This window comes from Triturus cristatus, chromosome 5_2 (genome assembly GCF_964204655.1).
Source record: "Triturus cristatus chromosome 5_2, aTriCri1.1, whole genome shotgun sequence".
Taxonomy (NCBI): Eukaryota; Metazoa; Chordata; class Amphibia; order Caudata; family Salamandridae; genus Triturus; species Triturus cristatus.
In genome coordinates, this window is record NC_140588.1 from 105,768,118 (window position 1) to 105,840,206 (window position 72,089).

General features: G+C 45.8%; 1 long non-coding RNA gene across 1 annotated transcript; it reads left to right on the forward strand.

The window, feature by feature from the left end:
- The first annotated feature begins 7,127 nt into the window (after nt 1-7,127).
- On the forward strand, nt 7,128-45,216 carry LOC146822703 (uncharacterized). The gene is made up of 3 exons (XR_014961825.1): nt 7,128-7,273; nt 20,618-20,692; nt 44,860-45,216. It is a non-coding gene; the product is annotated as an uncharacterized LOC146822703 (long non-coding RNA).
- The last annotated feature ends 26,873 nt before the right edge of the window (nt 45,217-72,089 follow it).

A 72,089-nucleotide genomic window follows, 5' to 3' on the forward strand; every position in this document is an offset into this window, starting at 1 on the left:
CTTTTGTCCTCCGGACTGAACCGCTTCTACCTCTTACTTCTCTCCTTGCGTACTGTGATATGAACTCTGCCATGACAAAATCAAGACTCAGTTCCAAATGTGTGACCTGCTCAACCGCAGTGTAGGCCGGAGCAGCGGTCAGCGCGGGTCAACCGCTGTGCAGCCAGCTCCTCCTGGATCTCTAACACACGGCATTGAAATGGCATGTGGAGACGATTTCTGGTTGATGGAAGTGGAGGGGCACCAGAGCTGAGCAGATGTGCAGCCTGCGATGATTCCGTGTCCTGCCTGGTACGGACTGTATTGGATTGGTGTGAGGCCTGCTGGACCGCAGTGTAGGCCGAAGGCAGGAGTCAGCAAGGGCCCACAGACATGTGTGGTCGGAATGCTATGCACAGAGTTGGTGGCACCACATCGAAGGGAGTATATTGATATAAACTCAGCCATAAAATATGTACTCTGCTATTGTGTAATCAAGACTCAGTTCCAAATGTGTGACCTACTTGTCTGCTGTGTATGCCGGTTAAGTACGTCAATGAGAAAGGAGTACTGCGGATCTTGCTTGCGGAGGCCGTGATGGTCTGGGGAGGCTGCCAAGGTCACGGGCCTCGGGCATAGAGCTTGCTCTGGCACGTGGTGGTCCCTCTTGGAGACACGCCAGTGTCGGCAGGTGAGCAGTGAGGCCTGGATGCGCAGGAGCGGACAAGACTGGTTCGGGGACCAGCGGCATGGGCTGCGGCAGGCGCACAGGATTGCAGGCACTGCTGCTCACGGCGTCGGTGTCGTGGCGGGGTGAGAGGCATCGCCCTGGCAGACACGTTGTCCATTCCGGAAGAGAACCACGCCCAGGGCTACATGCTTTTTATTCACACCCCTACGCTAGCCTGGTGTACGCCGGGCCAGCCCACTCCGGACACACTTACAGGGGGGATGTAACAAGCTACATTTACAAGTTCTTCCCCACTGGCTGGGGTGACATGGCTGCGTCCACTGTCCACAACACCACCACCACCAGCAGTATATGTCGAAATGGATATGTCTGTGGTCTGCATACTGCAGTTTGTTCAGCACGTCCACGCCACATGTGGCATTGTATACATTCTCATTCATGGGTCACTTGCCTCCTTCACACATGCCTGTTTCCCACCTCTCCCCACATTCTGCTATTGTGTGGCTGAGGTGCCGTGCCTTTGATGGCTCATGTACATGGCTAGCCCAGGTTACTGCAGTACATCATGCTGTCGTGCGTGGTGGGTGGGCATGTTGTTTGGCATGTTGTATGTGGGTGTGTAACGTGTGCAGAGTTGTGAGTTGCATGATTGTGGAGTTGAGGTGTGTTCATTTGGTACTTACCAACGAGCAGTACATTTGCATAGGTGCCATCCTGGAAGCGCTGGTTGATGATGGACTGTCGGAAGATGTATGAATCATGCACACTGCCTGGGTAGTTAGCGACGACATTAGTGAAGATTCCCCGTGGTCCACTATTGCCTGCACATTGATGGAATGCGTATGCTTTCTGTTGCCGTAATTGTGTGCAGTGTCGGCAGGGGGCACAAGTAGGACATGTGTTCAGTCAATTGCCCCCAACACGTGCAGGAAGCCAGCTATAGCGTAGAAGCCTTGCTTGCTCTCCAGTTGTTCCTGTGCAGTGTGGGGGAAGTATAGGTACTGGGGTACCAAGCTGATGATGGCATCCAGGACAGGTGTGAGAAACTTGGATAGGGCTGGCTGTGAGACTCCGCCGAGTCTGGCGGTTGTTGGTCGGAAGATACCAGAGACCAACAGGTGCAGCACAGCCAGCAGCTATGTCTGAGGTGGGATGTTGGTTGTCTGCTGTTTTGGTACCGTTAGCCTGTGGGCAATGATGTTCAGGATGCGGAGGATGGTTGTCCATTTGAGTCTGTAGTGGGCAATGACATTCTCTGGTGTTAAGTCTGTGAGCCTGGTGCGTTTCCTGAAGGTCCACTGTCTTTGTCTGCGCTGCCTCTGTGGTGGTCCGGGGGGGCAGGGGGATTCGGGCCTGGGGGTGGTGGCGCTGGGTGTTATGGCCCTGTTGGGGCTCCGAGCTGCATGATCAGTAACTCCATGGCATCTGTTGTTCTTCATGTGTGGCTATGGGCTGTGCTCCCTTGTCTGGAGCCGGTTGTCGTCCGACTTTACACCCTCAATTTCGTGTCACACATATCCGTCCCCACTCATTCCCATGGGCACACACTGGACCAGGTCTGGTCCCTCAACCTCCCTGTGGCCTCGGTTGCTGTCTCGCTGTGCCCATGGTCTGATCATGCCCTCATCTCCTTTTCCATTCTCCGCAACCTGATGCCTAAAACTCCGCACGCCAAAAACACCTGGGCGCGGAACTGGAATAGACTGGATTATCCCACCTTGACCTCCCTGCTCCGCAACTCCACCCCTACTCTTGCTGGCTTACCATCTGCCTCTCAAGCCAAGGCCATCAACACCTGGCTGGCTGGAGGCTGCGACTCAGTGGCGCCCCTACGCCGTATCTCCATCCGCCGACCTAAGGACTCCAATAGATGGTTTAACGACCACCTAAAAGATCTTAAACTGAGCGCCCGACGGGCGGAGAGGCAATGGAGGAAAAATTACAGTCCCTTATCAAAAACCCACTGTTTATCAGCACTGGCCAAATACAAAACAGCAATCCTGGCTGCAAAAACCACCTACTTTTCGTCTAAAATAACTTCTGCAGAAAACAAACCCAGGGAAATCTTTGGCATAGTGAATGACCTGGCATTCTCAGACCGAACCTCGCCCCATATCCCTCCCTCCCAGCCCCTCTGCGACCAACTTAACACCTACTTCTTAGACAAAATAATTACCATCAAGACCAACATCCCACCGCCCTCTTCTGCCTTCGTCGATCCCTCCCCCCCTTCTGTTCAATGCCCTCTTACCTCCATTCCCCCCCTCACTCAGGATTCTTTCCTAGAGATACTCCCGAAAGTGAAGTCGGGGTCTCCCGCGGACGTCTGCCCGGCACGAGTCCTGCAGCAAATTTACTCCAGCTGCCCTGACCCCCCCATTGCCTTCCTCAACAGCTCCCTGGCACAGGGCGTAGTGCCCCCTGCGCTAAAGGCAGCTGCCATAGTGCCCATCCTGAAAAAACCTGGCGCTGATTCCTCCATCTCGGCCAACTACCGCCCCATCTCCCTGTTACCCTTTCTGGGCAAGGTGATGGAACGCCACGTCACCGCGGCACTTAGCGCCCATGTTGAGGCAAATGGGGGACTGGCATCCCGCCAAGCCGGGTTCCGTCCCAGGCATTTGACCGAATCAGTCGCGGTCTCAGTCTTAGACAACCTCAGAAAGGGCATGGACGAGAACAAACACCAGGCACTGGTCCTCCTTGATATCTCCGCCGCCTTTGACACGGTGGACCATACCATCTTACTCACCCGTGTCAAGGCGGCCGGCATCGGGGGATCAGCTCTGGTCTGGCTCTCCTCCTTTCTGAGGGACCGCACTCAGGCGGTCCGGCTAGGCGACTTCACGGCCACTCCTCTCCCTGTCACCTGTGGTGTTCCCCAGGGATCTTCTCTCTCCCCCTTACTCTTCAATCTTTATATCTTTCCTCTCATCTTCGCACTCCAGCAGCTGGAGGTCACCGTCTATAACTACGCGGATGACCTCCAGCTCATCTTTGATCTGTTTCCTTCCCCTCTCTCTGTCTCTAATTTCCAGTCAACTATGACATTCATCAGGGACTGGATGAACCACAACCACCTTAAGCTGAACCCGGATAAAACCGAGCTGGTTCTCACTGGTGTTTCATCCAGCCCCTGGAACTCTCTCTTCTGGCCCCCTTCTCTTGGTCCCGCACCGACCCCCTCCACCACGGTCAAAACACTTGGTGTCAAAATAAACAACCAGCTCACCCTCCATTCACAAATTAGTTCCGTGGTATCCTCTTGCTTTCTCACTCTCCGCACCATCCGCACTGTCTCCCGTTTCTTTTCCCCCCAGGCACTTAAGATCATTATGTCCGCACTGGTGATATCGCGACTGGACTACGCAAACGCTCTTTATCATGGCATCCCCGCGTACAGCTTGCGTAGACTCCAGACTATTCAGAACCAGGCAGCCCGGCTGGTATACGGCCTCCCTCGTTATCACCATTCCACCCCCCTTCTCAGGGAGCTTCACTGGCTCCCTGTAAAAGAACGTTCCCTCTTTAAGATCGGCTGTATGGTCTTCCAGGCCCGACAGGGCACTGCCCCCGCTTTCATTTCTCTATTAATTAATCCTTACTTACCTGCAAGAGAACTTCGGTCTTCCTCCAAGTCCCTCCTTCAGATCCCCCGCTTCACACGTAAAAAGTGGGGCGGGGCTAACTTCTCTTTCCTGGCCCCAACTTTTTGGAACTCACTCCCTGACCACCTCCGCTTTGCCACGCAGTACCTCCCCTTTCGTAGAGATTTGAAAACGTTCCTCTTCAGCCAGGCCTTCCCCACTTAAACCCTTTTATATCTCCTCTTATCTCTCTTTCTGGTCTTTTTCCCTCAGTTGCCGAACCCCCTAGCGCCAAGAAACCGCAAGGTGTACGCTGCGCTCTAGAAATATTTTAAATTAGAAATTAGAAATTAGGTAAGAGCAGGTGTTAAATTCCTGCAGCTAATGTGCCTTATCGCATGTTTTGTGACCTTATCGCCGATCTGGCTGGTCGTTGAGAATGTTGTGGAGTCGTGTTGTCGCGTCTTTTTGCATGGGAACGCCTTCTCTGCATATCTTTAGCGATAATTGCCGGGGTCGTCTGTGGCAATGTTTTTGTCGGCTGCTATCGCAGGTAAAATGGTGATATGGGCTGTTAGCACTGGCTTGGGACTGGGGTGATAAATTTATCTTGACCTAGGCTGCGATGAAGTGCCGCTAACTCGATGATAAGTCCTTGAGAATATGCCCTTAAGACACTTATATCTCCTCAGGCCCATGTGGGTAGAGAAGGTGGTGATGGCTCCGGGTATAGGGTCCAACATTAACTTGTGATAACTAGCTCATAAGTCCATTTTTGAAAACCACTTTGAGCCACTCACTTCTGACACAATATCATCCCCAGTAGGCTTCAGGTGCCTCTCCCGTTTGCTAGCCAGTTTAAGTACGCAGATGTTCACGCATATTCAAACCTCTCCAGGTTGTTTAGGTTTGCGTGCTACAACAATGGGGGACATCCAGGGAGTTGGGCCATCAACTTTCCTGATGATATCCCCCTGTTCCAGATTAATTAATTCCTCTTCCACTTTTGGCCTGAAGTGGAACACCACTCGTCGATGCTTCAGAGCTACCGGCTGGATCAAGCCATCGATATGTAAGCATATCAAATGGTCTTTTAAACACCCTATGCCCTCAAACAGCGATGCAAACTGAGTTAACATGTCATCTACGTTTTCTTGGTGTATGCTGAGGGCGAAAGCAATGAGTTACAGGCACTCTGCTGTTTTGGCAGCTCAGCAGCATCCCAATGCCTCCTTTGGTGACATAGACCTTGGCCCGAGTTGAGCGAGATTCGTGGCTAATCTCAGCCGTGAATACTCCAGCTAAAGGAAGTGGAGTGGTAGATCCGAAGGCAAATACTTTTGTAGTGGTGGGTCTCAGGGTAGGTGGCGCTGGCAGTGTGAGTATCATGGACTGGATATTCACACTGGTGATGGAGGCTCCAGTGTCAATCAGTGCCTGCACTTGATGACCCCCCAGGAATATATTGCCGTTTGGGATGTGTTTTCGAGAGCATCCCGCTGGCAGCATGGTATGTATCACATGGTCCGCCCCTTAACATCATCATCGTCCTTGTCCCCTTCGTTTGATGGAATGTCTGAGCCAAGTAAGGCATTGATCGGTTAGGGCCCTTGACCTTTCGGGGGCTCTGAAGAACGACACACCTTTGCAAAGTGATTTGGCTTGTTGCATGCTGTGCACCAGTTTTCTTGTGCTGGGCAAGGACCCTGGTGGGGTTAAAGCTCTCCACATCCATAGCATGTCTTAGGCGCAGAAGTTGGTTTATTTCATGCCTTTCTCTTGTCGTGGGTTTTAGCAAAAACAGCATTGACTGGTTCCGACTTGATCAGGTGCTGTAATGCTGCCTTCATGTGTGCGGCTCGCACCTTGGACAGTTCTTTTGACCTACTCATGGTCAGCATGTCCGCAATGGCCATTCCTGGGACTTAGAGAATGCTCTCCTGTAATTTCGTTGAGGAGCAACCCTTAATGAACTATGCTTGGATTTAGTCATTTGCATCCGGTAGTGTACAGGTGCTAGCTAAGTCTCTCAGCCGAGCATAGAAAGTGTCAGCAGATTCATCCGGTAATTGCCTGGCTGGATGCAGCAAAAGCCATTCATAGTCAGGGTTTGCTAGTGATTCGAAATGGGCTGTTAGTGGTTGCTTCAGTGTGCCATACATGAAAGGTGGTCCAGCTTCTGCGACTGATTTGTCTCAACTTGTATATAGCTGGGCCTCCTAAATGTAAGAGCATGGGCCCTTGTCTGTCATTATCTAGGTCAATAGCTGTAAAGTAGGTCTCGAAGCGCTTTACCCAGTCTTTACACTTTGCTCCCTCTGCCGAGGTAGGGCTGTCAACCAGGAATGGCTCTACTGAGGGTATGGCTGTCATGGTGGTCGTTCTGGGTAGCAAATGTGGTGTTCTGCAGAAGAAGTGTTCCGTCCACTCCTCCCTTATGTACCAAAAAAATAGTCCGGGCACAGCACCATCTCTGACAGAATGCAGCGATGTAGGCAGAGAGCAAAGACAGCAGGCCCCTCATCCACAACCAAATGCAGTTGGGCACTTGTGAAAAGCAGCAGAGGGTTATTATCCACCAACCGGGGCTGCTGACAGTCACACTTGCCAGATTAACGAGAACAGGACCTCACAGTGGGCTGCCTGGAAGGCAACGTCGATGAAGAGAACACCTTGTTCTGCACTAAGAGTGAAAAACCACGCCCCCCTCAGCACCCCGGGCAGGCAGGAGAACCGCAGAGTATAAACGCCCTGCACAGCGGGCCAGGACATGCCCACGAGGATCAGCACACCGGCAGCTTGGCCCTGCACACCAGGATGGGCAGGGTGACACACCGGAGGGTGCAGGCGTAACACGGAGATGTAGGAACCAGCAGCAGAAAACTCAGCCCCTCGGCGCAGCATCGCACGCCATCCTAAGTGCCACGGAGGAAAAGAATATTGGGCCTGTGAGGACCGTCACGGCAGGGCGCTCCAGGCAGTCGCAGCCCAGCAGATGAAAAAAACGAGGAAGGTGGTGGGTACAGAACGCCATGTCGCCAGTTGTTGAGTGCAGCGCTTGTACAGCAGCCTGGTTTTACTTTCAATTACTGCACAGCTTCATTCATGAAATAAGGACACACTCTGCACAGGTGTAGTTTACGACCAAGAGGTCACGCCCTAGGTCCATTTATTTTCTCCCCTGTCCCTACGTCATGCCTGTGAACATCAGGAATAGACAGGGGTTAACTTACAAAACACCCCTCCTAGATTTAGTGGAATCAGCCCAATAACGTGAACATAACAGTATACACTTTAATGATCAAGATTTTGTCAAGTTACCACCTGTGTCTTTTCACAATCTTCATACTAAAGATGTCCACCTTGGTTCGATATGCCATTAACTTTCAATTTGTTATCTCTATTAAGAATATTGAGAACATTCGTTGTGCTTGGTATCCCAGCTCCTGTAAGGTCAGAAAAGCACTGCAGGGCTTATTTACAAGCCCCTTGCACCGCCGGTGTGTCACTTTTTGTGACGCAAAGGCAACGCATCTTGCTGCCCCATATTTACAAGGACACATAAAGCCACCCTGTGTAAATACGGCCCCTTTACACGCCGTACTTTTAGTGAAAGGGGCGTGCCATGGGAACTGATGTGGGTGTTCCCACCATGGCTTCTGTCGCATTTCCAGATTTACAAGAAACCTTAAACCTGGAAATGCGTTAGAATGTTATGGCTCTCCAGGGGAGGCGTAAGGAGGTGCAACGAGGAGTAATATTTTAATATCTCTTCGTTTTTTCTTCTTTCTGTGTGTGCTGCGTTCAGCAGCATGCATAGATGAGGAAATCACCTCTCGTGATTGTTTTTATGCAAGAAGGTGTCCTAAACAAAGTGCACATAATCAACAAAGCCTTCCATGAATCTGGCATTATGGCTGATTATAAAAAGAGGAGGGAACTAGATTGTAGGACCAGTATTATATATCTAGCATTAAACAGGTGGTTGGAAGGCCATTAGTGCCAGACGGGATATTGGTATTGTAGGAAATGTGCCCTTTTTGCAGGTTCACTACAGATTTTCTGCCTTTTGCTGGGCCCTATATTTTTTGGGGTTGCAGCACTCTGTGCACTTTACCCTTCTAACCAGGGATGAAGTTCCTCTGTTCCCTCTTTCACTTGGTGATATTGGCATACTTCTGATTGGAATATATATCTTACCTGTAAGTCCCAAGTATACAGTACAAACTAGCACATGCATCAAAAATGCCATTTGCGATTCCTTATTAGCGAAAAATAAGGATTCGCTAATAAGGAATCGCAAAAGCCTATGCATGTAGAAATCGCTTACAAAATAGCGATTTCTAAATATTTCTTAATTTCGAGTCGCAAATTGCGAGTCGCAATTAAGGAATACCTCTCCATTCATTCCTATGGGCCTAGAGGCCCATAGGAATGAATGGGAGGACGTTATCAATTTGGGATTCTCAATTAGAGAATCGCAAATTGAGAATGCAATTTCAAGGGTGCAAGGGTGTCAAAACGACACCCTGTTGCACCCCTCAAATCGATCTGTGTACAAATGTTGTGCCCACACATGTCCAAAGGACACATGTGTGTGTGTGTAACCTACCACTTTGAAAAATGCACTTTCGTGCATTTTTCAAAGTTTTTGCAAATTACCATGAAGTTCAACTTCATGGTAATTTACGCCCCCTATCGGCGAAATCGCGAATTATTTCACTTTAATGCATTGCATTTAAAGAATCTCAATTTGCGTTTCCTTAAATGCAATCGCAATTTGAGAACTCGTAATTAATTGCAAATTCTCAAATTGCGAGTGCCTTGACTCTTCATGCATCGCAAATGCCCTTTTTCGGGCGCAAACGGCCGATTTTTGCGAATCGCACCGTTTGCGCTCGCAAAAATGGTTGATGCAGGTGCCCCATAGTACTTAACAACACGGATTTTACACCGCCATACAATCACAACACGGTTGTTACAACGACCGCGTTGTTACAACGCACAGCCTACAACCAAGTCGTTACAACGATTTGGGCTAGATGGCGCTCTGGACTTAGGAATAGTATGATTTACTACTCCAACTCCAGTGTGTGCAACAGTAGGGAAGGTGTTGGAACAGTAAATCATACTATTCCTTAGTCTAGAGCGCCATCTAGCGCAAGTCGTTGTAATGACTTGCGTAGCAATGGCACTGCGTTGTAACAAAGCGGTCGTTGTAACGACTGCGTTGTAATAACGCGGTCATTGTAACAAATGCATTGTGATTGTATTGCGGTGTAAAATCTGCTTTACTAAGGTTGTTTCCCCCCAGCACCTGGCCAGAGCCTCCCTCTCACTGGTTGAATGCATAGCAGTACAAATTTAGAATAAAACTCAACCAATCCCAAAAAGGACCTGAGTTGATCCTTGTCCTTTGGTGATAGCGCATCTTCAATGGCCTTTAAAATCTTCGATTCAGGTTTCATGCGATTGGCAAATACATGAAGACTTAGATACTCAACACCAGACTCTGAAAATTTGCACTTATCTGTTCTCAATGTCATATCATGTTCTTCCTTATCTTTACCATATATTAAGATGTCATCCAGGAAGCATGTCACTCCTTTCATGCCCTTAAACAAAATGTCCATAACTCTCTGGAACACAGAGGATACTGACGCCAATCCAAACGACATGCGGATGTAGCGGAACGCACCTTCTGGTGTCACAAACGAGGTAAGATGCTTAGAATCTTGATGCTGTTCTACCTAGTGATATGCTGCAGACATATCCAATGATGTAAAAACAGCAGTATGATCCAAGGTAGCTAGCATTTCATTAATATTTGGCAAGGGTTGGCGATCCGCCCAGATATTACGATTAAGATTGTGAAGATCCACACACAAATGCAGAGACGAGTTTGCCTTACACGTTAAAACAGTCGGAGACACCATTTAGATCGTTCAAAGGGTTCAATAATAGACATAGCACACAGTTTATCCAGTTCCTCTTTCAATTCTTGTCTAAGACACAAGGATACCTTTCTTCATTTGTGAACCACAGGAACTGCATTTCCTTTTAATACCATGCAATGTTTAAACCCTTGCAACTTTCGCAACTGATCACAAAATACTTCCTTGAATTCACTGATCCACTTTGACCTTTCAGCATCCTGCTCCCATTCAAGCGCATTCAAACTTGGAGCTACCAGCCTATCCTTAGTTATTACTAACTCAGGATGGTTGGGATTCAAAATTATGTTGAGTTCCCCTTGATCGTCCCAGCCCAACAAATTCAATCCTTTTTTTACCACAAATACATCAGTGTGAAATTACTCTTTTGCAACCTTTCCACGCAAGAAGTGCGCGGCCACGACTGGGGCAAAGATGGCGGACTGACCTGTGTAAGGGCTGCTGTGGCTCCTCACTCCGAGCGCTCTGTTCTACGTCCTAGCGATGTCTAAGCGATCCCGAATGCTGCCGAGAATGCTGCTGAGAGGCTTCCAGTACTATAATATAATACAAGGCCGATATGAGGCTGATTGGTGCTTGTGCCTCGTGTGGAGACCGTTTGCTCTTAGCGGTCCACCGGCTGTCCCGTCTATCCCTCTGCTGCTCCTGGTCCCGGTTTCATCCCAGCGCGCCATGGACGCAGGGTTGCTTTGCTGGAAGGTCGACGTCGGCGTTGGCAAAGATGGAGAAGTCCTCGAGTGCTTCGGGCGCTTCGGCAGGGGGCCGGGTCACTTGTGTGACCAAGGCGCCTGGGGCCCAGCGGGAGCCGAGTGCTGCACGGAGAGGAGGTGTATCAAGAAAGACAGACGGCACTACGGGGGAGATGGGAGCTGCTGGAGGGACGCGTAATCGTTCGGCGGCGGCGGCGGCTGCCATGGAGGGACTTCACCGTCCGGCAATAGCGACAGCTGCCTTTCCAATATTCTCTGGGGCTACACCCGCGGCACTGGGGGGGAAGAAAAAGAAAAATGCTAATGAAGAGAAACTCCTAAAAGAGAAGGAAAAGCCTGTTCCTTGCGCTGTTCCCAATACAATAGGCGGAGTGCTTGGGTTAGTGGAAGAGACCCGGCTGTTGCTAACTTCTGGACTGGATCAGGGACCACAGGAGGATTCGGATTTTGCTGCGGCACTTCAGAAGGAAGAAGACGTGCCAGGCTTGCTGTGTAACAGGGGAATGAAAGGTACGATGGTACCAAATGCAACAGAAGAGTCAGCAGAGACAGAGGCGCTGGAAGTGGCTGAATTGGGCGGTTTAAAACAATCAGTGCTAGCACCAGCGTTGAAGCCTGAGTCAGAGCATAATCATGACCTCTTAGACATTACAGATGCCATAGATACTACAGGTACTATTGGGGCTATATCTATTTCATAAGGTTTAACTTCCTGTGCTTCATCAGAGGGGGCTCTGGATAAAAATCATCATTGCTCTTTACTCACTGCCAGTATTCTTGAGAGTGACAGTAGTTGTACGCCGCAACCTCCCACATTCCCAGTACATGGCTCTCCTGAGGCAGATACATTTTTCTCGCTTAATGATGACTCCGAGTCTGATACTGACTCTCGGGATCTTACTGCTCTCAGTAGTGTCGCTGTCACGGATTCAGGGGGTTCAGGAGAGTCACCTACTGTACAAAAAAACCTTCATGGCAACTTTACTACACAGAAGCGGAGATCTAGAGTGAAGAATAGCCCTGATAGAACCAACCTGGCCACTACTCGTAATTTGGAGTGGGACTATTCAGCCACAAGTATGGTACAAGAGGGGCATGGACAGGCGACATCAGGCGGATTAGACACGGTAACCACTTCTCCATCAATGGATATGGTATACCAGACTCTGAAACAAATGCAGAGCGAAGCTAGATCCGAAAGCAGGAAGGCACTTCAAGCAACAAAGAAGCTTCAGGCTTCTATACGCAAAACAAACAAGCTTTGTGTCGAAATGGCTGAAAGGGTTACGCAAGTGGTGGACAGAACAATGGCTTTAGAGGCGGCAGTGGATAAATTACATGAGTCTAAAGCACAGCAGGAAAAACAGGCGCTGGATGTTTGCTGGAAACTTGAGGATTTTGAAAATCGTCAAAGGAGGAACAACGTCCGCTTGCTTGGGATTGCGGAAAATGCTGAAGGGGGAAACATCTTGTCCTTCACTATATCCCTGCTGAAAGGCTCTTTTCCGGAACTTGCACATTGGAATTGGGACATGGAGATTCAACAGGTTCATCGGTTCCCAATGGTTCAGAAAAAAAGAAATTACCCATATAGACAAGATGAGCGTCCCAGGGCAATTCTGATTTTTATTGGGAATTTTTTGCTCCGTCAAGCCATAATAGATATGGCTAGACCATATGCCAAACGTTCTTTTGAGGGACATACCTTTTTTGCACGGACGGATTTTTGCCACGCCACCGTGGAACGAAGATGGAGGCTTCGACAATTGATCTCTGTTTTTCAAGGGATGGGCTGCGAGGCCTATTTACTTTTTCCTGCCCGCCTTAAGGTTATAGCTAAAGGTCGGACTCACTTTTTCAATCAGAAATCAAGGCTCAGAAGTTTATCTTAGAGTTTAAAAGGGTTTAAATTGAATGGGCCTTAAGATATCCACTCTAGGCTTTGCCTGATGACGTCTGATGGTGGCTGCTGGTGGTCGTACTTTAAAGGTTGGGGGAAGTGGGTTTGGAGTAGGGGATATGGTTAATGAACTGCCTCCTATTTGTTTATTTGTCTTTTATATGTCACGGACAAATGGCATATTGTCTCATGTGCATCATATGCTGATTCATTTTGTTTTTTGGCACGGCGATTAGTATAGGTGCGGGATTGGGGAGCACATAGTAGCCTGAGTAGCATGCTCAGTTGCCACACATAGGTCATTGTTGACCTATTTGCCTATATGGGAGGTCAGGGGGGGGAGGGTGGGGTGGTAGAATTTGCTCTGGGGTGGGTATGGGGTTGGGTTGGGGTATGGGTACAGCGCAACATTGTCTTTACGTTGAGGATATTCGGCCTTATAGGCCTTATAGACTGCAGGAAACATTCTGGAAGTTTTTTTTTCTATTCATTAAAAATGTGCTTAAGGTGTTGCTATTCAATGGGATATATAGGTAAAGTTATGGCTAAGGATGATTATCTAAATTTACTTTATGAACTTTAGTCATTTTAGAATTATTACTATAAATATCTGTGGACTGAACGACCAGGCAAAGCGACAAAGGGTGTCTATCATACTGAAATCTATGAGGGCTGACATCTTATGTCTCCAAGAGACTCACATAGAGGGTAATAGAGCAGGGATTTTAGAACAACTTGGTTTTCGATTGCTGGGGCTACGAAACAAGGGACTAGGACAAGAGGGGTTGCTATTCTTACTCGTAGGAAGGACATAATTATCAAAAAAAAGATTTCAGACAGGTGGGGAAGGTGGGTGGTACTACACTGCGTATTTGCTGGGGAGCATTTTACACTCGGTTCCTTGTATGGCTCCACTGCTGACGACCCTGAGGCTCTGGAGTATTTAGATGACGAGCTAGCAAATTGGCCCACCACACTGTTACTGTGCGGTGACTTTAATATTAATGGGCTTGGCGGGCTGTGGAGTAATTCTGGTGTATTATATGCCGGACGTAAAAAGAAGGTTTTCCGGGCCTTAACAAATATAGCTAGAAATCATAGACTCGTAGATATTTGGTATCAGCTAAACCCCCAGGATCCGGGTAGCACTTTCTTCTCTGCTCCTCATCAGTCACTCTACAGACTTGTCTATTTCTTTGTGGCCGAATCCTTGGTGTATCGGGTTAAAATAGAGAAGTATCCAAGGTTAATATCTGATTATAACCCCCTTGTCCTTACTTTAAGATTCGCAAAAGGCGGGCAGGCGGAACGGACCTGGACTTTTGAAAGAGGGCTACTATTAGACCCGGCTTATATCTCCCATATGAAAGTTTGGATAAAGACCTTTTGGGACATAAATAGATATAGCGCAAATGCCGGGGTTGTCTGGGATACATTTAAAGCTGGCTTACGTGGGGAGACAATCAGCTTTAGTGTGTCTAGACAGGTGAAGGAGGCACATAAGGTAGAAGCACTATATAAAAATTTAGCGAATATTGAGATGGAGCTGGCTGTAGCTATAAATACATGTGCAGCAACGGAAGATGTGCTGCTCAGGCTTGCCTGGGCTAAAGCGGGAATTGGGGATCACGCTGCCGAAAAAGCTGCTGAGATCTTTTTAGCTAAAAAGGAACATTGCTACGAATTTAATGAGCGGGTTGGATATATGCTCGCAGTCAAACTTAGACAAAAATGGACATCAAGCGAGATTAATGAGATTAGAGATGCTCATGGGAAGGTAGTAGCAGATCCCTGTGAGATTCAGGAAGTATTCCGTTCATTTTACCAACGGCTTTACGACTCCGGCCCCCCGGGACAGACAAAATTAATACATGATTACCTTAATAAAGTGCCACTGCAACCGATTGTGTACGAGGATAGTAGGAAACTCAAAGTTACCTTGAGTCACGAAGAGATTAATTGCGCGCTGAAAAATCTCCCTTCTGGGAAGGCGGCAGGACCTGATCAGATTCCTCTGGAATTCTATAAAATATTTCTGGTCGAAATTGGACCATATCTGGTCAAAATAATTCAACTTGCACAGTTGGGGGGCACAGTCCCAGCGTCCTGGTCAGGTGCAGATATCATAGTAATTATAAAAAAAGGTAAACCTCCGCAGGACCCAGGTTCGTACCGGCCAATTACCCTTATAAACGCAGACGTAAAGATTTTGTCTAAAGCCCTTGCAACTAGACTCAATTCCATTATCAGCAGAATAATCCATCCATTCCAACATGGATTTATCCCGGGCAGAGGGACAACCCAGCATATACGCAGGGTAATAACACTATTTGATGTAGCAGAAGTCTCAGGAGACCCTATGACGGTGTTACTCTTGGACGCCGAAAAAGCCTTTGATAGGGTCTCCTGGGATTATTTATGGGAAGCAATGAGGTGGTTTGGACTAGGGCAAGGTTTTATTAAAGCTATCAGCAGCCTATATAGAGCTCCAACTGCTCGCCTTAAAATTAATGGGAAATATACCGCATCTTTTGGGATTAAACGAGGCACTAGGCAGGGCTGTCCTTGTTCACCCCTGCTTTTTGCGATATATATAGATCCTTTAATTCGACAATTTGATTCCTCCCCAGAAATTCCGCCTATGATCTATCAAGGCTTTGTTTCAAAGGTTCTCGCATATGCGGACGACGTAGCCTTAGTTACTCCTGACCCCCTAGTGGCTATAAGTGCAGTAGAGGAGATAGCTTTGTCCTTCGACGAAATGTCGGGTTACGCCCTGAATAAGCAGAAGACCCAGATAGTAGTTAACAGCGCAATTAGTCGATCTGACCCACGTATGATAGATTCAGTGGTCTATCTGGGGATTACCATAACCCCAGATCTGGACAAATTAGTGGAGGTAAATATTGACCCGGTTGTACAGAAGGCCAAAACAGATCTCGATAGATTTCAAAATCTGCATCTGTCTTTGGTCGGTCGTCACAATGTGATTAAGATAGTAACCTTACCAAAAATACTATATTTATTTAGGGCAATACCCTTACAATTTGAGAAGAAATGGTTTATGGCCCTAGATAATATGATTAACCGTTTTATTTGGTCACACGGTAAAACACGGAGGGCTTTACGTTTTATGTCTTTACCCTTGGACAGAGGGGGTTGGGCAGTCCCAGACTCTAAATATTATTACTGGGCTACAGCCCTTCAATATATGTGTGAGTTGCTCGGGGGCAAACATTCAGATTGTGCTACGGAATTTAGAATCCCAGATGTATATAGGCTACTACTGGGGGTAGATGCAGAAAACTGTCTATTGAAATTCAGCGAGCCTAGTTATTATAAGAGAACTAAATTTAAGACCTTGATGGCTGCCTTTAAAATCTGGAGCGCTTTTAAGAAAAAGTTTGGTTTGGGCCGAATGCATTTTTATACCCAGTTAGTTGGCAACCCTTCACTGCCGGAAATTTTTTCGGACCAAATTATGGTCGGTTGGGCCAAAGACGGTCTTATTAGAATTGGGGATTTAATAAGTCCAGAAGGTTTTTATCAATTTAAAGAAATTCAGGACAAATTTAGTATAGACACTAGGAATTTCTTTAAATATTTGCAAATTAGGAGTTTTCTTAGTAAGAAGATGGGTGGCTCTAATGGATATAGAAGTCTTAAACTTATGGAGGTTATTAGCAATGGGGATGGCTGCACCATTAAGGGAATTTATAGGGAAGTGATAGCAGCCAACTCAGATAATTTCGAAAAACACGGCAAAATATGAGAAGAGAGGCTGGGGACAGTTGCAGATAATCTTAGTCAATCAATGGCACTGGGCCAGACTGTTTTATGCTCTGCGGGTCTTCAGGCGCAGCATTACAAAACGCTTTTTTCATTATATTATACCCCGGCAAAGATTGCACAATGGGGGGGACAGGAGGGCATTAGATGCCCGCGTTGTAATTCTGTGGATGCTGATTTAATTCATATGTTTTCTACTTGCCTCCGCCTAGATATATTGAAGACCACTATTTCTACATTCTTTTTGTCCTCCCTAGGCATTAAAGTTAAGCTAACACCAGCTTTGATACTGCTTGCGGTGGATATAACACAGACTCAAACTGCCTCTTATCGTTTTCTCTTTCTTGCCATGGCGGTGTTACGTATCTGCGTGGCCTCGGCTTGGCTGGATCAAATGGCCCAATCTTTCCAGTTATGGATTGCTCGGCTTCTTTCAGTATTCAACCTCGAGAAGGGAATCTATGAAAAGAAAGGGAAGCGTGCTAAAACACTTGGCAGACAAATATGGGCCCCCATCTATAATTGGAGGGAAAAGTTGTGCCCGGCTGGGCCTTAGCACTCAATGTTGGCTTCAGTCAAGAAATTTAAGAAATTTAAGAAAGTAAAGCAATATTATTTTTTTCTTTTCTTTCTTGTTAGGCTACTTGTTACTGAATAACATTGTGATGACTGTCTGGATTTATTACTGTAAGATTGTATGTTTTTTCTGCTATGTTGCGCTGTATTCAGAAAAATAAAAATATATAAAAAAAAAAAATTTAAAAAAATACATCAGTGTGAGCATTGTTGTCACTAAACACCAACTTGGCCTTAAATTTGGCTACAACTTCCAATTTCTTTCCCCATTAGCAAACAACTCATTATCAGATGTTTCTAACGCCTTATTTTGAAACTTGGCAAACTTGTTCTCGCCCAATAGTGTAAATGGTGATCCCGAATGTGCCATTATATTAACACATTGTCCATTGGCTAAAAGATTGCAATACAGTAGTTTCCTTTTCCCAACTTGTGTCGATGACTACACAATTATCATCAGAAGGTCCCGTCTCTTCCTCATTTATCAATAGGACATACCCATCACTGCTCACACTTTAGACTTCATCCTCACACACTGCACTTAAAGCTTGTTTTTTTACATTGCTTGCCTTACAAATGAGAGCAAAATGACCCCTTTTGCCACATTTGAGACAAGTTTGAATTAAAGCTGGACAGTGTTTTAAATTGCCTACGTGAGAAACAACATCCCTTTCAAAATTTGAAGAAGGCCCTCAAGGTTTTTTTAATTGTCTAATATTTTGATTCTAGGGCTTATCAATGCTTCTCCACTGTACAGCTTTCACTTCCTTGCACTCAAAACCAGGACGACTAGCAGCTAATTCCTTCATACAAATATCCAACTGTTCAATACTCCATGCACTTTTCAATGCTAACTCCAAACCAGGATCCTTAATGGCTAACAGGCGTTCTTGAATTTTCCTGTTACTAGTTTTCTCAATTTGCTGATCTCGAATTATCTCCTGATAGTTACAGTTTATTGATATATTGATAAAGTGTGTAAAGCTAAAACAAAATCATCAATTGATTCTCCTGGAAGTTGCCCTTGCTGAAAAAACCTATGCGGCATATTATCAAGCTCCATATCGCCGCGTTAGCGGCACTTTTCTGCCAGCTAATGCGGCAATATTTTTATCACAATATTAACAAGCTGCAGCTAACGGGCCTTAGCGTGAGTTTATTGGCGATAGCGTCCGTTTTTTTTTATCTCTAAGCATGTCAGCAATATATATCGCTAATGACATGCAAAGTAGGCGTTCCTGACCTAAACTCAATTGAAACAGTCGCAAACACAACTTCCCTCTATTATCAATGCCCGCGAAGCGATAAGAAAAGTCGCGCTTATCGCTGGAATTTAACGCCTGAAAAAACACTTGCCTTAACCATCTGGTCAATGGGGGGTGGATTGTTAGGTTAAGTACACACTTGCCTATTAGCAAGCTTTTCATTAGCGCAGTTAATTTAGCACTGGAATTCTCACGCTTTTGCTGGTTTACTCGCTATCGTTCGATTTCCTATCGCCTTTGTGATACGTGTTGATAATACAGCGCTATCACGGCGAGGAAATCCAGCGATAGCTGGCGATAAAAAAAACTGCGCTAAGCGGGCTTTGCGATAATTATCGCAAATCGTTCATAATATGCCCCTATGTCTTTCCAATACCACATTCCTCTTAGGTAAAAACCTTTTGCTCAAACTTTGAATTATTGATGCCTATTCATCTACAATCGTTTCAGCATCACCCTTACCACTAGGAAAAACATGTATCATTTTGGTCTGTAAAGTTTCTAAAATTGCTCTGCCTTTGTGACCCAAGTTATAAATTATTAATGCCTTCTTCTTCCTAGAAGTGAAAGTATCCCCATCTATTGCATCGAAATATGCATCAAAAGTTTCATTCTATTGTATCCAATTTAATAGATCTGCTAAAAATGGAGGTGGCGGAGATATTTCTTCCATGACACAATCGTGCATGCAAGGTGAGTTGCCACCACTAGATTAAAGTGGATTATAAATAACCCTTGCACATGGAAAGGGAAACCACTGTACTGACTAATCATATATAGAGACCGCAAGAAACAGGACCAGCCTGCAATGGTAATGGTGTGCCTGTCACCGAACTTGTAAAATGGGTTGGTGAGATTGCCATTAAACTTGTAAAATGAAGCCTAGAATATGACTAATTAGCACTAATTAGTAGGTGTGCCTGTCACTGATGTTGATCACAACTTAAATAACAGGCACTAATAACAGGTGTGCCTATCACTGACTTGTGCCACTGAACTGCACCATGCAGAGGTAACAGGCAATAACAAAGGATATGCTTAGTAGGTGTGCCTATGTCAGACCAACCAATGAACTCTTACCTGTAGTGTGCGTGGTTGAGTTTCGCAGAGACGTTATGGGCCAACTTCCCAGTACCCTACCTTATAACCAGTGTATTACACGATCACTAGGGCTACGCAATAGGGTTCAGGGAGGAGGGCTGGATACTGGACGCTGATGGAGTCTTATTGTCGACCTGCAAGGCAACAAGGTGTGGTTAGCTATAGTATTTGTTGTCTTATATCTTTACACTACATTAGATCTCTTTTCTAAAGTACATAACTGTACTTTTGTTTTTTCCTACCTGCAATCTAAAGAAGTTGGAAATAGCGTCCTAGTAGTCTTGTGATGGTGATGGTGTTCGGTTCTGTTCTTGTGTAGTTTAGAGCGTGTCTCTTGTAATGGGGTTTTCTTTAGGTCTTCTGTTTATAAAGAAATAGTGAATACTTTACTGTATGAATTATTTACAAACATTTTTCAGCACATCACAGATTGTACATACAGTGTTTCTTCTGTTTAACTACTTACATTCTAATTCCCCATGAGCTTGTTCCATCACTGAAAAGACAATTAAAAGAGAAAACAAAAACAAACAAATAGTCTACAATGTTCTTTTTCACTTCTGCTTAACCCCTTCGCCGCGGCAGGAATTCCGCCGCGGCGCTGGGGGGGGGGGGGGTTTGGGGGCAGCGCGGTGGCGCTGTGCTTGTGACGGAACCGCTCCGTCACGAGCCACAGTTGAGCTGTGCTCATGACGGAGTGGTTCCGTCACGTCTCCGCCCACTGCGCTAATCGCCCGCACAGGCGGGGAATTAGCGCCGCGTGGGCGGAGCGGCGGACAACGGCCGCAGCATGACGGAACCACTCCGTCATGAGCACAGCGCAACCGTAGCTCATGACGGAGTGGTTCCGTCATGAGCAGGGAAGGGGTTAAAGTCCTTGGAAATATTTAAAAAGTCTTTGTTGTGAGTCTTTGTATTTCGTTCTTCTTTACATACAGAAAAACTTTCCAAAAATTGCCATTGACTGTTTTTAGGCAAACGAGTTACTAAGCATTGCTGTCTTGCGATGAGCGCCTTTAAGTAAATAAAGAAGATCACTTAGATTTCTGTGTTCTTTTCTTTTAGGTTTGCTGCTGTTGGAAGACGGGAGGATCTCAGGATGAAGAACCGGAACTGAAGCATTGCCGCATCGGAACCCACGTAAGCATCCCTGGATATTGTTGTCTTCTACACAACGGGCGGAAGGCTAAGCGCCTTCTAGAACTTAGATGTGGCATTATATACTAATGCTACACCCAAGATGGCCGCTACGCCGGCGTGCGTATCACGTGACACGCCGTGCAGCGGTTTGTTAGTTCTTTCCTCTTGCGTCTGAGGAACAGACGGGTAGCAGCCTGCGGCTGACATAACACTATTCAAGAATGGTTTACGCTCAATTGTTGAAGTCTTTGGCATTCTGCAGAAAGAGTACCATGCATGGTCAAATTTGTCAAAGGTTTATATGCATACAGTAATCAAACACAAGTAATGACACAATACTATTCTTAACATACTCCTTTTCTGATACTAAATGTTCCTTAAAATCACTCATTACATCGTTAATAAAGTCCATACACAATCTATATTTGGCGTGCTGGGTGCACGGGACAGGGGTGGGTTTTCATGTTTCTGTTAAAGTGGTGCTGGTAGGGGACTCTGTGATGTTCCAGACTCCGTGCTGTGCAGGGCATGGATAGGGAATCATGACAGTACCCCGACACCCGCAAAATCCCCCCTAAGACTTCAGAAATAGGTTTTGGCTTATCAGGGTACCGGGTATGAAACATTTTTACCAGACGTGGTGCATTTAGCAAATGAGCAAGAGGTTCCCATGATCTTTCTTCGGGACCGTAACCCTTCCAGTTCACCAGATAGTAGAATTTCCCACATAGTCTCTTAGAATCAAGTACAGCTTTAACTTCGAATTCAGGTACACCTTCTATGTCAATAGGAGGAGGAGATGGTTTAACCTAAGTCATGGGATTATACAGCTTCAAAAGAGATACATGGAAGACGGGATGAAAACGATCCTGTGACGGAAGGGTTAGTTTAATGCTCACTGGATTAATGATTTTTTCAATTGGAAATGGTCCTATGAATTGAGGACAGAACTTTTTATTGCCTTTTATCCTTAGATGTTTTGTGGACCACCAAACTTTGTTTCCTACAGCATATGATTGTTGTTGTGTGCGATGTGAATCTGTTAAATGTGTTTGATTTTCTTTTGCTTGTGCCAAATGAAACTGGGCTTGTTATTGGATGGAGATTAGGTTTGTTACATAGTCGTGAATGGATGGAATCGTTAAAGGAGAGAACATTTGTCCGGGGATATGTTTTGGGTGGAAACCATGTGCATAAAAGAATGGTGACATATCAATGGATGAATGATCTATGTTATTATATGCGTATCCGGGAGCCCACATAATATTTGACCATTCTTGATCACAATCAGTTAACATACAACACAAATATTGCTCTATGGTTTGATTAGTGCGTTCGTTTAAACCATCTGTTTGAGGATGATAACTTGAGGAGGTACGGACTTCCATGTTTAATGATTTACTCAAGTGTTGCCAAAAATGGGAAATAAATTGAGAGCCCCCTATCAGATATAATAATGGATGGAATTCCATGTAATCGAATAATTTCTTTAGTAAACATCTGCGTTAACTCTATCGCGGAAGGGAGTTTTTTCAAAGGTATAAAATGTGTCATGCATGTGAAGTGATCAATAAAGGTTAAAATGGTATTGTATCCTGTATTGGTACAAGGCAGGTCAACAGTAAAATCGAGAGACACTGTGTGCCATGGTTGTAGAGATAATGGTAGAGGACGTAATAAACCACTAGGAGCTTGATGTGCTGGTTTATTTTGTGTACATATGGCACGTGTCTACATAGACTTGTACGTCATTAAACATGGAAGGCCACCAGAAACTTCTTTTAATCAATTGGTACGTTTTTGTGATCCCAGGATGTGCGGGCATAAGGGTGTCATGATGTAATTGTATAACTTGATTCTGCAATTTTGTAGATGGAACAAAGATTTGAGCATTCATAAATAATACATTTTCTTTCCACTGGAGTAAAGGATGTAGCTCTTGCATTCTTGTAAAGTTTTGGTTTTCAATTCTGTTTGTATTTCCAATACCACATCTTTATTGATGATACCAATTTGAAATCAATGTGTTGGTAAAATTGTGTTAGTTTTTCTTGCATTAAACACATATCATCACTTAAACCGAAATGTGATAAAGCGTCTGCTTTATTGTTGTCTTTACCTGGTCGATATGTAATCTGGAAATCATAATCGTTAAAAAACAATGTCCATCGCAGCTGACGAGCAGAGAGAGCTTTGACAGAATGAGATTCTGTAGCGATCCGAACCCGTGTATTCGGTATCATAGTACTGACACGATTTTGGTACCAATGAACCGTAAATGATCCATTATATGCATGACAGTGTTTTCGCTGCGCAACGAGCATGAATTCACTGAGAAATAGGGCATTTCTGTTGCTAAATCATGGCATCCATTTTAGATACGGCATCCATTTAGTTTCTTGCCCTCACATAGTCAATGGACGAGCGATGACCCCGGCAGAATCACCTTGTTAAGGACACGCAAGCTCAAGCCCCGAGAAAGCTGACGCTGCGTGACTAGGCAGAATCAAGCTGCCACCCCTGCCTGAGGCCAATCTTGCTATACTGGTTCTCGTGTCCATTGTCCTGACTGAGAGGCCGAATACGGTAGCCATGCCCGTTTACGATCCATAAACACCTCTTATCCTATTTTTCTATCCCTTGCACCTGACTTTGCTCCTCTCCTTCTGGGCTTTTACAATGGGGAGGTTACGATTTTTATGATGGGGAGGATCGGGCAAAGAATGGAAAACTGACAAGGAGACTTGATCGAATACCGAAAACCTACGACTAATTATTGTTTGATGTCTGTTTATGGTCTGTTTGGGATACCGGGTTGGGCATGGGAAACATTTGTGTAATGTTGCCTAAAGACATATTTCGTGTATTTAAGGAGCAACCCACTTCTTGCAATTCGAACAGTCTCGTAGATCCTGCCTTTGTGTGGTTCCTATGACTTCTGTGTCCCTGCAGTAAATAAATCTTGGTCTCTGACGCCACCATCGAGATACCCGCGTCTCTGTTTATTTGTGCACCGAGACAGGAAGGAACTCAGGGGTCTTTGGGTGTTGTTTCCCTGACACCTCTGGACTCTTAAAAAGTCCAGAACCTCAAATTGGCGCCCAACGTGGGGCGACGTCATCCGGTACCGGTCCAAAGCCTGAAAAGTTCGAAGAGCTTAGTGTGAAGATTCCGGAGGGAGGTACCCCGCTTCATCGATCCCTGTATGTCGTAAAAGTGGCCCGACGATCTCTTCCACGAGGGTTCCCGTTCCCAGACGGCTACAGAGGACCGCTGCCCTGACTGTCGCCCTGTCTTGGACCCGAGGTGCAGACCTTAGTACGGCGAGACGTAGATGGGTTCTCCTTGGTGACGTCTTCCACATCTCAGTTAAGTATTAAGTGGGTTGCGCTTAGTTTGGTTGTTCTTTGTTGCTCTCGTTTTGCTCTGGATACGTTTGTTTTTGAATTCGTAGATTATCAGTGGTTGCTCTTGTTAAAATAATCTTTGTCTTGGTATTGGTTCATTTGGTAGGCCTAAGTTCTTTGCGCATTTTGGTTGGAATTTGTCCTTAGTTTATAATGACTAGCAGTAGTAATTGTTTCCTGTCCTGGTTAAGTTGCAACGGGGATTCCCGGTTGGAGGATTCATGTTCGGTTCCTCCGATTGGAACTCCTACATATGAGCTCTATTGTAAACATGGTGTAGGTCCTATTGCTTATAATGAAGTATGGGTCCGTTATACCAGAAAAGATGGTGTCCTTAGTTGGCCACCGCATGGTAGTTTTGAAATTGAAATTCTAGACAATCTAGAAATGAAGTTGTTTAAAAAGAAAGCCCGGCCAGCAATGTTCGATTCTTTCCGCGTATGGCGTAAAGAAGCCAAACAGAGAGAAATTAGGAAGACGAAGAAGGAACAGAAAGAGAAAGGGTTGACTTTAATGGAGTCTGCTAGGCAGTTGCATGTCAACGAGACTGAGAAAGCAATGGAGATGGCGAATAGAAAACATAATTTGGCGATCGATAAATGTTACCCTGTATTGCCATCTTGTCCTGCTAAGCCGATAGAGGACCATGAAAAGGATCCTTTGTTGTCTTACCTGTTGAGATCACCTCCACCGTATGCACAGGGTATTACAGCACCACAGTTACTACCTGTTGTACAGCCAGCTGCTGGTCAGCCTGGAATAGTTGCTCCACTTCCTTTGATTCCAGCTCCTGTCCTTCCTATGGTTAATGTCCCCTCGGCACCCCCTCTTCCTGGGTCGCCTATTCCGCCTTTGCCTGTCGTTTCGCAAACTGCTTTACCTGCTACTCCCACCCTTACCATTTCATCTGCTCCAGCTGCTCTGTTCCCGAACCCTGTAAACATTCTGACTCCGCTTTCTGTTCGTCGGAAAATAACCGACTCTGTAACTAATATCTTAACTCCTCTCTACAGGTCTTTAATTGGGACTCCCGTTTCTGACTCTATACAGAGACGTAGCCAGCTTCCTGGTCCCCAGGAACAAGAAATGTTAGATTCGACAGCTCTTAGGTGGATGTCGAAAGCCGCGAAGTATGATGCACGAAGAGTGTTAGATACCTTTATGCAATGGAATGAACCAACTCAACGTTATGTTTTTGACGTGATGTGTTCTCTTGTGCGTGAGGAATGGGATGATGATGACTTAGATTCCGTCCCCTCTGATTTGATAAATGTTCAGCAAAAGTTTGCCGCAGGAATGGTGATAGGTTCAGAAGTAAGAGAAGCGATAGAACTGATTTTAGCTTATAGGGATGATTCTCCTCTTCGAGCATCAAGGGACTCTGATGGTTCACCGATTACTAGGAAAAGACGAGGTCAATATCCGATGAGGGAAGTTCCACCCATATGGCGCGAAGCAGTTCAAGCTGATGCGGTTAATGGTATTGCAGCTGCTCCGGCACATTTCCATAGAGTGTGGATACACATCCCTTGGAAACGGGCAGAAGTATTAGCAGTAAAACAAGCGTTGCCGGACCCGCGTAAAAATCCTGCTGGTTATTATAAAGAGTTAACGCAGACAGTTCAAGCGTGTGTCATGAATTTGGCAGACATTGAAATGCTATTTGGCAATGTAGTGCCACAACCTATATGGGCCAAGATTCGGCAAGAGAACCACCCAGTCGCCCTAGGGGGTGATTGGCCAGCTATTATAGCGGCAGACGCGCAACAAGTTGGCGGTGCTAAACCTGAGCCTCTGATTGCTGCTTTACCTGGCAGAATAATTAATCTGATGAAAACTCTGATGCCAGCGTTACGGGTCAATTGGGATAAACTGTCAGCATGCAAGCAAAAGAAGGACGAAAGCGTCTCTGACTTCTTCACTAGATTTGAAGAGACCTTCGTAGACCACAGTGGGCAAGATATGAGTACTGAGGGAGGTCAGAGGTTGTTTGTCGACAAGTTTGTGTTTAATTTACTGCCTGAGCTTAGTAACAAGTTAAAGGATTCTGAGAGTGCATGGGCAGTGTCGACGACAGCACAGATACTCGCAACTGCTCAGTATTACGAGAATAGAGAGAAAGAAGAGAAGGAAAAGTCAGAAAAGAAAACAAAAGATTTGAAGACTAAAGTACTATTGCAACAGGCGTATCCGCCTCGCTCGAATCAGTCAGATTCACAGCAGCGACCCCAGTTTCAGCACCAGCCACAATTCCAACAAGGGACGTCCCAAAGATTTAATTATGGATTTCCTCGACAACAGTTAGCATGGAATCAGTGTGCCTATTGTAAAAAAGAGGGCCATTATAAGAACGAGTGTCCAGTACTGCACGCACAGACCAGTGGTGTCCCAGCTCAAAGAGGAAATGGTGGGTTTATGCAAGCTCCTAGAGGTAGAGGACGTGGTACAATGACTCCACAAGTTGATCGCCCATCAAATTATTTCGATCAGCGAAATGTACAACCTATGCAACTAGGTAGATCTTCACAGTATCATGTTGAGGATTACTATGAAAATAATGAAGAGATTCAGAGAAGTGATTACTAGGACAGCCACAGGCAAAGAGAGGGCGTAGTATCAGTTCCAGTTGATCAGAGTGGACCTTATGTCGCAGTAGTTACATCAGGCGTGGTCGAACCGTTTCTGTTGGATACTGGTGCGGCAAAAAGTTCAATTATGCATGCGAAACTCACTGGCGCACCTTTGTCTGGCTTAACAAACACTTCAGTAGGTTTCTCAGGCGCCCCTGTTCACAATCCTGTTTCTAGTCCTTTGTCAATCTCTGTTGGGCCATGCGAATTAGAAGCACCGCTTATTCTAACAACCGGTTGTAATGAGAATCTGCTTGGTTTAGATCTGTTGAAACGCCTGCATGCGACACTGTACTGTTCTCCTTCAGGAGTGCAGCTCACATTAGGCAAGAGAGTCATTTCTCCAATGTACATGTCGATGGATAAGCTCCCACCGGAGCTGCGTTCTCTCCCTGATACTCTTTGGGCGACTGGTCCTAACGATGTAGGCCTTTTGGAAATTCCCCCTTATGTGGTAAGTCTGAAAGCGAATGTTAGATTCCCACGAATCCCACAGTATCGGATTTCAAATGAAGGTGAACGTGCACTTTTACTGATCGTGAAAGACTTAATACAGAAAGATGTGATAGAGGAAACTAGAGGAAATGTCTGCAATAGTCCTGTTCTACCGATTTTGAAACGCACTGACCCTTCCAAACCTCCAGTCTACAGATTTGTGATTGACCTCAGAGAGGTTAACAAAATAGTGATTCCGCAGTTTCCTGTGGTACCAGATATCACTGCATTATTAACGTTGATTCCTGCCTCAGCCTCATGGTTTACGGTGATCTACTTGAAGAATGCCTTTTTCAGCATTCCGATAGCCGAGGAAAGTAGAGACATTTTTGGTTTCTCCTTAGGAGGTCGCAGTTTCAGGTTCAAGCGCGCTCCACAAGGTTATTGTGAGAGCCCTTCAATTTACAGCCAAGCATTGAAAAGTCAATTAGATGCTCTTGTACTTCCTCCTGGTGTTGCTCTGATCCAATACGTAGATGATCTTTTACTGGCCGCCGATGACAAGGAAACTTGCAAAACAGCTACAATTTCTTTATTACGTCATTTGTCAGACTTACATCACAAGGTTTCCCCTTCTAAACTGCAATATTGTTGCCAAGAAGTGACCTACTTAGGTCATCTTTTGTCAAAGGAGGGAAGAAGGTTGACCCCAGAGAGAATCAAAGCAATTTCACAGATGACTGTACCAAGCACACAGAGAGAAGTGCGTGCGTTTTTGGGTATTACATCATACTGCAGGCAATGGATCCCAAATTTTTCTCTCATGGCAAAACCATTGGTAGCCCTGACTGGAAAAGGTGTTCCGAGCCCTTTGCCATGGTCTGATGAATGTCAACAGAGCTTCTCCGACTTACGTGATGCGCTGTGTTCAGCTCCTGTGTTGGGTACTCCTGACTACAGTAAGCCGTTTACTTTATATGTCCATGAAAGAGAAGGTTGTGCATTGAGTGTATTAACGCAACAATTTGGTGACAAACAGCGACCTTGTGCGTATTTCTCATCCACATTAGATCCGGTAGCCAGAGCATTGCCAAGTTGTTTGAGAGCTACAGCAGCAGCCGCAGTGTCTATTCGACAGTCTGCTGGATTGGTCATGAACAACATGTTAGTAGTCATGGTTCCACATGCTGTGGATACACTCATGAATCGAACGAAAACTCAGCACCTCACCAGTGCTAGACTATCAGGCTATGAGCTGACACTTTTGGCAAGTCACATTCAGATCAAACGATGCAGCATATTGAATCCAGCAACGCTGTTGCCGACTACTCAAGAGCCGAGTGATTCAGAGCCTCATGATTGTTGTTTTAGAACTGAGGAAGAGACAAAAGGTAGGATTGATTTAAAAGATACTCCGTTACTAGATCCAGATGGCACCTTGTACGTCTATGGGTCATGTTTTAAACTACAGAATGGTGATGTGACGGCCGCGTATGCAGTTACGACTTTGAGTACGATTGTGGAGACCGCAAGAGTGAGTCAGAATTCTGCCCAAGCTGCAGAATTAATTGCATTAACAAGAGCGTGTGTTTTAGCTGAGGGAAAGAGAGTGAATGTGTTTACTGATAGCCAATACGCCTTTGGCGTAGCACATAGCTTTGGACGTCTGTGGAAAGAAAGAGGTTTTCTCACGTCCCATGGGACTAAGATCCAACATGGACAGTTAGTCAACGACCTGTTGGAATCTCTGACCCTACCGAATGAAGTTGCGATTGTGAAGTGCAGTGCACATCGAAAGATTACGGATGATGTTGGCCGTGGGAATGCGTTTGCTGATGAGGTCGCCAAAGAGACGGCCAAGAACATGATGAGCCGAATGTACGTTGCAACGTCTGCAAGATGGATTGCTGAATCAGGAAAGTGTGAGAATACGATTGAAAGTGTGAAGGCAATCCAGAATGAAGCAACTGAAAATGAGAAGAATGCATGGAGGGAGAAAACGGGTAAAATGGATTCGAGTGGATGTTGGGTTGATTTGTCTGAGCATCAACGTTGGATGCTACCTGATGCGTATGTGCTTTCGGTAGTTACGATGGCGCATGGAGTGGCGCACATTAGTTCGAAAGGGATCTGTAAAATGTTAGCTCCAGTATGGAAGAACGATGGAATTACTAAGTGTGCAGAAAGAGTGGTGAAAAATTGCATGATATGCCTGATGCATAATCCTGGCAAGGGAACCCCAACCCCAGTTGGTCACTTTGCTCCCCCTTCTTGTCCCTTTGAAGTGATTCAGTTGGATTTTATCCACATGGACAGGTGTAACAATCTTAAATACGTCCTAGTGGTAGTCTGTGCTTTTTCAAGATGGATTGAGGCATATCCATTAAAGGATAACACTGCTATGTCCACTGCCAAAATCCTCCTCAAAGAATACTTCCCCAGATATGGTATGCCACGGATTGTTTGGTCGGACAATGGAAGTGAGTTTGTAGGGAAAGTTATGAAGAGTGTGTGTGCGGGTCTGGGAATCATCCAGAAATTCCACAGTGCGAATCACCCACAGGTTTGGTTGAAGGGTACAATGGTACCTTGAAGCTGAAACTTGCTAAAATTCAAGCTTCCACTGGTCTATCTTGGCCAGACGCACTGCCTTTAGCTTTACTGTCCACCAGAGCGACTGTACACTCTCGAGTAGGGCTTAGCCCATATGAGATTGTGTTCGGTCATCCTGCTAATGTTTGGGGAGTCCCTAGGCCAAAGGAATTCAAACAGATCGAATATCCAATGTTGATTGATTACCTTTTTGACCTGACTGCTAAATTGAGCCTTATTCATCAACAGGTATTCAAATCCTTGCCTAAACTGCCAGAGAGTCCAGGCCACACATTGAAACCCGGTGATCAAGTTGTGGTGCGGAATTTTGAACGAACCCGGAACCTCCAGCCAAGATTCGTGGGCCCGTTCCAGGTGCTCCTGGCCACAAGAACTGCTGTACGCCTAGCTGGAAGGAAGAATTGGGTGCACGCTAGCCATACAAAGCGTGTCCCTCTCCCACTCCCCTACGACAACTGGGTTAGACAGGGATTTGGTGCATCCGAGACAGAACCTGTTCCTAGGCTCATTCCCTTCAGTGATGCAGAGTACATAACGGACAAACGAACTGAAACACAGAACTCTGATACCCCACCAGGAACTGTGCCTTCGAACCCTGAACAGAGTGTCATACAAGGCGAACATTCGTCACCTGTGGACTCGAACATTACTGTACCTGTAGAACAATTGTTTCAAGATCAGACAAGACCCGGAAAATACAGATATAACCTACGTTCTCATTCTATGAACCAATGACATTGCATAATTACCTTTCTATTTGAAAACTATTTTGATCTCATCGCATTCCATTCAGTCAGGAAGTTTGCTCTATAATTTTTATCCTTTTTGTTTTTGTTGTTCTCTCACCTTGCCATCTGGGTTACCGTAGGGTCGTAACGTGTGCCTTGTTTTAACTTGCAGGGAACCAGACACAAGGTCGGTTTCTTCTGTTTATTTTGGGAACTCCCAGGGTAGACAGAGGCAATTTTTAACAGGTACAAACCATCCGTTGCGAACAGTTGTAGAAGATGGAGCTTCCTGAACTACGACGGGCTAACGCCATAAATGCTCGCAAGACAAAACTATATGAAATATTGTATAGCAAATGTTTTCTAATGCAATGTGCTCTGACACTTCTGATCGTTTTAATAACTCTGGTGGGCGGAATTATTTTTGGTATTCAACTGATCTGTGCACCTGTTACATCTACAGTATCTCCCCATGTTTCTGTTGCTCCGACTGTTGTTTCTTTTCATTCTTTCCATCCTTTTCCTGCACATGAGCAAGCTCGACGCTCTGAGTTTATAAATAACACTTTCATTCAGCTCTTGCACCAACACCAACTAGTGGTAAACACAACGAACTGCTGGGTGTGTGGCTTGATACCACATACCATGGACAAGGGTATCCCTTATCTGGTTCTGCCCTTTAGTTATAATGGATCATTCTGGGCATTTCAGACCATGTTCGCCTATGCCCTAGAGACCTATCCCCCACGACCTCCGCGTTCCACTAGGTATAACTCCGCTAATAGAGCCTTGGTAAAGGGAATTACTGACATGGTTAGAGATGTCAATAACACTCCGTTTATTCCCAAGGATGAATTGCGAGTTTACATGGGTTGGAATGTTACGGAATACGGCATTACTTTGGGTGAGAACAAACGTAAAAGCTCGACTCCGATCTGGGTCGTACCCCACCAAGGTCAGGTCTGTTTGCAAGGAAATGGGAGGAATCCGAAAGCTCGACTAGGGAAGAGTGACTGTACCGAAACATACGTTTTCCCGTCACAGTCTTCCCCTGCATTTTTAGCTGCTAAGGGCACCTATTTTGTCTGCCAAGACAGAGCATATACATGGCTGCCTGCTGATTTTTCAGGCTCATGTTATATCGCTCAACTGTTGCCTCCGACATACACTGCTGCACCGGATTATCACAAAACTAGAGTTGTGAGAGGTGTTTTCAACAAGGAAGATACTGCTGGCCAAGAGGCAGGAGACTTCTTCAAAGGTTTCCTTCCGTTCTGGGGGCCTATGGCCAACAGTAGAAACTTACGTCAACTAATACGGGTAGTTGAATCCACTATTACCGAAACTGCGGGTGCCCTTAGTAACCTGACAGCTGAGCTTCAAGCGGATCGCCTCATGACGTTACAGAACCGTATGGTCCTTGATGTATTACTTGCAGATCGAGGTGGGGTATGTAAGATGATCCAATCGAGTTGCTGTGTTTTTATCCCAGATAATGCGCCAACGGTATATAAGGCTATTTCTAAGTTACACAAAATCTCTGACTCTATTCTTGTAGAGGAAGGTAACTGGTCACTAATGGGATGGTTCTGGAGTCTGTTATCTACATGGGGATGGAAGGTTCTGATAGTCACTGGTGTTGCATTGGTATTTTTATTCTCATGCTGTCTCATTGTTCAGTGTGGTCCTGCCTTGTGTGGCCTTTGTGTTTCAACATGCGTAAGAAGACCACCCGCTTTTGGAGATACGCCACGAGATAGAATAATGCTCCAGCAACATGTCAGTGATCTGATGAACATAGAGATGGACTCTGATATAGAGTGAGTTATTGCCTATGTAAGGGCAAAAGGACGGTCTGAGGTTCTGTAGCGATCCGAACCTGTGTATTCGGTATCATAGTACTGACACGATTTTGGTACCAATGAACCGTAAATGATCCATTATATGCATGACAGTGTTTTCGCTGCGCAACGAGCATGAATTCACTGAGAAATAGGGCATTTCTGTTGCTAAATCATGGCATCCATTTTAGATACGGCATCCATTTTGTTTCTTGCCCTCACATAGTCAATGGACGAGCGATGACCCCGGCAGAATCACCTTGTTAAGGACACGTAAGCTCAAGCCCCGAGAAAGCTGACGCTGCGTGACTAGGCAGAATCAAGCTGCCACCCCTGCCTGAGGCCAATCTTGCTATACTGGTTCTCGTGTCCATTGTCCTGACTGAGAGGCCGAATACGGTAGCCATGCCCGTTTACGATCCATAAACACCTCTTATCCTATTTTTCTATCCCTTGCACCTGGCTCTGCTCCTCTCCTTCTGGGCTTTTACAATGGGGAGGTTACGATTTTTATGATGGGGAGGATCGGGCAAAGAATGGAAAACTGACAAGGAGACTTGATCGAATACCGAAAACCTACGACTAATTATTGTTTGATGTCTGTTTATGGTCTGTTTGGGATACCGGGTTGGGCATGGGAAACATTTGTGTAATGTTGCCTAAAGACATATTTCGTGTATTTAAGGAGCAACCCACTTCTTGCAATTCGAACAGTCTCGTAGATCCTGCCTTTGTGTGGTTCCTATGACTTCTGTGTCCCTGCAGTAAATAAATCTTGGTCTCTGACGCCACCATCGAGATACCCGCGTCTCTGTTTATTTGTGCACCGAGACAGGAAGGAACTCAGGGGTCTTTGGGTGTTGTTTCCCTGACACCTCTGGACTCTTAAAAAGTCCAGAACCTCAAGAACGCAAAGTCTGTAGATTACGATGGTCGGGATAAATTGTAATAGGGTGTCTAGCACCTAAGAAGTAGTGGCGCCATTTACAAAAACAGCCTTAATAGCTAGCAATTCTTTGTGAGCTAAAGCGTAATTCTGTTCAGCAGGAGACAATTTTCTGGAATAATATGCTATGGGATGCATTTGACCAGTGTCTTTGTGATAAAATGCCTCCTTAAGTGAATTGCGAGGCATCAGCTTCCACTATAAAAGGACGAGAGGGGTCAGGGTGCATCAAAATAGGTGCTGAAGTAAATTGTCGTTTCAATTCTTGAAAGGCTTTTTCTGCTACTTCGGTCCATTCAAATTTAGTGTTTTTTATGAAGAAGTTTAGTAATCTGGGTTATAGTCTGAGAAATGTTGTTAATGAATCGCCTATAAAATGTGGCCAATCCTAAAGAACTTTGAACTTGTTTGACAGAAGAGGGACTAGACCAGGTAAGTACTGATTGAATTTTCTTTGGATCCATTTCTATTCCTGAAGGGCTAATAATATAACCCAAAAAATCCACTTTAGTAGTGTGGAACAAACTTTTTTCCAATTTTACGTATAATGAATTTAATAAAAGCTGTTGAAGAATGGCTCGTACTTGCTGTACATGATCAGTTACAGATTTGGAATATATGAGTATGTCGTCAATATATACTACACAGCAAATATCCCAAAAATCTCTTAAAACTTCATTTATAAAAAACTGGTATGCTGCCGGGGCATTGCAGCGTCCGAAGGGCATGACTTGATATTCAAAGAGGACGAATTTTGTGCGAAACGCAGTTTTCCATTCATCACCCTCACAAACTCGTACAAGATGGTATGTGCCACGTAAATCCAGTTTAGTATAAATGGTTGCATCTTTTATTTGATCCAATAAAGTTGGTATTAGAGGAAGTGGGTACCGTTTTTTTATAGTAACGTTGTTCAAAGCACGGTAGTCTATACACAGGCGTAAATCACCCCGTTTTTTGGGGATAAAAAAGAGGGGAGATGAGACTGAGGACTTAGAATGTCGATTGAAGCCATTGGCAAGGTAGTCATCTAAATATGTTCTTAAGTATTCGTTTTCTTTTTCTGTGAGGGCATATATATTCGACTGCATGGCAAGGTTGCTTCAGGCACCAAGTCAATACGACAATCGTAATCCCAATGGGGTGGTAAGGTGTTTGCCTTTTTTTTTATCAAAGACATCTAAAAGATCTGTGTATTCCTTCAAGAAGCAAAATACTTTTTGAATCTTTTGGGAAATCGTATCCTTGTATAAGATGTTCTAATACATGATGTTGCAGACACGTAGTACGACAATGGTCAGAATCAAATAAAACAGTTTTCTGTAACCAATCAATTTTAGGGTTGTGCTGAACTAAGTAGCGCTACGCGTAGCCACGCAAAGTGCACTATGCGAGCTACACGTAGCACTTCGCGAACTGCGTAGTACCCTGTTCGCACTGTGCAAGATGCCGTTTTCAATGATTGCACAGTGCGGACAAGCATCCGGCACTGTGCAATCATTGAAAACGGCATCTTGCACAGTGCGAGCTGTAGTTTTCTGCCGCTCGAGTAGATTTTTACTCGAGCGGCAGCTTTCTCAACGCGGACTGCTAGTTTCTCATCACGAGCGGTCGCAAGCATACGCGACCACTCGCAATGAGAAACCTGACCTCCCCGCGTTGAGAATCTCGCCGGGAGGTTTATTTTCCATGCTCGCGATCGGCAACTTGATGTTGCTGATCGTGAACGAGGAAAAAGTCTCGCTGGGATGTCATTTTGCTTGCTCGCGGTCTCCAACTTGACGTTGAGGACCGCGAGCAAGCAAAAAATGACCGCTGCACTACGCTACGCGTGTTTGCACTGTGCTATGTGCAATTCACGTAGTGCGAAGTAGCGCAAACTACGCGAGCGTAGCGTAGTGCTTTGCCCAGGCTTAGTCCTAATATAAGACGAAACTGTGGTGCATCTATAACATCAAAGGTGATATTTTCACTATGTTTTGTGGAAGAAGTCATACTCAGATTCTCTGTATGATATTGTATTAAACCTGAAGGTAATTCTTTGCCATCGATGGCCCTCACAATTTCTGGTCTAGTTTATGGTAGTGTGTTTAATCTTAATTCCTGTAAAAATTGTGTGTCTATAAAATTTCCGGTGGCTCCTGAATTGATTAAGGCATCTACGGACCATTAACGTGCATCATTATCTTGTGATTTTAATATCACTTGGATACTAAGAAGATGAAAAGAAGCTTCAGGAGTCATGGAGGCCAAACTAGAGAGTTCACTCGACAAACTGACCTCTTCTTTCGTCGAGTTTTCTAGTTTTCCGAATGCTGGAAAGCGGCTACATCAGATTTAGTGTTACTTTTAGTAGGACGGGCAGGACAATCTTTTACAAAATGTCTGGTTTTTCCACAGTAAAGGCATTGATTCAACTTTCTGTGTTTGTCATTTTCTTCTTTGGTAAGAGGCCCTCTAATAGTTCCTATTTGCGTAGGCTCACCCATATCTATTTTATTAGGGGGTTCAGTTTTAGTATTACTCTTATCTTTAAGAAAGAACAATTTATGGTCTGCTCTACCTCGTTCACCTTTTCGTTCTGATAAATGATGATTTAATTTAACAATCAAATCAAGAACTCATCACAGTCATCAGGAGGATCTAAGATTTGTGTTACCATGTCCTTTAGTTCTTCATGTAAACCTCTACAGAAGAGAGATACCTGTTTCTCTTCCGGGGCCAATTTGCTTCTATTACTAACCTATTGAATGATGAAATATAGTGAAGTAAGTCGGAAGAACCCTGTTTTAAATTAAGCAATTCATTGTCCACAGATTGCACAAAAACATGTTTGGCAAATAGTTTTTTCATAGAATGCTTCAAGCGTCTAAAGTCACATAAAATTGGTCATCTCGTTCAACGAAAGGAACTGACCACAATGCTGTGTCCCCTCCTAAATATGACAAAATAAAGGCTATCTTAGAAGCAGTGACGGCCCGTGTAGGGCGTTTTACCGGGGCGGTGACGTGGCGCAGAGGAGGGGCAGGGTGGGGGGTTGCAAAATGCAGCAAACGGCCGATTTTAGGTAAGTTACGAAAAAAATTAACAAAACGAATTTCGTTGCGCGCGCAGCATCGCCTGTTAACCAGCTCAATAGTACTCAATTTCTTTAGGATAAAACGTACAAAAAATGCTTTAAGTGTTGCATTTACATATACGTATCTAGGCACAATGTAAATTTTTAGATTTAAAACAGTTATTTGCATGATCATAGAGGAGATTCATAAAATAATTCTAGGAGTAGAAATATGTTCATTTCGAGGGAAAAATTATAGGACTACCGAAAACTTGTAACTGTTGCAGCTTCCTTTATATAATCCTGGACTTACTTAAGCCTGATTCTCAAAGCTATCTTCTTCCGTGAAGGGTCATTTATGGATGAAAATGGCTCTGTTTACACCTGTCAGTCCGACTGTACCTATCAGCCACAAACACATTTACTACTGTATAATTGTAGGCAACAACTGTGTGCATTCACTCTCTAGTAAACCCTACACTAGGGGGGAGTTGGCAAATCAAGGTCTGATTTGTGAACGTCCTCAAACTTGTGACCTTTGACCCTTATAGAAACTTATCTCGGCCTCTTTCTCATTTTGGAACATTTTTGAGAAATGCTGCAGGACAGGACTGAAGTAAAACTTCCCCCATGGTGGAGAGGGGTGGAACACCCACAGGCTTCTTGGGATGCAGGTGAAGGGGTTTCTCCAAGGAAGAATATGGCTTTCATGTGGAGAAAAAATATGGCCAATTACACAATGAAACTGCCTTTCACTAATATGTAATTGTAGCTGGCGCGGAATTCCACTGTGGGAAGAGAGCAGCCCTTAAAAATATCACGTGAAACTGTTCAAAGTATTAATGGAAACCTGTTATTAATGCAGCTTTCTAAGCTCATTCCTGACAATGGGGTATATTCTCAAGGAGCTATCGCCGAGTTAATGGCACTTTATCGCAGCCAAAGTTGCGATAAATTTATCACCCCATTCACAAGCTGGTGCTAACAGCCCATAGCACCAGTTTACCTGTGATAGCAGCCGCTAAAAACATCGCCACAGATGATCCCGGCAACTATCGCTAATGAGATGCAGATTAGGCGTTCCCGAGGAAAAAGCACCGACAACACCACACCTCAACATTCTCAACGACCAGTCAGATCAGAGATAAAAACACAAAACATGCGATAAGGCGCGTTAGCAGCAGGAAACTAACACCTGCTCTGACCTGGTGTAAAGTCAGACGGCAGCCTGCACTACAAAAGGGAGCCCAGCCCAGAGCCACATCTGAAGAACAACAGATGCCATGGAGCCATTGAACATGCGGGCCGGACACCTAAGGGGGCCCCAACTGCCACCTCCCCCATGACCACCCCCACCCCCCCCCGGACACCCCCCCAGACCAACACTGAGGCAACGCAGACAAAGACAGCGACCCTCCGAAAATGCACCAACCTCACAGACCCAACACCAGAGAATATCATTACCCACTATATGCTCAAATTGACAACCCTCCTCCGCATCTTGACCACCATTGCCCACAGGCTGATGGTACCAACACAGCGGACAACCAACATCCCACCTCAGACAAAGCTGCTGGCCGTGCTGCAGGTGTTGGCCTCTGGTACCCTCCAGCCAACATCTGCCTGAGACGGAGGAGTCACACAGCCAGGCCAATCCAAGTCCCTCACAAAGGTCATGGATGACACCATCAGCTTGGTATCCCACTAGCTATACTTCCCACACACTGCGCAGGAACAGCCGGAGACCAAGCAAGGCGTGTACGCCACAGCTGGCTTCCCGCACGTGTGAGGGGGCAATTGACTGCACACATGTCCTAATAGTGGGCCCTGGCAACACTGCACACAATAAGCGCAACAGAAAGCGCACGTACACCACCAATGTGCAGGCAATAGTGGCCCACCGGGGAATCTCCACCAACGCTCCCTCCAACCACCCAGGCAGTGTGCATCATTACTACATCTTCCGACAGTCCATCATCAACCTGCGCCACCAGGATGGCACCTACGGAAATGCACTGCTCATTGGCCAATACCAAATGCACACACCACACACCTCAACTCCACAATCATGCAACACACAACACAGGAAATGCACACGTCACAAGCTCACATACAACATGCACACCCACCAGACACAACAGCACAGCTCACTGTGGGAACCTGGGCCAGACATGTACATTAGCCATCAATGGCATGGTACCTCGGCCACAAAATAGCAGAATGTCGGAAGAGGTGGGGACCAGGCATGTGCGAAGGAGCCAAGTGACCGATGAATGAGACTGTACACAATGCCAAGTGTGGTGTGGATGTGCTGGCCAGACTGCAGTATACAGACCACACACATATCCATGCCAAAACACAATGCTGGTATTTGGAGTGTAATGGACAGTGGACGCAACCATGTCATCCCAGCCAGTGGGGAAGATCGCGGAAATGTAAGCTTGTTAGGTCCCCCCATAAGCGTGAGCGGAGTGGGCTGGCCCGGTGTACACCAGGCCAGCATAGGGTTGTGAATAAAAGGCACGTAGCTCTGGGCGTGGTCCTCTTCCAGAATGCCCAACGTCTCTACCAGGGCAGCGCCTCCCACCCTGCCACATGGCCAACGCCGTGAGCGGTGTTACCAGCAATCCCGTGCGCCTGCTTCACCCCGGGACTCTGGTCCCCGAACCAGTCCTGCCCACCCCTGCGCACCCAGGCCTCAATGCCCACCTGCCGACACAGGCGTGAGTTGAAGAGGGCCCACCACATGCCGGTGCAATCTCCAAGCCCGAGGCCTGCGACCTTGGCAGCCACCTCAGACCATCACGGCCTCCGCAACACAGGCCGGCAGTACTCTTTTCTCGTTGACGTACTCCACCGGCATGCACAGCGGACAAGTAGGTCACACATTTGGAACTGAGTCTTGATTACGCAATGGCATAGCACATTAGTTATGGCTGAGTGTATGTCACTATACACCCTTAGATGTGGTGCCACCAGGTCTTAGTTGTACATCACAACCGCAAGATTCTGTGGGCCCACGCGGACTACTGCTCTCGGCCTACGCTGCGCTCGAGTAGGTCACAGATTTGGAACTGGACATCGATTATTCGAAGGCAGAGTACATATCATTGCACGCAAGGAGAGGTGTAAGAGGATGACGTGTTGGATTTGGGAGGAAAAAAGGATCATCTTTATGGAGGTGATCTAACACTACCGACTACTGCCCTGGTGTCACTAACTCTGTGCATCGCGAGCCTACGACATGTGGCTGTGGCCCACTGCTGACCGCTGTCTCTGGCCTACAATTCGGTCCAGTAGGTCAAAGAGTCGTGATTTGGCAATGCCCAAGTTCATATCAGGGTACTGGCATCATCGCAGACTGCATCCCCTCTCAGCCCCGGTGCCACTAAGCCTGTTCCCTGACATTCATGGGCACTCTCTGGTCGTACATTGGTGGCGTCTGAGTCTATGGACTAGGGGGTCGTTTTCATCCTCATGCAGCTGATACCGAATTGGTGGTGGAAACGAGGCTGTCACTTTCCACTCCTCCATTTGCTGCTTCTGGATAGCTTCTGCCCTCTGCATCATGCCCTGGAGGACACCTTCCACTGTCCCCGGCAACCCTCCACCACATTCACCTTCGACATCGATGAGGACCCACCCAGTCTGCGTGGCCCTACCTCAGTGGACCGCAAGTCACCCTCCCGTGGCGGTGTGCCTGTGCCGGCCGCTGTGCATCTGGGGCCACTGACTCTGTGCAGCTCAAGTCAGGGACCCTCTCTGAATGAATATTGGATGACCTCTGTGATGGTGGTCTTGGGGTCATCGATGCCATGTGCTTGTGGCCCTGCGCTGTCCGCTGCCTCCGGCCTCAACTGCGGGCCACCAGGGCTCACACATCAACTTGAGTTCTGACCCGCCGGGATGTCACATCACCGCAGGAGACACACGCCACCATCGCCAGGGCCAACTCCAACCACCATCTGCCAGAGTCGAAACACTGGTACTGGTAGACTGACGGAGTTGCTCAGACCTGTCGTGGATGCCATCATCTGCCTGATCCCCTGCTCAGCATTCCAGTGCACTGCAACCCATGGACCGTTACTGATTGAGTTTTGTGCTGTGGAGAGGTTGCGCAGCAATGTCACCTCAGGCAGTGTGGGAAACCTGGGATGTTGATGAGGAAGCTGATGCAGGTCTAACACTCCCCACTGCATCTGAATCAGGAATAACCCGAAGGGACACAATCCTAGACATTTTCTTCATATGAGCGCGCTCATCTCTAGTGCCCCAAACTCAGTGCACTGAAACTCACGGACACTTCTGTTTGTATATTGGATGACCTCTGTACTTGCTCCGGCTCCCTCCATGTTGCTCAGCAGTTGACTCTGTTATGCATGTGTTTTCTGTTTCCATTGCACTGGTGTCCACTGTTCAAGTTGTTGCCAGCACCAAGCACTCCGTGCGGGCTGGCTTATACTCACCCCACACACATCCAGCACAGGCGTCATTGTACATGTGGCCCTGCCAATAAAGGGGCCTGGGCACGTGCCCGTAGCCAGTTCAACATGATATATGCGTGTGTCCCTGTGGTCTTGTATGCGTGAGGGCCCTGTGCCCTACAACATTACATTGTGCTGTGTACAGCGGACTCAGACATGTCACCGCAGGCAGCGGGTCAGAGCTTGGACATGTAGCTTTGTCGTCACCCACTCAATTCGTAAGGGGAGTGGACTTGGACGTCGTGCGCTGAGCCTACGTGGGTGTGTGACTGATATGTGCGTGCCCCTGGGCGTGGTTCTGTACTGGGTATGTACATCTGCATGTGTCTCTGTCGCAGTGTGGGTCTCCTTTGTGGGGTGTAGGTGGTCCCTGATGGGACTTAGACACCCTGTATGTGATGTAGTTCAGCTTCCATGAACTCTGAGCCCACCCGCACCTGTTCAGACACTTCCTTTTGGCATTCTGACACCTGGTATTGGAATGCGATGTGTGCCTCGGTGAAGTGTTGGGAGCCAGCCGTGGTGGCGGGTGCTTCCTGCTGTGTGGTCTGTGCAGGGGCTGGGGTCTCCTCTATGTAGCTTGGCTGCCCTGCTCCTGGGGATGGGTTGCCTGAGATGTCCATGAGCTGTTGTAGGGCGTCGGTGTCGAAGGTGTGGTATTTGTCTCCGGCATCACTGATGGGTTGTCTGGTCTGACCTGCTGGAGGTGTTTTTTGTCTCTCTGCAATGTGAAGGGAAGATGCATGTTGACATTGTGTTGACATGTATGTTGGCGCATTGTTCTTGTTGACATGCAGACTGTGTGACAATGTACATTGTGACTGTTTGGGCGGTGCTGGCAATTTTGAGGGGGGAGAGTGGACATTTGGACTGCATGACGGATTTGAGGTTGTACTCGTACATATGCATCTCACAGTTCCCTGCTGTGGTAGATGTGATTGGCCTGTTTCTGCGCATGAGTGGACCCCGTTATGAACCCTGTTCTGCAGTGTCGGTGTTGCAGTTGGTGCCACATTGTCATGGGATGTGCTGTGATTACTATGTGTGTGTGCTGCAGTGTGCCACGTGGATGAGGGACATGATCCTGGGTCATTGTGGATGTGCAGTGAGCTATACTTACTTGTGCATTTGTGCCATTGTGCCCATCTCCCCCCGTCCCCCAGTCCCTGGTCGTTACTCACCCTGTTGTTGTTGTGTCAGGTCCTCTCGAGCTGTGTCTGTACTCCTACCTCCTTGCACCGTCTCCACACTGATGACTGGCCTCCATTTCCTCCAGCTCCTCCTGTGGCGCAGGACTCCCACCTCCTGTCACCATTGCTGCCTTCCTGTTGGCGACATCTTTGTGCCTGGTTTAGGTTTTCACGTCATGCCAGTGCCTCTTGGCCTCCTCCATTGGCCTCCTCAACACTCCGGCTGCATTCAAGGTAGTCTGATTATGGGTCAGTTGATGGTGGTGTTCTGTCATCTCCGGGATGCTGGTCTTGTTTTCCTGCGGACTGCACCTCGTCTTCCTCTCTCTCTTGTCCCTGGCCTTGCCCGACCCCGTTGTACCTTGCTGGTGGTCTGTGGGGCTTGTGGGGTTCGCGTTGGCGTCTGCGCTCGGTCAGGGTGCATCCATGTTGCTGCGCACTTTGGATTGTTTCTGGTGTGTTGTTTTTGTTGCTTTTATAGTCCATTTTCCTGCCAGACGCGTGGGATTTGCAGGCCTGCGGCTGGTTTTTGCAGCTTTTTGTATCGTGCTTGGCCTCATCGCAGTTTTTTTTGCGTTCGTGTTTCACATTTTTGCGGCGTGGCGATGGTTTTAACGCGGCCATTTGACACGTTATCTGGTGACTATCGCATGGTACCGCCATGTTGTGAATACTTGGTTAACACGGCGTAAGTTTCCCGCGATGGACTGCGATGTTGAAGGTTGCGTTAAGTAACTTTTGCGATGGTTATCACACGTTCTTGAGAATATCCCCCAATGTTTTTGAATTCCAAAAAGTTCCACATTTTCACCTATTCATAGGAGTACTTTTACAAGTGAAGATTTACTATTTTTTTTTAATACTATCAGTCCCCGTTTAGACTTCCAAAAGAAGAGTCAACTTTAATAACAACAGAAGAAAATCTACGTGAATAAAGTTCCATGTTTTTTTATGAATCGAGCCCATGTTGTCGCAAAGGTTTATATAGGAAGAAAAAAATCATTAAGCTGTAGAATATGAGACTGGCCCAGTAGGTTTGTTTTTATAAACTATTTCTCCTTTACCACATTGCCTCTTAAAGAGCACGTTCATGCCGTGGTCTCTACATCACAATAACACTGACCTCTTACGGCAGCTGCGTAGGGTCAAAGGAGGACTATATGTTCCTGCCAGTTTCAATGCTATGCATGACAAGTTACAGAATGCTAGCGCCGAGCAGTTCTCTTTTCAATACACCTTGCCGTACAGTCACTTATTCTTACAGAGAACACAATGTTTCTCCTGCAGCCCTCTCCAGTAAAGCAATTGAATCTTGGTAATGAATTTTAAACCCTTTGGGAATCGCAAGGCCCGCTTTGCTACAGAAGAGTATTCCTGAATAATTCAGATACAAATTTAAAGCTAGCAATAAAAACAGATCTAAAAGCTGAGCAATTTAAAATCACAGTAATTGATTCTGTAAAATGCATTTTTTTATTGATTCTTGCAAAATAACACATTTTCTAAAGGTTTATTTTACATTTTTCTCATGCTCCAAACAACACATAGCAACATGGAGACAGGGCACGTGTATCTACTGTTGTTGCCCGAAGAGAAACATCGCAGGTTTATAATTTTCCGGAAATTATTCTTTTACAATGTGTCGTGATGATAAATAAGCCCTGCTTTTCAATGTGTGGTTGAAACGTAACATATTAGCAGGGCACGAGTCAGGGGTACACGTGGATGGACGGCGTCCACCCACTATTTTTACAGGGTGAACGTCGCCCACCCTGCCAATAATTTGGGCCCCACTGAATAATGTGCTGAACTCGACCCGGTGTAAGTTCCAAACACCCGGACACATTCAGCAGGGCCTGCACATTGTCTACTTTACATCTGTAACAAGCAACAACGTGCAGGCGGGTCGGGGATTTTCTATTTTAGACTCCTGCTGGGCCAATAACAAAGGCCGAATTTGAGGGGTCATCACGCCTCCTTTTGTTCGAGTCTCATGGCTGGGAGCAGTCGGGAGCCTCACAGCTGATGCAAACAAAGGCTCTTACCTTGGTAGCACTTCACACATACTTGAGATGCAGCTTTTCACTTTGTTCAGTCCCTGTTTAGGAGATATGCATGCACTGTAAGAATGTCAGATGTGTCGGTCTTTCCCAGTATTTTTACAAAATAAATTGCATTTATATAGAGCTTACTTACCCTGAGGAGGCGTTGAAATAATTTAAGTACCACAATTTTTTCTTGTATAGCGCTACTCATCCCAATGCAGGGTGTCAGAGTCGCTTTACATCAGATATGCATATTACATATACAATACATTATATACGTTTGTAAAGGTATGTATAGGATGTGTTACATAAAACTGGGGGATTACAAGGTGTAGGGGTCACATATCATCTTCCATAGCTCACTGTGCAATTATCCTCGCAATACGCTCAAATGTACATATGGTAGACCTGCTAAACATATATGTGAGGGCTTAAGATTTGAGATTTGATGCCAATTCTTGTGATGCCACTTTCTGTAAAATCATGGCTTGTGATGCCACTTCCGGTGATGTCAATTCCTTTGATGTCACGTGTGATGTAATGCGCCGTGGTGTAATGCGCGGTGATGCCACGTGCTGTGATGGCACGCACCATGATGTCACGCACCGTGATGTCACTTGCAAACTGCCTAACTAGGTTAGTCACCCCACTTATTTTTTAGGACTTGTGCCCTGCATATTAAGCGTGTTTGCCAAGCTCACATTCAACCCGGGGGAGTCTCTTGGCGCTATTGGTAAATAATGTATCAATATTGTCACCAAGCTTAATGGCCTTCATTTTTTGATTTCAGAAGGATGAAAGGCTGAGTGGACCTTCTGAATTTTGAACATCTGATCGTGAGTCAAACACAGATCCCTGCATTGGATGCATTTATTTGTCCAGTGATCTTCATCATGTGAATTCCTGCTTACTGTGGCCAGTACCGTAGCGATGATGCCGCAGGCCCTGGTGCAAGCAAGGAAAGTGGCCCATTTCACTATTGTTGGGATAGAAAATACAGCAACTATTAGGACTCCATGGGCCCCTCATGTTTCCGGGCCACGTTGCACAGCATCTGCAGCACCAATGATAGCTATGTCCCTGATCTGTGGCTATCGAATCCAGATACTCAGTGTGACAATTTATTGAATTTGTATTATGTTTTTCGATGGGTCATTTTATAAAGTACTACTGTGATCTGTTAAGTAAATCATTGAAAAGTATATTTTTATTTATAGTAAAGTGGTAGGGTGGAGGGAGGGGGGGCTTGGGGTTGGGTTTTAAAAATAAAATAAAATAAAAAGACTTACCTGCCTCTGCTCCCAATGCTGGCCGCCTCATTGCTCCTCTCATCCCGGAAGTGAATGGGCTTCAATGCACAGTCTCCACACCCAATCCAGATGCTACTCTTATGCTATACCTAGCTTGAGAGCAGTGCCTGGATTGGCCTAAGTGGGCTGGTTTAATGCTCACTCAGGCATAGGGAGCCTGTAGCTTTTCTGCCTAAGATGGCCGGCCAAACTGACATGCGCACGAAGAAGTATCTACCACTCCTCCCTACTGCTGCCATGACACTCCTCCCTGCCCTAACCTCGGCTGGCAATAACGTAAGAAAAATAAAATGATAATAAAATGTTTTTATTATCATTTTCTTTTTCATTGGGCGACACTCCTCCACCATAGCGAAGGAGCCGCCCCTGGCTGAAACTCTGAAGCCATCATATATAACGTTACACATTGTAAGTAGTGGGGTGTAACAGTTGTGTCTTACATTGTGGTCCAGGACTGATTCATTCTATGAGTTAATGTGCTCGGTGGTTCTGTTTATACACCGCTCACATCACATTCTGGTTTCTGTAATGTGTTTTCAACCATGGTCCGCAAAGTTCTAGTATCCCTTGTACAAATACACATGGATGGATTGGGCCCGAAAATAGGCCCCAGAACCAAAATAAAAGTGGGCCAAATTAGTGAATCTGATGGCTAAAAAATGGTGGGCAGTGTTTGAACTTGTAAAGACATGCTGTATAAGTGTTGTGCAAGGTATGGAAGACTGCATGGTTTTTGAGATTGCTGCAGTCAATGTTTGTTTTAATATCAGGGATATCAGAATTAAAAACCAGCCCAGCAGACCATAAAACATGCCCACAAACAACCAAAAAACGGCCCACATACTGACATGTCGAACCAGCTCTCCGGATACTGCTGGATTACGTTATAGGCCATTCCAACCCTGCAAGGCATCACCTCACATGTAAGAAGCTCCTGCTGCAAAGCAAACAAGCCATCTTTGTAACTTGACCTCTTTATTTATTTATGTATTCAAATAGTTTCGTACATACTTAACATGGTCACTGTGAAGTCACTTTGGATTGGTGGTAACATCGTGGGGAATCTGGGGGCCCGATTCACAGAACTAACTTAAGACAAAATCCTAAACTTACTACCATTTTCGTATTCACAGAAGGCACTTACTCATTTTGGTATTCACAGAAGACACTTACTCACTTCGGTATTCACAGAAGTTAGGAGTCCTAACTTTAGGACTCCTAAATGCCTTCTGTGAATACCGAAAGTGTTAAAATTAGGATTTTTCTCAGTTTAGGAGTACTAAAGTTAGGACTCCTAACTTTACTACTACTAAACTGAGAAAAATCCTAATTTTAAGGCTTTCGGTATTCCCAGAAGGCATTTAGGAGTCCTAAAGTTAGGAGTCCTAACTTCTGTGAATACTGAAATGAGTAAGTGCCTTCTGTGAATACCAAAATGAGTAAGTGCCTTCTGTGAATACCAAAATGGTAGTAAGTTTAGGATTTTGTCTTAAGTTAGTTCTGTGAATCGGGCCCTACAACAATACAATTGACAAGCCATGTTACAGGTGCCTAAGACCATATTACAGACAGGGTCCTCAAGATGCAACAGGTGTGTTTGCCAACTGGCTGTACTTGCAGAGTACTGATTTAATACAGAATGGCCCCCAGACGCTTGTGCTTCCCATTCTATTATGCAGATAGCACCTGCACACAAATAGCACCATTAATATCTGAAGGGGACTTTGCCTCATTTGTGTGGATGGGTGGCCCCATGCAAAAGAGAGAATTGCCTCTTACTGGTGCCATTTTATGAAATAGGGTGTAGAGACAAAGAGGCTATCGGGATGCATACTGACTGTGTGCCACAAATAGGGTGCCCTCTGAAAGGGGGAAGATATCTCCCTGCAGGTGGGTGCAGTCACTTACAGTGTTGATATGGAATGGATATCAACATTATTCAATGTGGAACATAACATAGAGGTTGCTATCACTTTAAGTCTGACCATTATTGCTTCCCCCGTTTCAACCTTTCTCTTGTTTCATTTCTGTTTCTCTGTTAATTTTTGAATTTTCTCTTCTGTTTTAATATTTATAGCAGTCTAATGGGAGCCTCCGTTTTACAGTGTAATTTGTGTTCCTTTCACTTTTTTGTGTCATCTATTTGTTTATGGCCAATAGAAATGGACTCGAAAAGCTTATTTGCCCTGCTTCTTATTGACACTATTAGCAGCATGGTTAGGGTGGTCTTTTCGCAAGCAGGAATGGTTTCTTTTAGCGTCTCAAGCTGCTCCTCTTTTATGGATTTATTTTAAACTTAAGCTGTTCACTTTGCAAAGCTCTCAGAACATACAAAAAATATAAGTTAAGAATCCATGGACTTTGCAGCTTGGCACAACTCCAGCCAATTGCGGGATGGCTTTCCCTTGACAATGTGTTTTAGTCTGTTGTAATATTGCATAAGCCAGTTTGTATTGCATGGCCCAGTTTCTTGTCTTTTGGCCATTTTATAGGGCTGCACAGTTGCTTGGCTTGATATCTTCCACAGGGGCATATCAGCAAGGGCCAGCGATAATTATCGCTAAGCGCGCTTAGCGCGAGGATAATTATCGCCGGCTAATGCTGAATTCTATCGCCGATATAGCGTGCTATTAGCAACGCTTATCTCCAAAGCGAGAGAATTCCATGCGCAAGCTGCCAAATGTGCGATTATCGCTGGAAATCCAGCAATAATCACACAACGTTTGGCGATAGCTTGTTGATAGAGCAGACTTAGCCATCATATCCACCTTCCATTGGATATAATGACTAAGTCAGATGAAAAGCAGGCGTAAGAAAAGTAGCGATAAGCGCGGTTAGCGCTACTTTTCTTATTGCTCTGCAGGTTAGCGTGAGGTTAGATAATTGGAGAAATGTCAGTTAGCGACATTTCTCACGTTATTTCGGGGAGGACCACCCACTTTGCATCTCATTAGAGATGCAAAGCTGGGCGTTAAGGGAAAGGGCGCTTACGCATGGATTCACACGATAGCGTGACCTTGCTAATAGTGCAATACAATTATCGCCGCTTTCCGGCCCAAAATGGCTGCTAAAGAGGCGATAATTGTCTTGATGATATGCCCCACAGTTTTTTTGTTGTGAGTTGTAGATGATACAAGTGGCCCCTCCAGTGTAGGTGTGGCTGTTGCTTCTTCCGTGTACAATGTATTTTAGTTAGTTGAGTCTGTACCAGGGAGGTGGGAACTCAGGTGTCACTTTTTAGCAGACAAAGGTCTCTTTGAAGAGCGTTAATTTATTCAGGCAATCGGCTAAGTTGATTAGTGAACTCTCAATCTGTGATCTGTAATTTGTGAAATCAAGGGCAATAGAGTCCGTCTGTGGCTGGTAAATGAATTTTAATTATAGTAATTAGTAATAACTGCTATTTAGCTGTACAGTGTAAAACACAATAATGTTAATGGAATCCCACCATTTTCTAAATATGTAAAGGTTTTGTCAGAAATCAGGAGTGACGGGTCCCTGGGCAGATGGGTGGGTACTGGGCCCCAATAGTAACCAGTGGAGTACCATGAACCCTGTGCAATTAAGAAAGCTATAAAGGTGTGCATGCCAGCAAGACATAAACACCTAGCAACACAATGCACCCCCCCAAAAAAATGCTTTCAACTACAAGAGTTGTGCATTTAATAAATGTCAAGACTATTGGCTTCATCAGGATGTCAAAACACTAAAACATGGGTCACTAGCGACCAGCTTCAAAATTGTGTGAGGCTACCTCTAGTGGGCCTGCTCTACCTTTGTGCGCCCCTAAAACTTGTGGCAACACAACTGCTGGTGCCACAAACATCCTTTGTGTGAGAAGGTGGCCTGGTATATGCTGTCCACTAATTAAAGTGGGCACCCTGTACCAGTCCACACGGCCCTTATGATTTATGAGGTCAAAGATAACCTTTAGAAAGCTCTCCTAGTGGTACCTGTGGAGAGCAGCCTTCAGGCTTAATCTTGAAGGAATGTAAAGCAGCTTGTTTTACCAGAATATCACCTCCTGGATGACTAAATGAAAGGAGAACCACACAGTAGTTATATAAAAATATGTATTTATTATTTTAACACTCTCTACTAGTCTCTACACGAGATTAGAGGACAAAGCACACAATACTGGATAAATAGAACATTGTTCAGTAGCACAATACTCAGCTGGCTCCATGGGGAGACCGAACCATGTACTAAAAAAATGGTATAACAATCACAACTTGACTAGACACAGTGCCTAGAGCACATAGAATTGCTGGGACCCCAAGGAACCACCCAAGGTAGTGACACAGGGAGCCCACGTAGGACGGGTGCAGTGTGGAACACGACTGCGTGCTTCGTACAACTCTATGGGAAAGTCGCGGTTGCAAACTTACAGTTTAAGGACACTTCTACGAGGACTTCAAGCAAACCCTTTGGAACTTAGGAGGTTCTAGAGCCAACCCACCAGTGAGTACCGAGGTACCCGTGTTACCTAACCCAGAGGAGCCGGGTGCATAGGGGTCAAGTGGTGTCGGGAACATTTGTCATTTTCAATGGAGGGCTGCAAGGAAGTACTGCTGTCAGAAAGGCGAAGAGTGTCCTGTGGAATCCAAGCCCAAAGTCTAGGCGAGAGGAACCTGAAAGCAGAGGGGACAGAGTCTGGGTCACTTCAGATGACCAGGGGTTCGGTAGTCGAATGCCCACGGATGTCGGGTGCTTCAGGTGTGAAGAAGGGATGCTTGACTCTGCAGCCACGAGGACCAGGAGACGTCGAGGATAACCAGGATCCGGAGGTGAGCTGTCCCACTAAGGATGTCGAGAGCAGAGGGGTGGGCGATCAGCTATACCACCAACAAGCCTTGGCAAATGCAACCCACGGAGGCAGAGCAAACAGGTTACGGTGTAGACCAGCAAGGTCCAGGGGACTCTCCAAGCAATGGGGAGTCAGGGCATGTCTGGAGCAGCCAGGGAAGCCCAAGAACAAAACAAGGTGACCCTCACCAGGACCCACAGGCCAACAGACCAGGAGTCGCGAGGAGACCTCAAGCAAGTTTGCAAAGCACCAGCCCACGGAGCATTCAGTGTGAGGAGGTCGGATATCTTCGGTGCAAATACTACTTGGGGTCAGGACTACACGGAGTCCAATGCACAAGCTCGGAGATCGCCAACAAGCATATGCACTTGCAAATGTACGCTGTGCACAGTGGTTCGAGTTACATGGCACCCACGAGGGACACTGGTCTCAGAATTGCTGAGAGGTCAGATCAACCTCAGGGACCTTTAGAAACCCACCTCCTGTGTTGTTGAAATCTTTGGAGTCCTCAGGAGCTTTGGAGAAGCAAACCGGTCATATGCGCTTAGGTGCCTGCTTCTGTAGGGGAGTAACTCTTTTACTCCAAGGGAGATTCTTCAGCCATCCAGCGTCGTGCAGACAGTCGAAGTACTTGGTTTCTTCTTAGCAGAATCTTATCCAGGTAAAATCTAAAGTCCTTTAGCCAGGACACCCATTTTATACCCACAGGAAAGGGTTGGACAGATTCAAAGGACCCTCCTAGGGGAGGGGCAGGACAGAGGGGTGGCTACACCCATGTCCTTTGTCCAGTTTCGTGCCAGAGAAGGAGCCAATGGCTCCCAGAACTGGTTTAAGGTGGACTATGCATAGGGACACCAAATGTGCCCCAGTGCAGACTTTCTGGCACTCTCAGAGTGCACCCACCCAGCCCTAATACACTAAATCCTGTCTGGGAGGTGGTCACACCGCCCAGTGATAGGATGCCTATTGTCATGCCTTCCTCTGGTCAAGCTTGGCTCAGTAGCAGGAGAGCAGAATCGTGTCTGTGGCTGGCAGCATCCATTTTGTGCTGCCCGGGTCGAGAAAGCTGGTACCGGGTAGACTGGTGACCCACACATGTCCCTTTGGAAGGGTGGAATCATACCTCCCACACCAGTTACTGGTGTGGAGGTATGATTCCAAGGTGTTTGACGCCAAACACAACATGTTTCTAAGCAGCCGTTTTAAAGTTAGCATTTACCTCGAGGTTATAATGCACTTAGACCTATATGTCTGGCTGCATCACAGACTGATTTGCATATGGCCATGTCTGAACTGGGGTGGCGGAGTGAGCTAAAGAATGATGGCTTAAACCCAGATCAGTTGATTGGGGGTGAGTGCTTGCAATGTTCAATGGTTTTGCTTTGTTCGCCCTAAGTTGGCAGGGTATGCTCAGACGTGGGTCCCTTGCTCACTTTGCCACTGGATTCAAGCTAGCCTGGCTGATGATGGCTGATTCGCCAGAAACCGGTCCCAGGATGCTTGTTTCCGGTCCAGGGAAGACATGGCTTGGCAGTTTGGGCTGGACTGTTCCCATGAGGCACAGGGTCAGACTGATTTGCATATGGCCATGTCTGAACTGGGGTGGCGGAGTGAGCTAAAGAATGGTGATGGATTAAACCCAGATCAGTTGACTGGGGGTGAGTGCTTGCAATGTTCAACACTCCGTCCATCATCCCCTTTGGTTTTGCATCACAGACAACCCCGGAGAATGGTTTCCGAAGGCTGCAGAGGGGCTCTGCTCATGCAGGGGCACCCTCTCATGTAAAACTCAGCTGCCTGCCTTCAGGATTGATTAGGCCTGCCATCGGGTGGCTGATAGGTTTTTAAGTGTAGTGATTTAGATAGATATAGTGAACCTATATCTAAGTAAGTGGTGCAAGCAGCAGCTTACACAGGATGCTGTAGCAGGCCTGTTATGTCATTTTGAATGGCCTCTCATGGGTGGCATAATACATGCTCCAGCACATGTGAGGCCTCTGGGGTACCTTTGCCCTGCGTACATGTGTACCATATGCTAGGGACTGATAAGGGTGCCTCAGTATCCAATCTGAAGTTTACCTAAAGTACATATACAATAATGTAAGAGAGAAAGCAGATAGACTGGGGTCCTGGTTAGCAGGATCCCAGTCAGACTAGTCAAACAACAGTGAGACAGCAGCAAAAAGTGGGGGTAACCATAAGAAGCAGATCCTACTTTCCTACACAATCCACCCCCCCCAACGCAAGGACATTAAACTAACCTTGACCAGTTATGTCTTCATGTTCTAAGTGGAAATATCTGGAGAGTCCATCTGCATTGGCATGGTGACTCCCAGGTCTATATTCCACTGTATAGTCCATTCCCTGTAGGGAAATGGACCACCTCAAAAGTTTGAGGTTTTCACCCTTCATCTGTTTTAGCCATAAGAGGAGCTTATGGTCTGTCTGAACAATGAAGTGAGTGCCAAACAGGTATGGCCTCAACTTCTTCAGTGCCCAAACCACAGCAAAGGCTTCCCTCTCAATAGCTGACCAACGTTTCTCTCTGGGGCTCAGCCTTCTGCTTATAAAAGCTACTGGCTGATCCTGACCCTCTTCATTCAGTTGTGATAACATAGCCCCTGCCCCCAACTCAGATGCATCAGTTTGAACAAATTGGAATAATCAGGACTTTGCATGATGGGAGCAGTTCACATGGCCTGCATCAGGTCATCAAATGCATTCTTTTTGAAGTTAAGTCATTCAAAGGGGTGACTATGGAGTCATATCCTTTGAAAAACCTCCTGTAGTACCCAATCAGCCCATGAAAGCTCTGAACTGAATCTGGGTAGTTGGAGCAACCCAATCCATAATTGTTTGGATTTTGCTCTGCAATGGTTGAACCTGGCCTCCACCCACAAGGTGGCTCAGGTACACAACCTTACTCTGCCCTATCTGGCACTTGGTGGCCTTGATAGTGAGTCCAGCCTTTTGCAGGGCCTCCAGGACATTTCTCAGGTAGACCAGGTGACCCTCCCAGGTGGAGCTAAAGACAGCAATATCATCTAAATAATCTGCACTATAGGCTTCCAGAACTGTGAGAACTTTATTCACCAGCCTTTGAAATGTGGCAGGGGCATTCTTCAAATCAAAAGGCGTCACCACAAATTGGTAGTGCCCACTAGGGGTTGAGAATGCTGTTTTTGGTTTAGCAGCTTCCGATAATCTGATTTGCCAGTAACCAGCTGTCTGGTCAAATGTACTTAAGAACTTGGCTGAGGCCAAAGTATCAATCAGTTCATCTGCCCTAGGAATTGGATGAGAATCATTCCTATTGACTGCATTGAGTCCCCTGTAGTCTACACAGAACCTCATCTCTCTCTTACCACCTTGGGTATGAGGTTTTGGTACCAAGACTACTGGACTAGCCCAAGGGCTATCTGAGGGCTCAATCACTCCCAGTTCCAACATTTTCCGGATTCAGTCCTGATACAGTCCCTGACATGATCAGGTTGCCTGTAAATCTTATTTTTAACAGGCAGACTGTCACCGGTGTCCACCTCATGTGTAAACCAGGTAGTCTGACTTGGAGTCAGTGAAAACGTGTGTCTGTACTGATTGAGGACCTTCCTACAATCAGTCTGTTGCTGTTCAGTGAGGCTGCCTTCCAAGGCTACACCATCAACTGAACCATCATCAGGGTTCTGTGAGAGGAGGTCAGGGAGTGGATCACTCTCTTCCTCCTGTCCCTATCAGTAGCCATGAGCAAGCCCATGTCTGCCCTGTCTACATATGGCTTGAGCTTGTTTACAAGGAGCACCCTATGGGGGCTCCTGGAAGTACCAAGGTCCACCAGGTAGGTAACCTCTCCCTTCTGCTCAAGATCGGTATGGGGCCCACTCCACTTGTCTTGGTGAGCTGCTTGGGCCACAGGCTCCAACACCCATACCTTCTGTCCTGGCTGATACACAGTCAAAACAGCCTTTTGGTCATGCCAGGCTTTCTGTAATTCCTGGCTAGCCTCAAGGTTTTTGGATGCCTTCTTCATGTACTCAGTCATCCTGGAGCGGAGACTAAGTACATAGTCCACTATGTCTTGCTTAGGTGGTTTAAAAGGTAACTCCCATCGCTCCTTAATTAAACAAAAGGGGCCCCTAACTGGATGTCCAACAAGAAGTTCAAAAGGGCTGTAGCCAACCCCCTTCTGAGGAACCTCTCTGTAGGCAAAGAGAAGGCAGGGCAAAAGGATATCCCATCTACGCCTAAGCTTTTCAGGGAGACCTTTTATCATACCCTTGAGGGTTTTGTTGAATCTCTCAACTAGCCCATTGCATTGTGGGTGATAGGGTGTGGTGAATTTATAGTTCACTCCACACTCCTTCCACATAGCAGTAAGATAACCAGACATCAAGTTTTCATCTCTGTCTGATACCACCTCCTTAGGGAAACCCACTCTGGAAAAGATTCCCAGGAGCGCCCTAGCCACAGCAGGAGCTGTGGTAGTCCTAAGGGGAATTGCCTCTGGATACCTAGTGGCATGGTCCACCACCACGTATGAATCTGTGTCCAGGTGCATTTGGAGGATCCATCGGACCAACAATGTCAATCCCAACCCTATCAAAGGGAACCCCCCCCACTGGTAGTGGGATCGGGGGGGCCTTTGTAGTACCACCTGCCTTACCACTGGCTTGGCAAGTAGTACAAGAGCGACAAAACTCCTTTGTGTCCTCTGTCATGTGAGCCCAGTGAAAGTGAGAGACAAGCCTGTCCCAGGTCGTGCTTTGGCCTACGTGTCCTGCTAATGGGATGTCATGTGCCAGTGTTAATAGGAAGCCTCTAAACTTCATAGGTTTAACCAATGTCCTGTTAGCACGAGTCTTGGGGTCTCTGCCCTCTGAATATAGAAGTCCATCATCACAGTAGATCCTGTGGGACCCACTGGCACTCCCAGCAGCCTCAGCAGCAGCTTGCTGTCTAAGGGGTTCAAGAGAGGGGAAGCTCAGCTACTCCTGGAAGGGCCTCCTGTCACCAAGAACTCAACCATCAGGTTCAAGTTCCTCTGGGACAGTTCTTTCACAGGGACTGAGATCATCTCCCTCAGGAGACTGATCCTCACTCTGAGGCAGGGGGGAGACTGCCTTACCCCTTCTGCTCCTTCTCTTAGAAGGTACTTGGTCCATTATTCCAGGATCCAGGGCCTGTTCAGTGGAAGTCATGTTTGCCTGTGACCTAGTCACTGCAAACACATCTGCAGAGATGCCCAACATTTCAGCATGTGTCCTGAGTTATACTTCAGCCCAAGCTGAAGTCTCCAAATCATTGCCCAACAAGCATTCCACAGGGAGGTCTGAGCTAACCACAACTTTCTTAGGGCCAGTTACCCCTCCCCAGCGGAAATTCACAACTGCCAAGGAATGGTCTGTCCTGACATTGCTTGCATTGGTCACTTGGTACATGTCACCAAGTATGATCTGTTCAGGGTCCACAATATCTTTTGTCACCATTGTGACACTTGCACCTGTGTCCCTGTATGCCATGGCTTCCTTACCATTGACTAAAGGCTGTTGTCTGTACTTGCCCAGGTTACTGGGACTGACAAATAAGGAGGCAATATCCATGCCTCCATCACAGACCAAAACAGCCTGAGTTGAAATTCTGACTAGGTCAGAATCCATCTCAGATCCCAAGGTTAACCCCACTATTCCCTTGTTCTGTGTACCACCACTTGAGACTGTGCTAGGGGGGATAGTTGCCTTAGGGACAGTGGTGGTAGGAGTAAAATCCTTGGCCCTTGGACAATTGGCATCCTTTGTCCAATGGGTCTTCTCTTTACAGATATGACACCAAGGTTTCTTTTTGCCTTTTCACTTGTTAGATTGTGACTCCCATCCAGATGCAGATTTTGGGGGCCCTTGTGAAGACTTCTGGTCTTTCCCCCTTTCCCCACCCTTATCTGAAGTTTTAGCATCTTGCTTCTTTTGGTCACCACTTTGATTCTGAGCTTTCTGCTTCACCCTGGTTCTGATCCATTTTTCTGCCTTCTTTCCCAATTCTTGGGGAGAGGTCAGATCAGAATCAACCAGGTATTGATGCAACAACTGATTTTGGCAATTATTAAGGATCTGCTCCCTCACAATTACATTGTACAATCCTTTAAAATCATTCACTTTACTGCCAAGTAACCAGCCTTCCAGAGCCTTAGTGGCACAATCTACAAAGTCTACCCAGTCCTGAGTCTGTGTCTTCTGGGTGTCTCTGAACTTAATCCTGTACTGTTTAGTGGTTAAGCCAAACATATCAATGAGAGCACTCTTCAGGACTGGATAATTGTCAGCATCCTCTTCTCTTACAGTGAGGAGCTTATCTCTACCTTTGTCGGCAAATGAGAGCCACAATATAGCTGCCCACTGCTCCTGAGGGACCCTCTGTACCTTACAGGCCCTCGCTAGTGCAGTTATCCATTTGTGGATGTCATCCCACCCTGGTAGGGAGGGACTATCTTGTACAGGTTCCTATGATCATGAGTATACTCCCTAACCCTAGGGACACTGTTGCTGCCACCATGGGACTCTAGTCCCAATCTCTTTGTAGCTCGATGTCTAGGGCCAACTGCTCCTTCTTGAGCCTAAGCTTGATTTTTTTCAAGCTTCAGAAGTTGGCCCTGTTTATCATAAGCGGATTCCCTCATATTTGATATGGAAGTCCCTACAGAAGTTCCTGAGTGTTGAGATTCTACAGAGGGAGATCTGGATCTCCTGGGTAAACTCTATACTCTTCCTGGTGGAGTAAAGAGAGGGCCACTGGGGCCTTCTCCCCCACCTATAGGAAGATCTATGTTGTCCAGGTTAGAATCATTTTGACCCTCCTGGTCAGGGTTTGAGTCCAGGTCAAAGAAGGTTTCACTTCCTGGCCTTTCCTCATTCCCTGCCCTATCCACTCTGTCTACCTCATCAGACCCTGCGGTCTTCCTAAGGTCATCCAAGAGCAAAATCTCAATGAGACGTTGGGTGTTTGCACTTCTCCCTGTCCTCAACTTCCTAGACACACACATGGCTTTCAATTCTTGAAATGAGAGGCCATTGTACCTAGTTGGCAGAGAGCCACTGGCTTCTCCTCTAGAAGACATACTAGTGTTATGTGGTGTAGGCACCTACCTAACCTAGTGAAGACTAAACTCTCTGGAGTTGGAGAAAGGGTGTGCTAGACCCCTGACTTGCCCAACTACTAGTTCAGTAGAACTTACTTATTCAAATCTTGATGTATTATATGTGCCTAATACTTAGTGGTTTTCAGTTAATCACTCAATGAAATTCGTGGGGGGAATGAAATGAGGCATTTATAAAGCGCGACTGTCACTCCCAAAGGAGCCTCCTGGCGCTGTACAAAAATAGCTTAACAGTGGAGAAGAAGACCTAGATGAGGGCAAGGCAAGATTCATCAGATGTTCCGTAGAACCAGGTCTTTAGGGCCTTCCTAAACTGCATATCAGATTCCATCGATCTCAATTAGTTTGGCATGATATTCCAAGCCTTTGCACCTAACACAGTAGCAGATTTCCCTCCCATACTTTTAAGTTTGAAACCAGGTGATTTGAGGACTTTTGCAGCTATAGATCTGAGTGTCCTCATTGTGGTGTATGGTGTAAATCTTGTGGAGAGATATACTGGTCCTAGTCGGCGAGTTAGCTCTGAAGGTGGTAACCAGGAGTTTGAATAGAATTCTCTTGTGTAACAGGAGCCAATGAAGAGTTTTCAGAGCCGCTGAGGCTGACACCCTACTGGGAAGTTTCAAGACCAATCTGGCTGCTGCGTGTTGCACTACCTGTAGCCTCCTCAGCGTTGATTTGTTGACCCCTGCCAGGAGGGTATTACAGTAGTCTAGACGTGAAATTATTAATGCCACTGCCACTGTTTTCCTCGCCGCAAGCGGGATCCAATCAAATAATTTTTTCATGGTTTTAATTAGGCCAAAGCATGTACCCACCACCTTGAGTGTATGGGGTTTGAAGGAGAGGGAGGAGTCAAAACACCCCCCCCCCAGGTTTTTAGCCACCTCCACAGTAGATGGAGGGGCTGCTGCCTCTTCCGGCCACCAATCCTTGGGTTGAAAGGGTTTATCTTTCCCTATTAATAAGATTTCTGTCTTATCCGTGTTACATCGGAGGTGATTGCTTTTCATCCATTTGATGACTGCCGTAAGACAGGCTTTGAAATTTTCTTCCGCCTCCGTAGAGTTCTTATCAAGGGACAGGATCAGCTGAGTATCGTCAGGGTAAGATGTTGTTTCAATCCCATTAGCCGAAATGAGGGAGATGAGCGGGGCCATGTATATATTAAATAGGAGTGGACTAAGTGAGGCACCCTGTGGGACACCCGTGGTGATGGTACGTTCTGAGGAAAGAAAGGTGCCAAGGGAGACTGCTTGCCTCCGATTGGACAGGAAGGATGTGATCCAGGCCAGTGCTGTGTCGGAAATGCCGCAAGATTTTAGTCTGACCGAGAGGATGTTATGAGAGATAATATCAAAAGCGGCCGACAAATCCAAAAGGATAAGCACTGCCTTCCTGCCATTGTCTGTGATAAATTTCAGAGTGTCAGATATCTCCAGTAGAGCAGATTCCGTGGAATGTTTTGGGCGAAAGCCGGATTGTCGAGGGTGGAAGATCTGGGCTGATTCGGCAAAATTAGAGAGTTCCTTATAGACCATTCTTTCTGTAATCTTACCCAAAATTGGCAGTAAGGATATGGGCCTATAATTGGAAAGAGTAGAAGGATCTATATTTTGTTTTTTCTTTAGTGGCTTCACAATAGCAAATTTCCACTCATCGGACACTATTCCGGAGGAAAGCGAGGAGTTCACAATATCATTAATCACAGGATTCACTATGTCTATGATATGATGTAGTATCGTTGGGGGGCATGCATCCAATGGCGAACCTGATTTAGAGGCTAAGATGGCTTTGTGTGTCTGAGATAGAGTGACAGTTTGAAAGGTGTGAAGGACAGGCCTATCATGCCTGTGATCCAACTCATGTTCGTTGACAGATTCTTGGGAGCTTGGAGTTCCAAAATTTTTTTGAATGTTCTTGATTTTATCCTCGAAAAATGTTGCAATATCATTACAAAGAGTTTGAGAGGAAGGGACTTCTGAGTGTAGGGGTTTAGGGTCGATAAAATATTTTACGATCACAAATATTTCTTTTTGGGTTTGCTTTGCCATAGCTATTTTATTCCCAAAATAATATTTTTTTGCTAATTTGATAGCTGAATAATATTGTTTCCTGTGTGTTTTAAAAATATGTAGGTTGGCTGTCTCATAGCCCCTTCTCCATCTACGTTCTAATTGTTTACAGTGTAGATGTTGCTTCGCTAGATCTTTAGAGAACCATGGATCGTTATGTGATTTTGTATTGCCCCTTCCAGTAGTGTGCTTTAAAGGAATTAATTCCTCACTTATGGCCATCATCCAAGTGTGGAAGCGGTGGGAATACTCTGCTGGCTTCCCTGCAAGGGTTGGTATCTTTACTTGGGCAATTATGGGCACGCTGGAGTTAGTGGTAAGCAAATGCCAATTACTTCTCGGCTCCCGCATAGGGCTGTTCATGGCTGTTTGTGCCGTTTTGGATATTAGGATGGCCAGGGGAATAAAGTGGTGATCTGACCAAACCTGCGGGATAGGTGCCTCTATATGAAGTGAGGTGAAGTTGGAACAGACTCCATCCAACGTATGTCCTGCCCTGTGCGTCTGCCCCATAACTAGTTGGTTCAGGCCAAGGGGAGTGACTGTTTTCAAGAAGGTGGTGACCCCAGGGTTATTATCACTTTCTAAGTGTAGATTTATATCTCCAAGCATTGTAAAATTGGCATATCTAAGCAGAGCTTGTCAAAGAGTTTCCCCTAATGAGTCCAGAAAGGTACTGCTGTTGCCTGGGGGGGCGGTAGATTAAGGCTCCAGAAAATGAAGATGATCCATTTATGGCGCAGCAGAAGCAGAGGCTTTCTGCTCCCTTGAGCGCATGTAAGATAAAATTCTTCCATTGTAGTGTATCTCTATGAATGATAGCCACCCGTCCTCCCCTACCCTCCTCTCTATCTTTCCTACAGATGGTGTAGTTAGGGGGCAGAGCAACTGCAATATCTGGGTTGCAGTCTTCTTTTAACCATGTTTCAGTAATACATAGAAAGTCTAAATCATTTTCTATGATTAGCTCTCTGATGTCAAGTGCATATTTAACTAGGGAGTGTGCATTGATTAATCCCACCTTTATTACTGCCTGATGGTTAACTACTTTGTTTTTTGCCATTGCATGATTACATTTGGCAAATGGTAACTGTGTTCGGCATTCCCAGCAGGTAATAGGGCCTCTAATTTTATCCGTACCCAAATAATGTCCACACTGATTTTTAGTATTTAACTGCTTTAAGGAATTCTCAAAAATGACCTTGTCTGATTGAAAACCAGCAGCATGGCTGGCGCTGGACGCGTTCTGGACGCGGACAGGCGCAGATGGGCTTGCATTTGGCGCGCCGCTGGCGCGCCCGCTGCGACTCGGCTCCAGTTCCTGGTTTTATAGTGTAATGCCGGTATGCTTGTTGAGAGACTAGACCGTCTTCCTCCCAAGATGGTGTCCGTCAGTTGTCCTGGCGGAAGTGAGGGGAAATCTAGCGTTTTAGGATTTAGCGAGGTAAGGGTACAATTCCAAAGTATACAGGACCCTTCCAGTCCCCAAATGATTAAAAGTTCAATGCAGGCTAAGTGCTGTAACATTCAAAGCGGCAATGCGGTAAAATACACAGCGCGGCGCAATTATTTAAAAGTAAATCTCAGTGACAAATAATAAAATATTGTAACTGGCTCCTAAAGCCTGCTAGCAGCGTTAAAACAATAGCAAGTTTGAATCCCAACCGCTGCACACCAATGAGAGAAGGTGGCCTGGTATATGCTGTCCACTAATTTAAGTGGGCACTCTGTACCAGTCCACACGACCCTTATGATGTATGAGGTCAAAGATAACCTTTAGAAAGTTATCCTAGTGGTAGCTATGGAGAGCAGCCTTCAGGCTTAATCTTGAAGGAATGTAAAGCAGCTTGTTTTACCAGAATTTCACCTCCTGAATGACTAAATGAAAGGAGAACCACACAGTAGTTAGATAATAATATGTATTTTTTAATATAACACTCTCTACTAGAGTCTACACAAGATTAGAGCACAAAGCACACAATACTGGATAAATAGACCATTTGCAAGTAGCACAATACTTAGCTAAAAAAAATGGTATAACAACCATGACTTGACTAGACACAGTGCCTAGAGCATGTAGAATCACTGGGACCCCAAGGAACCACCCAAGGTAGTGACACAGGGAGCCCACGAAGGACGGGTGCAGTGTGGGAACATGACCGCGCGCTTCGTACAACTCTATGGGAAAGTCATGGTTGCAAAGTTACAGTTTAAGGACACTTCTATGAGGACTTCAAGCAAACCCTTTGGAACTTAGGAGGTTCTAGAGCCAACCCACCAGAGAGTACCGAGGTACCCGTGTTACCTATCCCAGAGGAGCCGGGTGCATAGGGGTCAAATGGTGTCGGGAACCTTCGTCGTTTTCAATGGAGGGCTGCAAGGAAGTACTGCAGCCAGGAAGGCGAAGAGCGTCCAGTGGAATCCAAGCCTGAAGTCTAGGTGTGAGGAACCTGAAAGCAGAGGGGACAGAGTCTGTATCACTTCAGATGACCAGGGGCTTGGTAGTCAAATGCCACCCGATGTCAGGTGCTTCAGTGCGAAGAAGGGGTGCTTGACTCTGCAGCCCTGAGGACCAGTATATGTCGAGGATGACCAGGATCCGCAGTTGAGCTGCCCACGAAGGATGTCGAGAGCTGAGGGGTCGGCATCTGGCTGCAGCACCAACAAGCCTTGGCAAATGAAACACATGCAGGCAGAGGTTACAGTGTGGACCAGCAAGGTCCAGAGGACTCTCCAAGCAATGGGGAGTCAGGGCACATCTGGAAAAACCAGGGAAGCCCAAGAACAAACAAGTTGACCCTCGCCAGGACCCACAGACCAATGGACCAGGAGTCGCTAGGAGACCTCAAGCAAGTTTGCAAAGCACCAGCCCACGGAGCACTCAGTGCGAGGAGGCCAGATATCTTCAGAGCAAATACTACTCGGGGTCAGGACTACACGGAGTCCAATGCACATGCTCGGGGATCGCCAACAAGCATATGCACTTGCAAATGTGGGCGGTGCACAGGGGTTCAGGTTACATGGCCCCCATGAGGGATACTGGTCTCAGAATTGCTGAGAGGTCAGATCAACCTCAGGGAACTTTGGAAACCCACCACCTGTGTTGCTGAAATCTTCGGAGTCCTCAGGAGCTCGGGAGAAGCCAACTGGTCCAATGCGCTTAGGTGCCTGCTTCTGCAGGGGAGTAACTTCTTTACTCCAAGGGAGATTCTTCAGTCATCCAGCGTCGTGCAGACAGTCTAAGTACTTGGTTTCTTCTTAGCAGAATCTTGTCCAGGTAAAATCTAAAGCCCTGTAACTCATTTTATACCCATGGGAAAGGGTTGGACAGATTCAAGGGACCCTCCTAGGGGAGGGGCAGGTCAGAGGGGTGGCTACACCCATGTCCTCTGTCCAGTTTCGCACCAGAGCAGGAGCCAGTGGCTCCCAGAACTGGTTTGAGCTGGACTATGCACAGGGACACCAAATGTGCCCCCAGTGCAGACTTTCTGACAGTCTCAGAATGCACCCACCCAGCCCCAATGCACTAAATCCTGTCTGGGAGGTGGTCCCTGTGACAGCATGCCTATTGTCATGCCTTCCTCTGGTCAAGCTTGGCTCAGTAGCAGGAGAGCAGAATCGTGTCTGTGGCTGGCAGTGTCCATTTTGTGCTGCCCGGGTCGAGAAAGCTGGTACCGGGTAGACTGGTGACCCACACATGTCCCTTTGGAAGGGTGGAATCATACCTCCACACCAGTTACTGGTGTGGAGTTATGATTCCAAGGTGTTTGACACCGAACATGTTTCTAAGCAGCCGTTTCAAAGTTAGCATTTACAGCGAGGTTATAATGCACTTAGCCCTTTATGTATAGCTGCATCACAGACATCTCCGGAGAATGGTCTCCGAAGGCTGCAGAGGGGCTCTGCTCATGCAGGGGCACCCTCTCATGTAAAACCCAGCACCCTGCCTTCAGGATTGATAAGGCCTGCCATAGGGGTGACTGATACGTTTTTAAGTGTTGTGATTTAGATAGATATAGTGAACCTATATCTAAGTAAGTGGTGCAATCACCAGCTTATACAGGCTGCTCTAGCAGGCCTGGTATGTCATTTTGAATGGTCTCTCATGGGTGGCATAATACATGCTTCAGCCCCTGGGAGGTCTCTGGGGTACCTATGCCCTGGGTACATGTGTACCATATACTAGGTACTGATAAGGGTGCCTCAGTATCCAATCTGAAGTGTACCTAAAGTACATACACAGTAATTTAAGGGAGAAAGCAGATAGACTGGGGTCCAATTTAGCAGGATCCCAGTCAGACTAGTCCAAAAACAGTGAGACATCAGCAAAAAGTGGGGGTAACCATAAGAAGCAGCCCTACTTTCCTACACTTTGGATTCCACAGTACTGATATGAAAACTATGGGGCCCTAATCATGGCTTGTGAGGTATGTTTTCACAAGCTGAGCTGGCTGCATAGCTCCCCTTGATATGACCGCACAGCTTTTAATTTATTTTTACAAAGCGCTCACCGGCACTCTTATAAATTTCTTTATGGCACTTGTCCCTAAAACATGAAGCTGCCTGCATCCTTTCAACATGGGGCCATGAGCCAGCCCCTAAATCATTCATGGTCCAACCACCTCCCTCCCATTCCACACTACTGCTTAGTTCTGGCAAGGGAGCTAGTTCTTACTCTGAGTGGCGGTTTCATTGATCTGCTTCTGAGGTCGCCAGTCTTCTTCCTTGTGGCAATATAAGGATCACACATTCACTGTTTAAAGATACCTCTGGGGCTCTTGCCCTCCCCGCATCCTACATAAATTGGGTAGGGAGGGCTGCCATGTACCCCCTTTCTCCGGATGCCCCCATCCCCAGGGCACTAGCTCTACCCTAGGGGTTGAACTATTAAACTGCTGTGCTCTGTACATGTTTTTTTCATTGTGTGATGTCTGTGTTGGAGCTGTTGGGCAGCCTGTTATAATCAGCCAATACAAATGTGATTTCCTCTGGCCTTGTTGGGCCTAGAAAGATAGGGGTTGTGGCTTTTTGCTTCAGGTCGCATTCTCCAGCTCCAGCCACCTGATAGGTATGTTAAGGGCCTCCCAGCCTCTACATTTTTGTAAATTGCTAGTGCTTGTGGCATACAGCTCTCCCTCCAATGCACCTTTTTAGGTCGAGCATTCGAGACCTCTTGTATATACTTTAGTATATACTTATATACTTTAGTATATACTTATATGTGTATGTACTTTGTGTGCTCTCGAGATCAGCCCTAGGACTTGTCTGCTTCTGCTTAGGGACTTTTTTTCTGTTCAGTATGTACTTTGTGGGCTCGGGAGATCAGCCCTAAGACTTGTCTGCTTCCGCTTAGGGACTTTTTTTCTGTTCAACTGCTTCTATTTAACTGTCTTGATAGAAAACAACCATCAGAGGTCAGTAAAATACCAGAATTGTTTTCTGCTGAGTAACTTTCTTTCTTTTTTTTTCTGGCAATTGCCTCTATTTAACTTTCTTGATAGAAAACGACCAGCAGAGGTCAGTGAAATACCAGAATCACATTAGCATTCTCTAGATTCCAGTCCATTGAAATTGTCTTCCACGAGCACCCGTAGACAATTATATTTTTTTTAAATCTTGTATTTTCAGTGATATGACCACCGAAGGCCCTGATTTTATATTAAAAACAGAGCTTGGACTATACCATTTCCCGCTGAAAGGCAATATTTATTTTCATGTGTTCCCATACCTCGCGTGTCATGCAGTTTGGTGCTTACTTTCCCTCCATGTTAAAGAACAGTAGATGTTTCAGCACCCAGTCTAATGTGCTGACACAACTCATGCGATCACAACGCCGTCATTACGACAGTGTTGTTAAATCACAGTACCATTACAATGCAAGCCGTTACAATGACTTGCTGTAGGGGGTGCTCTAAGATAATGAATAGTATAATTTACTATTCCAACACCTTCCCTACTGTTGCACACACTGGAGTTGGAATAGTAAATTATACTATTCCAACATCCAGCGCTCCCTACAGAAAGTCGTTGTAACGACTTGCGTAGTAATGGTACTGCGATGTAACAACACGGTCGTTGTAACGAACGCATTGTAATCGCATGCTTTGTAAACGCATGTGATGTAGAAGTATATATTCATCAGGGGCACTCAGCAAATTCACCTTCTACTGTGCCCTGGATTGAGTGAGGAGGCAAATGCCGCTGGCAATGGAGACAGGAATAGAAAAGAGTCCCTAGAAGTATAATTACAATACAGGGTCCTCTCTAGGTAAGGGTTCCTCAGCAGGAAGGTCCACATTTTTTTCTCTGCAGTTCCCCTCCTTTTAAGAATCTGTCCCTTGTGCAGGGGTTTAAACGTGGGTTTGAAGAGTTGCAGAAGGTGGTTGTCGCTTTTAAATCTAAAGAAGTCACATCATTCCTCCACTCTTAGGTCATCCACCTACACCATCCTTGGATTTGATTTTCCAGTATGGCAAATCCAAGCTTTGGTCACTCAGTGCTCTCACAAAGGCTGTGACTTTATCACTATTTGACACAGCCAACAGGTTCCTTCCATTCAAAACTTCAAAAGCAAGCCCTTGAATTGAGAGTGGTTTGACTGTCCTCCTTTGTATCTGTGAGAGAGGGCATGGTTGTCAGTAAGTGTGAGTTAATTAGGCTATGCAGATTTCTCCCCACATTCTTCTTCTCCCAGGAAAAGGGTAATCTGCTGCAAATGGGGCAATTATGTAGGGAGGCTTTGATCTACCTTCTGATGAGCAAAGCGACTAACTCGGCTCAGCATGGTGGTTAAAAGCCTAAATCTCAATAAAATACTGCAAAACCCAAAGTATATGAAGGAATGCAAATAAAGTCGCCAAATTAATATTATATTTGCACCAAGGACCACCATTTTGAACATAGAGACGTTGATCTTTTCTTTATGTTAAGTCAATGTCAAGTTAGTATTTGGTAAAGCTGTCACAGACAGTGTAAGTAAGTACTTTATAAAGCACTACAGACTTACAGTAATGCCCAACAGACGTACACTACAGTCAAGAATTGAGGCTATTTGTTGAATGGGCAATTAAATTATAAGTCCTGAAAAGGCCATAAGCAAATTAATCAAGGCCTCAGCTACGACAGCCTTTCTAGCTGATTTATACAGTAATCACACTGCACACAGGTACACATGCATGTACACACGTGCTCGATTGTGTAACCAATGAAGAGCCTGTCCCCCCAGCTGTGCACAAGCGGATCTTATTGAAGGGCACAGGCGGGGATGGCAAGTCATGTGCAAGTCCATTTTTTCAGAGCCTATAGTGAATGAGACTCTCTGGGTGGGACTCATTCACAGCAAAGATCCAAAAACCAGGGGGTCTAAACTCCAAAAACCTACAGGGGTTTAAGCAGGCCATAAAACAATTTCTTGCACGCTTCTTTGGAAAGAAACCTATATATATCAGCAGATCATTTCAAAATAATATTCTCATTATAGTAATGATTTTGTCTTGCGAGCTGAGAACAGCAGTTTATTAACAGTGCCATTCGTACTTGTCAGAATAAAAGGTTGTTTGATGCATATACAGAATGCACTCAATGGAAAAGAAACCAACAGAATGAATGCAATAAAAAGTGTGCTCTATTTTATGTATTAGACTTTTTCACAATTGTTGCTGTATCCAGTTTATTCTGCTCACACTGCAAGCCCTTAGGCACCACCTGGGCCCAGTTTCTCAAACAAATCATAAAAAGCAGTGCAGCAGCCAAAAATGCTGCACTGTGTTGTATGACAGGGGAGAGCAGGAAAGGACCAGATCTACAGAGATATGGCTCTCGCCTTCCCTCTCCCATGTGGTGACACAGATTTTAGCTGTTGTGGGTCAGGCACACACCTTAGCACCATAGTGTAAGGGTGTGTGCCTGAGTGTAGAATAGGTTTTGTAGTGGAAGGGTACCCTTCCAGTACAAAATACTATGCTTGGCAACACTTTAAAACTTTTTCTACTTTGTATTTGTGCTGCACTTGCAAAGTCATAAAACAAAGGAGAAATAACAACATTTCTTCTTTTAACACCTCCTTTCAATGGCTAAACCCTGTCTACTATTGTTTGAAAATAGGGATTTGAGTCAAAAGGCATGGGTGATTGCATGGGCGCTCCCATGTTCCACCCATGTAAACCCCCCCTTGGCAGTAAGTAATGCTATGTGTTACTTTTAAGGTACTTTCCAGCACAAAACAAATTTGCACTGGAAAGGAAATTAGGAAAAAAACATTTTGGGATGGTTAGGGTCACTTTTGTGATGCTAACCCATCGCAAAATGTTGGTGAATCTACCCCCTGGTCTGTAGAACACTACCATTAACCTTACACATGAGGCACATCAAAATTCTTGATGCAGGGAGGGGCATATTTACAAGGAGTTACCACCACCAGAACGTCACTTTTTCTGGCGTTCTGGTGGTGTTAACTCCTTGGCCTTTTTTATAAGGCGGTGTTAAGCCACTTAACATGGCTTAACACTGCCTTGTAAATAATGCCCCTATTCCCGCAGCACTTAGCGTGAAAGGGGCGTGCAATGCCGTTGCTTTTTGATGATTCCCCATATCTACAAGGTAAGGGGCAGCGCCAAAAATACAGCCAGGGAATACCTGGTCTTAAGCAGGCGATAACAGGAGAAATGTTTTATTTCTCCTCATTTTTTGCATTGTGCAGCCCACATAGTTAGAGCAAATCACCTGTAAAGTATGTTTATGGGCTGGAAGGTGCCCCTTCCCGCACATAAAGAATTGCCCCTGCAGCGTATGCACCCATGCAAAATGGCGCTAGGGTGCCTGCGCTGGTGCTAGGCAGCTTTTTTAGTGCCAGCACTAGGGGTAACGCAGGGGTGCACTGCATTCTTGCATTCTAGTGAATACGGTGCATCCCTGCATTTTGAAACTGTCAGAGTGCAGCGTTACCAATTTTGGCATAACACCGCGCTCGCCAGTTTCTTCTAAACATGCCTCAAAATGTCTTTTCCAGATCAATCACATGGAAATGCTCACAACATCTGTGCAACATTTTTCCCTATATTGCACACCAACCCGCAACTGAAAGTTGAAAAGTTAACCTTTGAAAAGTGTCTGATACTTCTTCGCACACCATTTTAGAAAAATGATATCAGTGTAAAATAAAAAATAAAAACTTTGCTGAAATTTGACATTTTTGCTGCAGTTCATGAAATATTTATCCAATGCATCAATTATGCAGAAAACAAAATGGGCATTGAATCGTATAATTCCAGTGGCCCTCACACATCAGTAGCAGATACATGTAAGGTATTTGTGTATGTGTGTGTGCTCAAACATGTGTTTTCATGTGGGAAGAGGTGTGGCACCCTGGCCAGGGCGACTGACTCCGGAATCTGGGGATCACGGTTCGATCCCCGGCGCCGGCGGCAGATTAGCCCAGCACCATGTGACTCTGGGCAATAGCTTGCTTAATCTTCCTGACGGCCCCCAGCGCCTAGAGACCCTTACGTTAATGTTCACGCTTTACAAATGTAGATTATTAATGTGCTCATCTGTAGAACTGGTAAAACCCTTTCTGCACTTGTATCGAGAACCTGTACATACTGAAGTCTAAATTTGCAGAAACTCTTCCTGTTGATAGGTTCCTCAGGATCAAGGACATCATAACTGTTGCAATAAGCAAAAATGCCTGAAGACCTTTTGATAAACTTGAAAAGCATGGATGGAACTGGATAATCATCCTTATTCCACAGGATTTAACATTAGCTTTGAACATGAAGAAACTAAGGGGCATATTATCAAGGACGGCGTTAAAATTATCACCGCTTTAGCGGCAGAAAACTGCCACTAAAGCGGCGATAATGGGCTTGATAATATGCCGCAGAGAATTCCAATAGAAGCCCATGTTGACACCAGAACATGGGCTTCTATTGGAATTCTCAAGGGCATATTATCTAGCCCATTATCGCCGCTTTAGCGGCAGTTTCCTGCCGCTAAAGCGGCGATAATTTTAACAACGTTTCTTGATAATATGCCCCTAAATGCAAAATTGCGTCAACAGAACTCTCTTAAAAATCCAATTAGTCTGACCTGTTTTAGGTGCTTGTGCTCTTTGTTTTACTGACCCTGTTTTATTATGCATCATGTTTGCAAGCTCTGACAGGGAACACACATACAGGTATTTAGACAAGACGCACATGCATGCATGTTAATGCACTATCCCTCACACACACATGCACGCACACACACACACATACACATAAAATCACATGGAGAGGCAGATACATCTCACCACATAAACATGTGGAGGTAGAAGAATGAATACACATATGCGACATCTGAAATTGACAACATTGTGCAACAAAAAGCTCTGTTGAGGATTGTAGCTCCCAATACACCGGATTACACATGCTGTCGACTTTTTTACTGCGTGTGGAAATATTGCTCATAGGGAAAATATGGTCCTAAACTTAAACTATGCACTATTTTTTCTGATGCCACTATACAAAGGACATGACAAAGTTTAGAAATAAAGCACTGTGTTTTGTTACTAATTTAGCAGCAAGTTCTCCCAGGGCCAACAGGGCCCAAAAGTTGTCTTACCTGCACTAGCAGGTGTGAAGTATTTGAATTCCTGAGTGCACCCCATCTGCAGGAGCACGCATCGGTTGCAGCTGAGTACAGGTGAATCAGCCCCAAGCAGCCCCAGAGGCAGCGCTCAGCAGCGCAGAGTCATTCATTTGCGGTTCCTGTAGCGACCGGAGGCTCTCTGTGTCTCCTCCTGCAGGGTAAGTGTTTAGTTAGTCTCCTGATATGGGGTGGCAACGACTATGCTATCTGGGTTCCCTCGCCTGGGTGACTGTGTACAGGTGATCCTAGAGGACTCTCACTTCTTCAGCAGGGGTAGAAGAAGTCACTGTCCTAGTTGCTCCTGGTGAACCCATCTGGCATATGGGGGTCACTGCAACTCACAGATCAGGGGCTGCAGCCTGATCAGCATGGTGAATTCTCCACAGCAGTCCCACTTGTCATATGGATTCATTGCTCTGCTACTACGCAGTGGCTCTGGACCACTCTGCACAACACTACAAACAGCTAAATTCACAGTGGCCCTCTCCTGGCATATGGGGTTGCTGGCTCTCTTCTGCACACAGGCAATGATCCGATTGGTGCAGCAGCTGTTTACTCACCACTCCTGCATGGAGTCCACTTGTCAGGGATCTCTACTGGACTTTTCTCCCTAAACACACTCCTCCTCCTCACAGGGCACACTGGGCTTGGCAATCAGGCAGGTGTTGGTGCTCCAAGTTCCAGCTCAAGTGGTCTTGGGTTCCATGGCGATATCCCCCACCCAGCAAGGAGACTAGCAGGCCTTAGCCCCCAGTCCTGGTCACAGGCAGAAGTCTTGCAGAGGTTCTCCTCACAATGCCTGTCTGGCAGCTTGGCAGATTACAATTTCGGGGGTCTCAAATTCCCCTTCCTATTGTCTATTTTCAGACACCAAATGTGATTTAGGGTCTGATAGAGTTATTATTTTTATGTTTTACAAGGAAAAACCTCTTTTGGAGTTTGTTTTTTTTGGAAACAAATAAATTTGATGAGCAGCTGTATGAAACATCTGCTTAGCAAACGTTCAATGCCTTTAGAGATGGTACAAGGGAATTGCCTCATCTGAAGCTTTTGAGATCTCTGCTCCAAGCAGGAGAGACCTCTAAATATAACATGCGGTAGTCCACCCAGGCAGCAAAGGTTATTATCTACACCTCCTTGGTCAATACCTGGTTGTCCGCCAAACTCTAATGAGGGGCTATGTCTCTTTTTCCTTGCCTTGATGTTAAAAGCCCCATATGAGCATTCTGGCAAGTTTAACGTCAGTCAACCTTTTAGCAAAATAATCCACAAACATCTGAAACCTGGACAATAAAGGATTCATTCCGTTAAGTAGAGGTATGGCCCAGAGAAGGGCTTCTTTATTTAAATATGATAATGCAAAGACCACTGTTAGACCTGTCAGCCTTAGGATGGTCTTTCTCCAAAATGTTGCCTTCAGTCCTCTTGTTTCGCTGAATATAATTTTGTTTGCCATAGTACTTGGCACACTTTACCACTGCTAACCAGTGCTAGAGTGCTTTGGCTCACTCCTTTTGACATGATAAAATTGACTTATGCCCAATTGGCACTTTTACTTTACTTGTAGGTTCCTATTAAGGTGGTACTACATGTACCCAGAGTATGGTTGTAAATTAAATGCTACTTGTAGCCTGCAATGTTTATTGTGCCACCCACTTAAGTAGCACTTAAAATATATGTCTTATGTGGGAAGTTTTAAACTGCCATTCCAAGCAGGCAAATATACCTTTTGCCAGGCCTAAACCTTCTCTTTTAATACATATAAGTCACCCGAACTGTATGCCCTAAAAAGCCCATAGAACAGAGTGTGTTGTAATTAAAAAGTTGGACATGTACTTTTAAGTTTTACTTGCGCTGGTAGTGACAACCTTTAAAAAACATTTTTTGCTATTGCAAGCCTTGCCTTTCCCATTGTATACTATGATGACAATTGTTTGCAGGCAGAAAAGACAGGTTTGGTGCTTGGTGATTTGTAATTTAAACCCCTTTTTTATGGTAAATTTGGATTTTAAGTCACAATTCTAAAATGCCACTTTAATAAAGTTGTCATTTTCTTTT